Here is a 72,089-nt window from a genome sequence, read left to right on the forward strand (position 1 = left end):
GGCAAATGTTTAAAATTCAAAAATGCCATGGGCTGATTTTTATAAAATACTAAATCACAGGGTTGGATGAAGTGGCAGTGTCAAACTGCTCTAAGAGTTTCTAAGTGTTTATGCTCACTTTCTGTAGTTGTCTTTTATAGGCACTGGTCCAGGGACCCCACTTTGAGTAGCTCTGTGCTAGACAATTATATTCCTCACCTTCCGATTCAGATACTTTTCAAGATAACTCTTTCTCTTCCAATGATTAACATTAGACTTGATTTTACTTTTTAGTTTTTGTACTTCAATTCAAAATCAACTTTAAGAAAATAGAATAGCAAATCAATTAATCATTCCTCTCAAAATATTTGATTACATATTTCTCATTTATTTATCATTACCTTTTTTCAAAGTGTGGCAATCCTTAATTCATATCATAAAATCAATACTGAATGAAAAATATTTTTAAGAAAGAAGAAAAAAATAATTCCATGGAGCTTACACCAGACCCCTGAGTTACAGAATGATCTCTTAGTCACAGTGATGCTAGCAGCTCCACTTCTCAAACTGTCACTAGTCTCTGACAGCCTACCGTTAGGGATAGGCTGAGAGCAAGCAAACACATTCCAATCAAAGGGAAGGTAAAATCACCCAGTGCTAATTCTACCCCACCTGGCAGTCTGCCATCTACTTTTACTCTTTGGATTTAAGACACAGATCATATATTAGAAATAACTGGAGTAGCTATTACATAAGCTGGTTATGGGATGCCATGTGCTTTCAACTAGCATCTTTTATAGTTTGGGTACAAGAAAAATTTTGAGTTTTAGCACTCTTTTCTGGAATAGGCTTCTCTTATTTTTAGTGGGTTTTAATTATGTTGAGAAGAAACTAAATAACAATATATTGACATTTTATTTTTCCAGGGAATTAAAAAAGATAAAGTTAATTGGAAAACATGAAAGGTGAAGGAATATTAAATACAGTAAACTGAACAAATGTACTCCATAAGTTACACATTGAGCTTTTTATGATCTAAACATTTGTTCCAGAAAAAGAAAAATTGAAATTCAAAGACTTATGAGCTTGTTTCAAAAAATAGTAAAAATAAGTTCCAACTGGTGTAAGAACATGAATAAAGTCCCAACTCATGGTCAAAGTACAACATGGTACCAGGGTATATAATAGCACAGGATGAGTGAGGTATTAGCAGAGAAGAAACTTTAAATGTAGAACATTTTATACTACTTTAAAGGATTTTTATACAACTAGGAAAATATATATATACACACACACACACACGTATAAATAGCAGAGAAAGTGTATTAAAACAATATATCAGATGAAGTTTTTCTTTAGACAATTTTCTAAGAGCAAGCACATGGCTAATGTGGATTAATCATTAATGAATTTAATAAAGTGAACAGATTATTAGCTCCTAAAGCTAGTTATTTTGTTTTTTCAAATGTTTCAAATGTGCCAGATGTTTCATAAAAATAGTTTTTATTATTTAAAATGATTTATGAAGCTAGAATGCCCAACTTTTATTTCTGTGTTAAAATATAAGTGTTAAAAACCGTTAACAGACAAACAGAATTTACAGTTCAGTTAGCAGTTACTGAATGTGAAAAGAGTTCTTAAAATGCTCCTCTTCAGAGCCATTCTCGTTCCCATAGAAACCAATGTGAGATCCTGGAAAACAAGGTAAGTTCTAAAATAATCACCATTATAAATACCCATTATATAAATGTAAATACAGGCAATTGAAATGATTTAGATGATTTTGAAATTGCATATCATTTCCCAAACCATAATGATTCCTTCAGAGTGGTTCTTGTCTGTCATATAAATACAGCATTTACAAAATTTTAAAAATTCTTATGATTTACCTGTGAGACCATAATCGCCTTTTCAAACAAGTCTTGGGCATGCAAATACCGACTTTTGAACAGGTAGTTTGGTCCAAGATGGGGTCTTTTTGGGCTAGGCTCTTATGTTGTGGTAGATTAAGTACTTCTCATTATTAGCATTTAGATTTTAAATTACCGTATCTTTATTCATTACTAATTGTCCTACAATGAGATCTAAATATTTTAGAGAGTTATTTTACAATTATAATTTTTCACATTTTCATTTGTCCAAGCATTTTATTATGACAAAAGAGCCAAAAAAGCTCCTTCTGTTTGGGATTATAATTCTTCCGAAAGTCCAGAATCAATCACTGGGTACAGAGTATTGATAATACTAATAAAGATGTGAGTGTGAGTTGTTCCCAGGTATACGTACACCTTCCAAGAAGAGCTAAGCCCCCCCCCGCCGATAAACCAAGCCATTAAACATATCACACACAAAAATCAACTCAAAGTGAATTAAAGGCTTAAATATAAGACCAGACACTGTAAAACTCCTAAAAGAAAACGGGGAAAGCTTCCTGATATTGGTCTAAAAATGATTTTTTGAATATCCCAAAAGCAAAAATAGACAAGCGGGACTACATCAAACTCAAAAGCTTCTGGACAGCCAAGGAAACAGAATGAAAGGCCAACCGATGGAATGGGAAAAATATTTGTGAATTATTTATCTGATAAGCGGTTAATACCAAACACACATAAGGAACTTCTATAACACAACAGCAAACAAAACAAAGCAAAACAAAAACCCAAATATCCCAATTAAATAAGGCAAACGGTTGGAATAAACATTTATCCAAAGAAGACATACAAATGACCAAAAGGTATATGAAAAGATTCTCTACATCACTATTCATCAGGAAAATGTAAATCAAAACAACAATGAGATATTATGTCATACCTGTTAGCATGGCTATTATAAAAAAATAAGGTAAGTGTTGGTGAGGTTGTGGAGAAACTGGAACCCTTGTGTGATGTTGATGGAAGTCTAAAAATGGTGCAGCCTCTATGGAAAACAGTATGGAGCTTCCTTAGAAAATTAAAAACAGAGCAACCATATGATCAAATTATTCCACTTCTGGGTATATATCCAAAGGAATTGAAATCAGGCTCTCAAAGAGATATCTGTACTTCCATGAATATGTAGTATTATTGTAGTATTATTTGCAATAGCCAATATATAGAAACAATCTGAATGCCCATCAACTAATGAATGGATTAAGAAAATGTGGTATATACACAAAATGGAATATTATTCAGCCTCAAAAAAGGAAATCCTGCTATATGCAACAACATGAATGAATCTGGAGGACATTATGCTAAGTGAAATAAGCCAGTCACAGAGAGGCAAATTATGTATGATCTCACTTAAATGCAGGATCCAAAATAGTCCAAGTAATAGAAACAGAGAATGGAATGGTAGTTGCCAGGGACTAGGGGATGGGGAATTGGGGATTTTCTGTTTAATGGTTATAAAGCTACAGTTATACAAAATGAATAAGTTTTGGAGATCTGTTGTACAATACAGTGCCTATAATTAACAATACTGTATTGTGCACTTAAAAATGGAAGAGGGTAGATCTTATGTTAAGTCTTCTTACCAAATGATAATAATAAACCCAGACATATATCACAATGGGGTTTAGAGCTGGCTGCACTTCCGTCTACATTCATGTGTCAGAAAAAAAAATGATTCTGGGGGTTCTGGTGTTAACTGTCTGCCTCTCTGCACATTGGGATGGTTTGTTTTCAATCATTTAAGAAAGTCCTTAGAATATAATAGCTCCATCACTTCTTAGTGCTATGACCTTGGCCACATTATCAACCTCTCTGAGTCTCAGTTCCTCAAGTATAAAGTGGATTTAAATTGCACTCAGTAGGCGTACTAGTCTGTTCTCATGCTGCTAATAAAGACATACCTGACACTGAGTAATTTATAAAGGAAAGAGGTTTAATTGACTCACAGTTCCACCTGGCTGGAGAGGCCTCACAATAATGGCTGAAGGCAAATAAGGAGGAAAGTAACGTCTTAAATGGCAGCAGGCAAGAGAGCAGGTGCAGGGGAACTCCCCTTTATAAAACTATCAGATCTTGTGAGATGTAGTCACTATCACAAGAACAGCACAGGAAAGATCTGCACTCATGATTTAATTACCTCCCACTGGGTCCCTCCTGCAACATGTGGGAATTACGGCAGCTACAATTCAAGATGAGATTTGGGTAGGGACACAGTCAAACCATATCATTCTGCCTCTGGCCATTCCCAAATCTCATGTCCTCCCATTTCAAAACAAATCATGCCTCCCAACAGTCCCCCAAAGTCTTAACTCATTTCAGCATTAACTCAAAAGTCCACAGTCTAAAGTCTTATCTGAGAAAAGGCAAGTCCCTTCTGCCTATGAGCCTGTAAAATCAAAAGCAAGTTAGTTACTTCCTAGCTACAATGGAGGTACAGGCATTGGGTAAATACACTCATTCTAAATGGGAGAAATTGGCCAAAATGAAGCAGCTACAGGCCCCATGCAAGTCCAAAATCCTGCGAGGCAGTCAAATCTTAAAGTTCCAAAATGATCTCCTTTGAGTTTTTGTCTCACATCCAGTTCACGCTGATGCAAGAGGTGAGTTCCAGTGGTCTTGGGCAGCTCTGCCTCTGTAGTTTTGCAGGGTACAGCCTCTCTCATGGCTGCTTTCAAAGGGTGGTGTTGAGTGTCTGTGGCTTTTCCAGGTATATGGTGCAAGCTGTCAGTTGATCTACCATTCTGGGGTCTGGAGGAAGGTGGCTCTCTTCTCACAGCTCCACTAGGCAGTGCCACAGTGGGAACTCTGTGTGGGGGTTCCAACCCCACATTTCCCTTCTTCACCACCCCAGCAGATGTTCTCCATGAGGGCTACACTCCTGTAGCAAACTTCGGCCTAGACATCCAGGCATTTTCATACATGCTCTGAAATCTAGGTGGAGATTCCCAAACCTCAATTCTTGACTTCTGTGCTTCTGCAGGCCCAACACCACGTGGAAGCTGCCAAGGCTCGGGGCTTGTGCCCTCTGAAGCCATGGCCTGAGCTGTACCTTGGTGACGCAGGGCACCAAGTTCTGAGGCTGCATACAGCAGGGGGACCCAGCCCATGAAACCATTTTTCCCTCCTAGGCCTCTGGGTCTGTGATGAGTGTGGCTGCCATGAAGGTCTCTGACATGTCCTGGAGAGATTTGCCCATGTCTTGGTGATTAACATTTTGCTACTTTTTACTTATGCAAATTTCTGCAGCCAGCTTGAATATCTCCCCAGAAAATGTTTTTTTCTTTTCTACTGCATCATCAGGTGGCAAATTTTCCATACTTTTATGCTCTGTCACCTCTTGAATGCTTTGCTTAGAAATTTCTTCTGCCAGATAATCCTAAATCATCTCTCCCAAGTTCAAAGTGCCACAGTTCTCTAAGGCAGGGGCAAAATACGACCAGTCTCTCTGCATAGCAACAGTGACCTTTACTCCAGTTTCCAGCAAGTTCTTCATCTCCATCTGAGACCACCTCCACATGGACTTTATTGTTCATTTCACTATAAGCATTTTGGTCAAAGCCATTCAACAAGTCTCTAGGAAGTTCCGAACTGTCACGTCTTCCTGTCTTCTGAGCCCTCCAAGTCTCTAGGAAGTTCCAAACTTTCCCACATTTTTCTATCTTCTTCTGAGCCCTTCAAACTGTTCCAACCTCTGCCTGTTACCCAGTACCAAAGTCGCTTCCACATTTTCAGGTATCTTTATGGCAGCGCCCTACTACCCTGTACCAACTGACTACATTAGTTTGTTCTCATGCTGCTAATAAAGACATACCTGAGACTGGGTAATTTATAAAGGAAAGAGGTTTAATTGACTCACAGTTCCACATGGCCAGGGAGGCCTCACAATCATGGCTGAAGGTGAATGAGGGGCAAAGTCATGTTGTACATGGTGGCAGACAAGAGAGCTTGTATAGGGAAACTCTCCTTTATAAAACCATCAGATCTTGTGAGACTTACTCACTATCAGGAGAACAGCATGGGAAAGACCGGCCCCCAAGACTCAATTACCTCCCAGTGACTCCCTCCCACAACGTGGGAATTATGGGAGCTACAATTCAAGATGAGATTTGGGTGAGGACAGAGGCAAACCATATCAATAGGGCTGTTATGAGGAGGATTAAATAAGTAAATACATAAAATGGGTTTAGCCCAGTGCCTGATACAAAGTAAACACTAAATATACATTATTAGAGGGACTGACTTCCTCATAAAGTATTAAAAAGATATCAAGGAAACAAAACACACACTTAGAGACTTTTAGGGGTAACAAGGAGAATCTGAGATATTTTAAAATATATCCTTACTTAATAATAGCTAACATGTATTGATCACTTATTATGTGCCAGGCATTGAATTATGCACATTATATACATAATCTCCTTTAATCTTAACTGTAACTGCAAAAAACCAACATGTATTACAGATAAATTAAGTAATTTGTCTAAACTCCCCTTTAGAAGGAATTGAGCCTGGATTTATAATACAAACTGGTCTGCAAATATGTATTGTTAATATCATTTTCTAAAATTATTCCATGTGCCATGACCATTGAAATGCGAAGTTGCTCATTGTGCCATGTGCCATGACATTTAAAATAAGAAGTTAATGTCTATGGCTGTACCACCCTGAACATTCCCCATCTCATCGGAAATAAGAAGTTATTTAAGTTTCAGCATTCTGGATTTCATGAACCAGTACAATGGAAGAACCAGTACAATGGAAGAAAGGGCAGGGGTGGTGGAACTTGAGGTAAGAGAGAAAAAAACAATCTCTCTTTAAATTGAATATAGTTTTAGGGGGAAAAAATCACCATATTGCTGTTGATTTTTTTCTTTTGCTAAGGATTGATACAAACTTCATCATATATCAAATGAACTAAATAACAGGTCTGGGAACTAGAATTTGGGTTTTCTGACTTCTTGGCAAAATCTTTTTTTTTTACTTTCTTTAAAAATTATTTTAATTGACAAATAAAAATTGCATATATTTACGGAGCACATGTTTTAAAATACAAATACATTGTATAATGACTAAATCACACTAATTAAGATATGCATTACCTGACATAATTGTTTTGGTAGTGAGATATCACTATTTTCAGTAATCTATATAAATCAAATAGTATAAGAGATACGTTTAAAAAAAATTACATCTAATTGTAGTTCTCGGCCAAGTTTGTTCTACATTTAATTACTCCATTTTCTGCATTCCCAAACACTCTGTTCATTTCTCACATAATATTAAGATGGAGATTGAAGTGGATTACTGCATTTCATTGTGATTTATCCGTTTACATGTCTCTGAGTAGAATATGAGCTTCTTGAAGAAAGGGACTTTGTCTATACATGTTTGATACACAGCTCCTGGTAAGCGGTATGACCTAACATTGTTAAATAAAGGAATGGGATTTATAGATATAATCTGGAACATGTATCAAAATTTACAATAATACCCAATTTGTGTATTATGTATATTCTATAATATTCATCCATATACATCCATATATTATATATAGAGTTCCATGAAGTTCACTACTGTATTCAGAATGATATTCAAATGCTATTCAAACAATTCTAAATGATATATTTTTAGCACCATAAAATGTTACACAAATCCATATTTAAATAGTATTATTGTATAATAACCTGTAAACTAGAGTTACTACACACACATACACACCACACAAATTCTATTTAAAAAGCTATTTACCACAAAGTAATTCTAAGACTTGATTAACACTGCCTAATGGAAAAGTCTGGAGATTGGAGCCAGGCAAAAAAAAATCTGCATTTTGGTTGTCTAGCACTACCTGAGTAATTTCCGTTGCTTCTTTCTGAACGTGAATTTTCTGTGATGTGGAGACATTTAATACCATCCTTAGTGAACTGGCTTAAGGACTGGAGGTAATAATGTATGTGAAGGGCTGATGAATGCTTGTAGTCAGACTGTAGTCTCTCTAGAGTTCCTTCCTCGGTTGCAAACTAAGTAAAGGCTTTTTTGTTTGTTTTACACATTATGAGTCTTTTATAGTCAGGAAAACTACACGGATCCCAACTTTGGCAATTCAGAGAGTCCGATTTACGTGGTAGAGACAAATATATATATATATATATATTTAATACATATATATATAAAAAACTCGGAAAACTCGCTAAACCCGCAGGGAGCGCTGGGCCGACCTCCAGTATCCCAGCATTCCTCGCGCTGCTCCCGTAGTTCCTTCTCCGAGTCTCTATGGTAGCGTCAGCCTCGGAGGCGGCAGTGACGGTGGCGTTTCCTTGAGGAAGAGTGAGGGTTCCAACTTTACTGCTGATCTGGGAGGTGTTGGGCGCGGAGGGTCGAGATGTCAGAGAAAAAGCAACCCGTAGACTTAGGTCTCTTAGAGGAAGACGACGAGTTTGAAGAGTTCCCGGCCGAAGGTAACCGCTGTGCCCCGGTTTCTGTGCCGCGCGAACGGTGACTCAGGCCTCCGTGTGGAGGTGGTTTGGTCGGTCGGGCCCAGCTGGGGGCACCGGCGGGAAGTTTGGACTCCCAGGGCCGGCACTCGAGGCGCTAACGCTCATCCCTCAGTGGCGCCCCAGCGTCGGGTTTGGGGTGTCGCTCTGGGACTCATTGGCGAGGCCCAATGGCCTCAGCTTCCGTACTGGGAGGAGCCACCGTGAGTCTGGACCCATAGCCCCGCGTCTGGGATGGTTGGTCCCTTTACTGTTCCTCTGGGTTACTCACCACTTAAACTTTAGTTCAAGTCTACATAACTTCCTTTTATTTTTCTTTTCTTTTCGTTTCGTTTCGTTTCGTTTCGTTTTAGCAGTCTTTCTTTGCCTTTAAACCTTTCCAGAATTGAATTGTCTGTAGTTACGCCAATGCTGCTTAACTTTTAGGATGTTACAAATGAAGCCTGATTAAGTAAGACAGAAGGGTAAGATATTGGGTGCTTAATACACATTATTGCCTTACTCCTGTTCCTCACCATTTTTGTCACTTAACTGTGACCTAACTTAATGCTTTATAAGACCCTACAACTTGACGGGTATGGTGGCTCAGGCCTGTAATCCCAGCAGTTTGGGAGGCCGAGGTAGGAGGATCACATGAGGTCAGGAGTTCAAGACCAGCCTGGGCAACATAGTGAGACCCTGTCCCTACAAAAATAAAATATATATTTTTAAAAATATATATATTTTTTCAATTAAAAATACACTTTTTTTTTTTTTTTTTTTTTTTAGTTTCAAAACTAAAGACCTTTAGTTTTTTTGTTGTAGGTAATAGCAAATTGCTAACATTTCTTGAGTGGCTGCTGTTTTCAGGAACTTGTCTAAGTGCTTTACTTGTAATAGCATATTCCACTTTCATAAATTCCACTAGGGCCTACTTCCTGTATGCCCTAGACCATTCTTTAGATAAACTGAAGCTCAGAGTGAAACGTTCCTGATGTCTCATAACTAGTTAGAAACAATAGAAGTGGAATTGGGACACCTGTTCTGATTGACACCAAAGTTCTTAACTTTAGCTGTACTGCTTCTGTTTGTGAGATTGCTGTTACCAGTTAGGTTTTCAAAATAGGCTGCTTTATTGACTAATGGTTGATGAGTAGGACTTGTAAATATTTACCTTATAAGAAAAGGAGATTACTTTCTGAAGGTGGTAGAAAGAGAATTGTGGTTAATGGGGTACACATCCTGTTGCATCAAGCAATTACTACTTCACTAAAATTGTCCCAAGTTGTATACCCTATCATGATCCTATTGTACGTAAAACCACATAGCTGGAACATTTGTTCTATTTATAATGTACTGTTACTTTGTTTAGTGGAAGAGAACATTAGTGTACATGCTACAGAAACTCGTAAACTAACCCAAAGCACATTTCTTTTCAGTTCTGGAATTCATTATGTATTGTAGGCATTCTTAGTTTTTTGTTTTGGTAATGGATTTATCTGTTCAGTCATGTTTTCTTTAGCTCACTTTCAAGTTGCGTCATAATCTGCCAACGTAGAGCTGTGTCATAGAAAGCTGGCCTATTGAAGGTAGGATCTTCTTACTCAAACTTCATACTTCAAATAACATTGTTCATTATCATATACAGGGTGGAATGTTAGGCACTTTATTTACATTATATAATCTAATTATCACTATCACCCTGAGAATATGGAGGCTCAGAGACAAAAAGAAAAACAAATAAACAAAACTTGCCATTATGTCCAAGCCAGAATCTGAAAGGTCTGTCTCTCTGATCCAAACTTTATCCGCAGCATTTAGCAGAGTGCCTAATACATAGTAGGTGGTCAATAAATGCTTGTTGAATGAATGATGAATGAACCCGCATTTAAAATGAGTAGTTAGTTGATAATTGACTGCTTAAAAACGATCTAGAGATAACTATGTACCTGATGGTACACTTGATTTTTTTCAGCAACTTTCATCAGCTTTTGCTAGTGTAGTTTGTGCTTGTTCTAAGTTTATGCTGTGAGCAGCAATTTTTCGAAGTGCCAGCAGTTACATAGTAAAACAAAACAAAAAGGTAAAAGGAAAAGCAAAGAAAATATTCTAAGGACAAAAGACTCACAACAGACTGGTTTATTAACATTAAGTTATTGACCATTTATGGGTCTCCTTACAGAATGTTTGTTGTCTTCAGATATAAATGTGTAGAATTAATTCATTCAGGAAACTTTCCATTTTAGAATGAGAAACATTTTTAATGTCTATTTTGTTCAAGTTTCTCTTCTCTGGTTTATGATTTGGAGAGGTTTTTCTTAAGTTAGTGAGAAAATCAGCCCACAAGGTGAAACCACTCAATATTTACTCATGAAAATTGTTCTGATGAATAACAAAACCTAAAGAAGAACAAACTTGGGAAAATATCACCAAATAATTATTTCTTTTCTGAGAATCTGCATTTCTGACATGTTTTGGTCTAGTCAAGGTTTAGAGTCTGTTGCTATTCAAAATGTGATCCATGAAACAGCAGACTTGGCATTGCCTGGGAGCCTGTTAAAACTGCAGCATCTCATCGTTCCTCAAACCTAGACCTACTTAATAAGTGTGGGCTTTACCAAGATTCCTAAGAGATATGTTTGCACATTAAAGTTTGAAAAGTATTACTTTGAACAGTGACCTATTTTCAATATTTTGGTATTTGAGTTTTCACTTCAATTATTAATGCCCTGATTTACTTTCAAGTTCTTTCTGTACTTTGGAAAATTATTTTTCTTGTAAGTATGCCGTTGACAAATTCACTAACAGATACAAATTAAAATTGCTGTTGTTAAGGCAGCCTGTGAACATCTCTGCAGTGTATATAACAGATCGTACTTTCAAAGGCTTTGTTGAGTATCAGTGCTCCGAGAGGTTGCCACATGAAAGTCATTACTCATGGTTCGACTAATAGATTTTCTTTTGGGAGTGGGTCTTCCTTTTGGAAGTGGTGTTGCTACATCCATCTTGTGTAAGAATTTGTTTGGTGGGATGTCCATTTAATCATTTTAAGGAAAGGGATATTTTATTGTTTCTTCTCTCTCTCTCTCTCTCTTTTTTTTTTTTTGGTTGTTCGAGATGGAGTTTCACTCTCGTTGCCCAGGCTAGAATGCAGTGGTGTGATCTTGGCTCCCTGCAACCTCCCCTCCCCGGTTCAAGTGATTCTCCTGCCTCAGCCTCCCAAGTAGCTGGGATTACAGGCATGTGCCACCACGCCCGGCTAATTTTGTATTTTTAGTAGAGATGGGGTGTCTCCATGTTGGTCAGGCCGGTCTCGAACTCCCGACCTTAGGTGATCTGCCCGCCTCTGCCTCCCAAAGTGCTGGGATTACAGGCATGAGCCACCATGTCCAGCATAGTTTCTTCTCAATAGCCCTTCAGTGTAAAGTGCAACACCTGGAAGGAGTCTCTGAAGGTACAAATGCTGCTTTTATTTTTTTCCCCCATTCTGTAGCCTGTGAATTGGTGCTACATTGGCAGTTCCTCACAATTTTTCTAATTGGTGGGTGTGTAATCTACTGGTAATTAAGCAGGAGCTGTTAAAAAAAATCATGTTTAAGATCTTTGTAATATACAGCCTCCAACTTCTTGACTACTTAAACTGATTTAGAACCGCCTTTATTAGGAAGACATTCAAGGTCCTGGGTGTGATTGATTTTGATATGATTTTGGGAGCTTTGAAATGGTTGGAATTTTAGGACCAGAGGGCGACTTAATTCATTTTTCAAAGCATGTGGTTAGGTTGGTGGTAATAGAGTCAAAAACTGAAGTAGTCTATAATTTATTTAAAACTTTGACTACTTTTTTGTATCAAATTATTGAAAGAATTTTTTAAAATATTTTTATTAGTTTCTCTGACAATTAGATGTGGATTCGAGTAAAAGAGGGAAAAGAACAAGTGCTCCTTTAGATTCTTTTATTCTCTTCCTGTGCCAGAATTGAAAGTGTTTTTTTTTTTTTTTTTTGGAGAGAGAAGCTGTTTTAGAATATTTAGAATGAAATTGAGTTTGCCTGCAGCAGCAATAGCATTTACAAGAGTGAGATTATACTAAGTATTCTGTACTTTTTCTGTATTAGGTGAAATTGCTATATAGTCTGAAGAAATCAGGAGCAGAATACTACCCACCTCTCTGCCCTCTGGCCCCTTGAGAAATTTCTGGATAATACAGTGTTATGATGGGAATCTGTCTGTTGAGGCAGACAACAGACTAGCAATCCCCTAATGCTGCCAGCATTCTGGAAAAAATGAGGCACTATCACCTGTGCCTTAAAAAGTATGACATCTTACAGTGGTTCTTAACCAAGGGAGTGTTTTTGGATGTCACATTGACTTGACAGGTAAGAGTATAGGAAAACTGCCAGCATTTAGTGGGTAGAGGTCAAGGATTTTATTTTCGTGCCTGCATGAGGAAGAACTGCCCTGTGAAAAATGCTATTGAGAAATATTTATGTGAACATCATATACCAACAGGACTAAACATTGAATAGGAGGATTCTGTAGAATCTTAAATGTAGAAGATAGATGTGACCAGTATTGATAGTGTCACACACCATGCTAGTTAATTTACCTAGTGCCAAAAAGGGCTGTTGCTGTTTTTGCATTATTAAATGTAATATAGTAGACATGACCATCAAACATTTAAATTAGTTACATGGTGGTAGCAAGAAATGGAGAACTCATGTTACTAAAAAATTTTTAAGAAAAAATATGTAATCTGTATAATGATTCGCAGAGTACCTGTTGAATGTCCATTTTTGATAATTGTGTGCAAGAAGAAAGTTTTTGAACCCCAGGATAGAATAAGCATGATGAATCTAGGATTAGGCCTAGATTCAAATCTACCTTTCATAAACTTTCAGCTTGTCACCTCATGCTAGTTACTTAACTTCCTCTTTAAAATATTTTTATAGTATATTATATAGGATAATTGTATAAGTAAATGCTTATGGTAAAAATTTAAACTTATGAGTGTATAAATTAAAAAGTAAAAACACAGTTTCCCTCTACCATTCTCCAAAAAAGTTATTTATGCCTCAGTGATAGCCAACGTTAAATGTTCTTTTCTTTAGTATCCTTCCAGAATGTATTTATAAATTGTACTTGTGTATATATATCTTTTAAATACACACACAGAAGACATACTATATATACTATTTCCTCCTACTTTTTATTATTTAATGTATCTCTAGTACATTTTTGCATCAATATAAAAATCTACCTTATGCCCTCATTGTGTGCATCTTAGATAGTCTAGTCCCTTCTTGACAGATATTAGGGGTTTTTTTGGTTCTTTTTAATATATATATATGTGTGTGTGTGTGTGTGTGTGTGTGTGTGTGTGTGTGTGTGTGTGTGTGTGTATGTATTTTTTTTTTTTTTAAAGAGACATGGTCTTGCTCTGGTGCTCTGTCACCCAGGCTGGAGTGCAGTGGTGCTGTCACAGAGTATTGCAGCCTTGAACTCCTGGGATTGAGTGATTCTCTGTCTCAGCCTCCCTAGTAGCTGGGAGTACAGGCATGTGCCACCTCACCTAATTTTTTTTTTTTCAAATTGTTTTTTAGAGATGTGGTCTCACTGTGTGCCCAGGCTGGTACTGAACTCATGACCTCAGCAATCTTCCCACCACAGTCTTCCCAGGTGCTGGGATTACAGGTGAACCACCACACCTGGCCTTTAAAAAAAAAAAGGAATATGCTGCAGTGAATAACCTTACAGCTTTAGGGTTTTTGTTGCTTGGGTGGTGGTTTTTTTTTTCCTGTTACAGATAATGAATACGTTTACATCTTTTTGTGTGTGTGCTAATCTATAAGATAAACTTCTAGAGAGGAAATTGCCAAATTGAATTGGCAGACTCGTTTTTATTTCTTTTTATAATATAATTTTTATTTTGAAATAATCTCAAACTTACAGAATAGTTGAAAGTACAGTACAAACATTTTTCTCTAAACCATTTGAGAATAAGTTGCCAACCTGATGGCCATCACTCCTGAGTATTTTAATGTGTATTTCCTACAAGGACATAGTCACAAGACAACCATCAAAATCAGGAAATTAACACACTGATGCATTACTATAGGTTTGAGCATCCCAAATCTGAAATCCTCCAGAATCTCCTCCAGAATCTCAAACTTTGTGAGTACCAAAATGAAATTTCAGTTTGGGGGATTTGGGATGCCCAGTTGTAAATATATAATGCAAATATTTCAAAATGCAAAAAAATATAAAATTTGAAACACTTGTGGTCTCAAGCATTTTGAATAAGGGATACTCAACCTGTATGATCTGATCCACAGATCCATTTCAGCTTTCTCCCATTGTCTCAATAATGTCTTACTATAGAGTCATGGATTACATTATCTTGTCATGTCTCTTTAGTCTTCCTTAGTCTAAAGCATTTCCTCAGTTTGTCTTTAACTTTCATGATTTTGACACTTTAGAAAACTATTGGCCAGATATTTTGTAGAATGTTCCTTAACTGTGCCTATTTCCTCATGATAGAAGTTCTACATTATAGTCCTGGTGCTCTGTTCTTATGACATCTTTTTAGGTGGAACATTATTCTCGTTTGTTCCATTACTGGGGATGTTCACTTCGATCACTCTATTAAGGTGGTGCTTGTTAGGACTTTCCATTGTTAGGTTACTAATTTTTCCTTCTAATAGGCAGTTTTGGGGGAGGGACTTTGAATGTATGTAATACAGTATTCCAGTGATCATGAAACTTGTAACTTGTTCATTTTAAAAAAAATATATAGCAGTGTGGACTAGTGGATTGTGACTCAGTAGGTTATAATTTGTAACTATTATTTAGATTCTCAGGTTGTCCCATATTTGAACATGCGGAACCCCTTCAGGCTGTCTTCTGTGTCCTTTTGCCATGTCTCCATTATTCTTTGTGCAATTCGTAGCATTCTGGCACAAGGTATATTCCAAACTAATTTTATACCTGAAGTCAGCCATTTCTCCAATGTGATTTCTTTTTAGTGGAGAATGGTATTTAGAAGGCAGGGTCTTCACTCTGCTTGTGTTTATTGCTTTTGGGATATTCCTGCTCCCAGACCCTCTAAGTGGGAGGAGCTAGGGATGTACAGGAGTGTGTGTGTGTGTATGTATAAAACCATGGGTTCACACAGATGTCTCCAGTTGCAGTTCAACACCACTGGATTCATTCTAGTTTTTTCCCTTTCTACATCTGTTATTCCCTTCAATAGTGAGAAACCTGGCTTCCATTATCTTCAATGTATTGTCTATTTGGTCATCTCCCTTCCTAACCAATCTTTGGTGCTCCCAGCAGATGCCCTTCTCGCCCCATTCGGGCTCCACATTTTATGCCCGGCCACCCTCCCCTCCTCTAGTGTGGGTGACTTCTTCGTTCTGGCCAGGCTCTGACACACCAACCACATCATGCTGCCCCTCTCCACAAATTCCCTCCTTGCTCTGCTTGGGCTTAGACACTTCATCTTAGACCTGGCATGTCTTAAATTTTTACAGATACTCTCAAGTCGCCTTTGAGAAGGGTTATGCCAATTTGTTTCCATCTACAGTTCACCTTTTCCCTCATAAGCTTGCTACACTAGATAGTAAACATTTTAGTCATTACTGACCTCATGAATGAAAAGTAAAATTGTATCATTTTGATTTGGATTGATTTTTTTAAGTAAGATTAACCGTTATGTTTTTCTCTGAGCTGTTACCATCTTAATACTCACTTTCATTTTCTGTAATATATGGCTAATAATATTTATTAGAGTCATGAGAGGATTACATTATTGTAATGGTTGGCCTGGGCTGCCATAACAAAATATCATAGACTGGGTGGCTTAAACATCAGAGATTTATTTTCTCACCCATTCTGGAGGCTGTGGAGTCCAAGATTAAAGTGTAGGTCGATACAGTTCTTGGTGAGGCCACTCTTCTTGCCTTGCACAAGGCTGCCTTTGTGCTGTGTTCTCTTGTGGCGGAGTGAAAGAGTGCATGCTCTCTGGTATCTCTTAAGGCATTAATCCCATCATAGGAGCCCCACCCTCAAGACCTCATTCAATCCTGATTACCTCCCAAATACCGTCATATTGAGGATGAGGGCTTCAACATAATAATTTTTTTGGGGGGGATAGAGGGGCAGGGGTACAAAGATTTAGTCCAGAACAATGATGCATATGTAAACAGAGCCTGGCACAAAGTTGGTATTCAGTAAACATTAGTCTCCTGTCTTCTCTCCCCTCTAATGTACTTAGGAGTTTGGATTTTGGATGATGTTTAATATTTATTTAGAATTTGAGCTATGTCTGACATGTATTTAGTAATTTTGAATATATTCAAATTTAAGATTGTTAAATTTGTGAGTTATTTGATAATTGACTTATTTTGCAGTACTAGAAACTTGTAAATTAAAAAAAATTGCCATTAAATGTTTTTCCACAAGTACTTAAACAATAACATAAAATAGTAACATACATTATTTAGGGGTACACACAGATTGGAATGAAAAACCCCCAAATCAAGATGCTGGTGCTTGGGAAGGGATAGTGAGAGGTGTGAAGCAGGACATTAAACACTGAAAAACTCTTTGAAAAACTATTTGGTTAGCTATTTCATTGGTTCTATGGAATGCGCAAGCAGTAAGCAATTGTGGTTTAAGTAGTGTTTAATGTTAGTACTTGGTTGTTAAACATTACTCATTGAAAGATGTGATGAACTGTGAAAACATTGAGAAGAAAATAAAAGTTTCAAAAACTGTGTACAGTTGACCCTTTAACAACATGGTTTGAAGTGTGAGGGTCCATTTATACACATTTTTTTCAACTAAATGGGAAAAGGAAATACGATATTTACGGGAAATGAAACTCACGTGTACAGAGGGCTGACTACCACTTGGCTGACCATGTTACCTGAGTATGCATAGATTTGGGTATACTTGGGCTGTCCTGGAACAAGTACCCCGACTATACCGAGGGACAACTGTACTCTTCTTCGTAAGTATTTAAAATTTACCAAATATCCTTAATCCTTTGTCTGGTTGTGTACTCTGTTGTACATGTAATGTTTGGTAGAAATTGTTTTGTTTATATTCTAGGACATATTTCTCCACTCACCTCCCTCATCCCACAAGTTGCCTTTCTATGATTACCATGTAATAAAGGATTTATTCATTTGACATATATTTGTTGAGTGTTTCCTATAAATCTGGTAGTGAGAAGTACGGAGAGAATGATATTAGCTGCCATTTATCAGTACTGAGTGCTTTACATACACAGTGTCATTGAGTCTTCATAGCTCTTTGAGGTATAAGTTTTATACCTAGGGATCAGCAAAATTTAATTTACCCAAGGTCACAGTTAATTAGAGGCTGTCCTGAGGCAAATTTGACTTCTATAGATATTTGTCTTTGAACTTAGTAAGTAGTAGTTGTCAAGAGAGAGAAGGATCAGTGGTTTTAACACCAAGCTAGAGTGCTATAGTATTTTGGAGGGGCTTATCCTGGGGTGGGACTCCAAGCCCTTTTCTCCCGACCCCCAATTAAACCAGAGCAACATTGCCTTTGTTTCTCTTACCTGTTGGGCTTCTGGGTAAGATGTAATTTGGTTTCCTTCAACTGATAGTAAAGTGCAATAGCAGTTCAAAAGAAACAGATTACTTCCAGTTACGTACAGTGTGAGGTAGCAGCCTTTGAATGGGGCTTTCAAATAGGAAAGGGTTTTGTTTTGTTTTTGTTTTTGTTTTGGGTAGGGGATGGAGATTTACTCTTGTTGCCCAGGGTGGAGTGCAATGGCGCGATCTCAGCTCACCGCATCCTCCGCCTCCCAGGTTCAAGCGATTCTCCTGCCTCAGCCTGAGTAGCTGGGATTACAGGCATGTGTCATCACGCGTGGCTAATTTTGTATTTTTAGTAGAGATGGGTTTCACCGTGTTGCCCAGGCTGATCTTGAACTTTTGACCTCAGGTGATCTGCCTGCCTCGGCCTCCCAAAGTGCTGGGATTACAGGCCTGAGCCACTGCAGCTGACCAGGGGTTTTCAAAAGAAGGGAAAAGGTGTAGGTGCTTTGAAGTAAAAAATAAATGTGTATGTATATTGTATTTGCTTGTGAAATAGTAGTTGCAAATGCAGGTAGTTTGCAACCTAAGCATGGAAAGCTTTAAGCCTCTGACCAGTTTGGACTTAAAATCCTTAAGTAGATGAGAAGTGGTTTTTAAAATGTTTCATTTGTTTGTTTTGCTTATGACAGTGATACGTGTAAGTTTCCTTTAGACAATATGCTGAAACATTAACCCAGCAGAATTAATTTGAAAAGGTAGAAAGACTAGAGTCAGGTTAATTAGCAAATTGTTGAAATAACTCAGGTGAGGACTAAGGGCGAAATAAATTATTCTTAGAAATGAAGTGAAGGGAATGATGCCACAATAGTAAGGGAGGTAGAAGTGATGAAGCATTAGCAACTAGTTTGATACGGGGTGTTGAGAATAAGAAGAAATCTGGGGTTGTGATTTTGCCCATGCATGTCTAAGAATATACATGGTAGAGTTTAGATTGGATACCCTTGACTCAGTAATGTCAAGGGTAGATCAGAATGAGGGTACCGAGATGAGGTGAATCTAGGGCATGAGGGCTTGGAAAAGATGAGAGTAATGGCTTTTGTGAATTTTATGGAATTAAAAATAAAACCACAAATCTACTAGGTTCAAGAAGCCAAAGAAAAATAAATTTTTAAAAATTTATGCTGGAGAGGATGTGGAGAAATAGGAACGCTTTTACTCTTTTGTAAAAAAAAAAAGCTTTTCTAAATTAGTTCAACCATTGTGGAAGACAGTGTGGTGATTCCTTAAGGGTCTAGAACTAGAAATAACCATTTGACCCAGCAATCCAATTACTGGGTTATACCCAAAGGATTATAAATCATTATACTATAAAGACACATACACGTGTGTTTATTGAAGCACTATTCACAATAGCAAAGACTTGGAACCAACCCAAATGGCCATCAATGATAGACTGGTTAAAGAAAATGTTGCATGTATACACTGTGGAATACTATGTAGCCATAAAAAAGGATGAGTTCATGTCCTTTGCAGGGACATGGATGAAGCTGGAAACTGTCATTCTCAGCACACTAACACAGGAACAGAAAACCAAGCACCACATGTTCTCACTCATAAGTGGAAGTTGAACAATGAGAACACATGGACACAGGGAGGGGAACATCACACACTTGGGCCTGTCAGGGGGTGGGGGGCAAGGGGAGGAATGGCATTAGGAGAAGTACCTAATCCATGTGGGACTTAAAACCTAGATGATGGGTTGATGGGTGCAGCAAACCACTGTGGCACATGTATACCTATGTAACAAACCTGCACGTTCTGCACATATATTCCAGAACTTAAAGTATAAAAAAAAATCACAAATCAACAAAGAGAACCAATGAAGTGGAACCATTCTGTCAGACTTACATCTTTTTAAATTCTTGATGAAAATAATTGGGTTTGGATTTCCTTTTTAAAAAATGTAAGAGTAGTTATGAATGATTGTGAAGTTATTTTGATCCTTTGTTTCAGACTCTTTGCCACAAATAACTGAAAGCTCACCAACAGCCTGGTGATAAAAACATTGTTTATGAATTGTTTTTTGTTTGAAGTTCTTCACTAACATTTTTGGTCCTTGTTAGAGAAAATATAGTAGTAAAGTGGTGCAGTGCTAGGTATTGATTTCTCAGTCACTGACTAGACATTAGATCTGCGGGGTATACGCGTGTTTGCATTATGATAACCTACAGAAGTGAAATTTTGAAAAAAAATAATTTGTTTCATACTCCCTCAGCAGGAGCACTTGTAAATTTATCTCAGAATCACTAGATATGGTGTGGCTTCATTATCATACTCATGAGTATAATGATGCTGTTTGTAAGTATTGCTGTTCTTTTACACACACCTATGATGGTGAACATTCAATTGAGTATTTTTCTTTTCATGTAATGTTCTGTATATACTTGCATGTTTTGTATTTGAAGAAACTTGTTTGGAGATTAGGTTGTTTGTATTCAGAATACCTTTATTGTTATGGAATAAGAATTTGATGCTCTTGAAATTGGTGTAGAATAGAACATTTGCAACCCTATTTAGTATGAGTGGAATTTCCTTTTTACTTTTCTCAAAAATGCTGTATTTCATGCCTTTCAGAAATTTTGAAATGTATGTTGCAGAGTAGGGGAAAGTAAGTATTAAAAGAATTTTCTAAGTTGAGAGAAAATTCTTTTTGTACTTAAATGTCAAGGTGATACTTAGGTGAAGTGTGTGTGAGATCTTGGATAGCTCAGATTTTTTAAATTTAAAGCTATCACAAGAACAGAAAACCAAACACCGCATGTTCTCACTCATAGGTGGGAACTGAACAATGAGATCACTCGGACTCAGGAAGGGGAACATCACACACCGGGGCCTATCATGGGGAGGGGGGAGGGGGGAGGGATTGCATTGGGAGTTATACCTGATGTAAATGACAAGTTGATGGGTGCAGCACAGCAACATGGCACAAGTATACATATGTAACAAACCTGCACGTTATGCACATGTACCCTACAACTTAAAGTATAATAATAATAAATAAATTAAAAAAAAAAAAAAAGCTAGTCACAGATGTAATTCTCAACTAGCCAAAGTGAAGAAAGCCCAATTTGGGACAACGTCTAAAATAAGAATTGCTAGAAACTTACATATTAGGCATCTGTTACTGGTTATTTCCAATTCTGACTTTTAAAAATGTAGGTTTTTTTTTTTTTTTAACCAATACACATCTGGAGGCATACACATTGAAGTAAATACAGCTGTGGTTATTTACATAATTAATCACAATTCTGGCAGTGCATTTAGTGTTTAAGGTAAAGTGTATGCTTTATAAGGCCATCCGCATATTGAAGGATGGCATTAGACATGAGGTATCATATCAGGTATCATGGGTATATCATTGTTTGGTTATATTTTGTCCTTTTAAAAATTATTTCTGGAGTTAACCCTTTAAAACTGAGTGATTACAATTGCTTGTCAGTGTAGTGTTAGAGTTGAAAATTAAAGCACAATTCAGAGATCCAAGAAAATGTCAGCTAAACCCAGAGATTACAATAGTTGCAGCTTTTTCATGTTATACATTGAGTAGAGTTTGTATGTATTGTAACTTACATATATTGTAACATGTATGTATAGTATAGAGAATTTGTAAGTGTTGGAAATACTATTTTGGGGCATTATACCTACTATCACATAAGCTTTTTATGTAATATAGTTAAGTACATAATCCAAGTTAATAAACTCTTTAAAATATCTATCTAAAATAGATTATAGATTCTGGTTTGTCAGTGTTAGCCCTGTTTTTCTTAATAGTGCTCGTATTAATTTTAACTGCTTAATAAGTTGTAATAGAAAAGAGGCTATTTCTCAGATTCCTCATCTATGATAATTGGAAGGATGATATGCTATTACATAGACATCAGTGCTTCTTACTGCTTAGGATAACGGTATTAAGGCTACAGAGTTTATCTAGATTTATCAGATAATTAACGAAGAATTTGGCCAGCTCTTTCATCTTTGTTCACTCAGTAGTGTCATAACTATGAAGTACTGTATAGTAATACCAAAGAAATATAGAGCTATTGTTATGAATCTTTTTTATATGTTCTACCTAAAATGTTGCTCACAGTATTCTTTTTCCCCCTCTTCATGAGCCCGTTCCTTTTTCCTGGGACTTTATCTCTACTTTTTCCTTTCCTTTCCCTGCCATTAAAATAGCATGAGATGGTTATTAGAGGAAGGAGAGATGCTTTATCTTTGTTGTAAATGATCATTAGAGTTTAACTTTATAAACTAAAAAAATTGGCCGGGTGCGGTGGCTCACGCCTGTAATCCCAGTACTTTGGGAGGCTGAGGTGGGCAGATCACGAGGTCAGGAGAACGAGACCATCCTGGCTAACATGGTGAAACCCCATCTCTACTAAAAATACAAAAAAGTTAGCCAGTTGTGGTGGCGGACGCCTGTAGTCCCAGCTACTCGGGAGGCTGAGGCAGGAGAATGGCATGAACCCAGGAGGTGGAGCTTGCAGTGAGCCAAGATCGGGTCACTGCACTCCAGCCTGGGCGACAGTGCGAGACTCTGTCTCCAAAAAAAAAAAAAAATTTTACCATTCTTAAATATTTTTTCCCCTCTCTAAGTAGTTAAAAGAAGTAAAGTCAACTTGAAGACATCACTAAATAGCTATTGAAATTAACATTTTGAATCAAATCATAATTAGATGAAAAAATTTGTTTCTTAAAAGATAGTTGCTTTAAAAGATAAGACTCTACAGTATTTTTCAAAGACTTACAAGGTTAGCAGAAAAGTGTCAAATATTATTTTATATTTCTGGCTTGAATCTTTTGACACATGATTATTTCCTTTTTAGGGACCAGTGCAGATGGAAGTGACCTACTTTAAACAGTTTAGCAAACTGGTTAGTTGGAAGTGGTTCAAGCTGAGTAGAAAAATCTGCTTGTTGTCTTAGAACCTTGAAACAGTTCTGTTGTGATTTTGAGTTATGTCACCCCCTTAAGAACGTAGTATCTAGTCTTTATTTAAATTATTTTTTGTAACATAAAACTCCATTAGATATCTTTATAAAGACTCCTTAAAATAACTATAAAATAGATAATTTCTATTTCCCACATAGCATATTTAGAGCTTGAGATTTGAGGTTAGAGAATAGTGGTAATACATATGTACTTTCTCACCATTCTAAACAAAAGCTGAAATCTCAGTCTCAACCTCCCCTCTACCACTACCAAAGAGAGGAAGAAAATCTAGAAAACTAAAAACTACAATATTCTTCTTTATGCATATTTACGTTTTCTTATTAGGCAGATACTAGTGGTGGCTTACAGTTTGGTCTACTTTTAAATATTTGTATATAAGTTATCCTTGTGTTTTGCAGTTTTAAATTTCACACTGGTATCTTCCTGCCACTCAACTTGCTTTAGGGTTGTTTTGTGTTGTGTTTTGAAAGATTGTGAAGTAGACCTTCCAAAAATGAGTACAAAGAAAAATCAGTAAAGTAAATCTCCTCCTGAAATTACAAGTTTTCATGGCAGGTGGGATTTTTTGTATTAACTTCTGTTTCAGATTATCTGCAAACTCAAGAATTGAGAGAACTAGACAGCATAAACTCAGATTTAAGGAAGATACCGTTTTTCATAGATACGGTTTTAGCTGTTTTTGAATTGTGAGTGTTCAGTAGCAAGCTTTTCAAAGTTTTTGTAATTGTGGAAATAATGTATGAGAAATATTTAGACAGCATCTGTTTCTATTTTTAGACTGGGCTGGCTTAGATGAAGATGAAGATGCACATGTCTGGGAGGATAATTGGGATGATGACAATGTAGAGGATGACTTTTCTAATCAGTTACGGTAAGTTTTAAGCCAGATTTTTATTGTAGTTCAGTATTAATTATAAGCATGGAATATGTGATTTACGTAGATAATTAACCTCTTAAAAGCTACTTAATCTTTGAAATAGGTTTTTGAACTGTGTAAAGTAAGACATATTGTCTTCATCTCCTGTGATTCTAAACATGAACACTTTGAGTAATTGCCTACAAATTTTATTCTTTCTGGTCTTTTATAAAGGTAGTAAAATAGAAGCATATTTGCCATTTCTTATCCTTGGGAATTTAATTCTGTCAATGTTAATTTCCTACCAATATCAAATAACTCAGCAGAAATTAGAATCATAAAGTGCTGGGACCTAATAGACTGGTGATTCTCAAACTGGAATGGAGATTGGGGTTGTGAGAATGTACTGTCATATTCATATATAAATCTACCTGACTTCGTTTATTTATTGAGGTAAAATTCATATAACATAAAATTAAGCATTTAAAAGTGTACAGTTCATTGGCTTCTAGTACATCCTCAATATTGTGCAACCAACATCTCTATTTAGTTCCAGTATTTTCAGCATCCCAAAAGGAAACAGTACTTACTAAGCAGTCATTCCACGCTCTTTCTTCCCTTAATCCCTGGCTGCTGCTGATCTGCTTTCTATCTCTAAGGATTGGCCTATTCTGGATGCTTCATATAAATGAAATCATATAATATTGTGACCTTGCGTGGGTATCTTTTTTCACTTAGTGTAATGTTTTCAAGGTTCATTCGCGTTGTACCATGCGTCAGTACTTCATTCCTTTTTATGACTGAATAATATTCCATGTACATGTTCCATATTGTATATTGTATTCCAATTTATAATACTATATGGATTTGCCACGTTTTATACATTCATCAGTTGATGGACATTCAGACTGTTTCCACCTTTTACCTATTGTCAATATGCTGCTATGAACATACATGTACATATATTTGAGTACCTGTTTTCAATTCTTTTGAAAAAAAATTATATATATATAAACAGAAGTGGAATTGTTGGGTCATTTGTTAGTTCTGTATTTAACTTTTTGAGGAACTGTCAAACTGTTTTCTACAGCAGTTGAACAATTTATGTCCTTACTAGCATTCGTACTAGCAGGGTGTGAAGGTTTCAGTCTCTCCACATGCTTGCCAAAACTTATTTTTCTTTTTTTGTTTTAAATTATAGCCATATTTTAATCTATTTTTTCTTTTGTTATTTGTGCTTTTGGTGTCATGTTTAATAATTCATTGGCAAATTCAAGGTAGTGAAGATTTATCTCTGTTTTCTTCTAAGAGTTTTATAGTTTTTGCTCTTATATGTCAGTCTTTGCTTTGGGTTAATTTTTGTATATGTTATGAAATAGGGCTTCAGCTCATTTTTCTGCATATAGATGTCTAGTCCTTCCAGCACCATTTGTTGAAGAGACTTTTTTCCCTCCTAATTTTATTTTGATTCAGCCTGTATTTATCTGTCTTGGCTGCAAGAATAAATAGACTGTCATATACTTTGCTCAAGTAAAGATATAGAAGATGTATGTATTCCAGTCTTCTAATTTACTAGTCTAATAAGCTTGTACAAACAGAAAAGTTTATAATACATTTTTAAACTTTGATTTCTAATAGTGATGCACTAGCACCAGCTCCTACACTGCATTGTTTTTATTGGCTCTATATTTTAAAGACATTAAGAATTTTGCTGGAGACTGATAATAATTTTACCCGTTTACTTTATTCTCCTTTTTAGAAATAGCACAATTTACCTTTCACTGTTATACTGATACTTCTACAATTTTTTATTTCCATTTCTCAAATATTGCTGACTGATTTTTGACATCTTTTGGTTCTTCCAGTACCCTGAGATGTAATTATCCAGAGCCTTGAGATTTTAAACTGCTTTAATGCAGTTATCTTACCCGTCTTAATAAGTTTTCAATTTTGTCTTAATAATGTTGTTTTTCCTTTTATAGTTTTATGGACAAGATAAAATGATAGCCGTTGAACAATAATCCTGCTTTTTTAAAAAAATCTGTTAATGTTACATCATCTGTTCCAAGCATTGGACCTGCTCTTTTTCATTCTTCATGATCAATATATGGCTCTTAAAAGCCCCTTCTCTTCTTTTTACAGATTTCAGTTTATTTCGAGGATCAGATTAATTCTATGTGTACAAGCTCATGCACTTTCTTTTTACATTTGTCTTTGTTTTATTTCCTTCAAAAAATGAGCCATAGCCAGGCGCGGTGGCTCACGCCTGTAATCCAGCACTTTGGGAGGCCGAGGCGGGCGGATCACAAGGTCAGGAGATCGAGACCATCCTGGCTAACACGGTGAAACCCCGTCTCTACTAAAAATACAAAAAACTAGCCGGGCGTGGTGGCAGCGCCTGTAGTCCCAGCTACTCCGGAGGCTGAGGCAGGAGAATGGCGGGAACCGGGAGGCGGAGCTTGCAGTGAGCCGAGATCGCGCCACTGCACTCCAGCCTGGGCGACAGAGCGAGACTCCGTCTCAAAAAACAAAAAACAAACAAAAACAAAAACAAAAACAAAAAATGAGCCATGTTAGAGAACACCCTACTAGCTTTTGAAAAATATGCATTCCCTTTTGTTCCTCCTTAGCATCGTTATGCTATTAGACTATTTTCAGGTCTTCCAAATGCTGTTGATCCCTACTCTGTGTTCTTAATCACATGTCAGAGTTTTTTCCCTGGTATGTTTTTGACATTTTTAAATTGAGGCTAAATAAGTTTTCTTCCTTTGACATTCAAAATAGTCAAATTCCTTTGAACTTTTGTTTCTTTTGTGTCTTTCATTAGTACTTTCCTCTTAAAACTAATTGATACATTATTGAATACTATAATTTTTACCAAGAAACTTTCGGTAGTAAATGTATTGATAATTAGATTTCACATCATTACATGTTGCCTTTTTCTTGGTTTAGAAATAGAACGTTATATTTTTGTGGCTTACTGTTTTTATAATACACCCCCACAGTGCTGTTATGTACTCTGTTGTGTTTCTGCCTTTAGGTTTGTGGATTTCTGTAGGTATATCAATCTATTTTTGTTGTTTTTGGTGGTTGTTTTTTGCCTGAGGTTATAAATCTTGATGCCTCCATTAGTGAATAAGATTTTTCTTTTAATTCCCCCTTTGAGTCATGAGTGTTTTCCTCACTAAGATTGCTGCTACATTGCCAGTGGTGTCAAATAGAACTTACTGTAGTGATGGAAATGTTTGAGAAGCTGCTGTATACAAGCAATCCAGTTACATTTGGCTATTGAGCACATGAAATATGGCTAGTGCAGCTAAGGGACTGAATTTTTTGTTTTATTTAATTAAAATAGCCATGTATGACTACCATATTGAATAACACAGCCTCCGACAATCCTTGCTTTAAAAAACTTATCTTGATTAAAAAACTCACACAAAGTTATTCTTCCTAATCTTTTCTGTAAAGTACATGGAAACCATTAACATAGTATCATAAGCCATGGTAAAGAATGGGGTTTACTGTTTTCTGATGTTATTTCGTCCTAATCCTATTTAACAGTGGAGCGGCATCTCAGACTCGAGTGTGAATCAGACTGCCAGGGTTCCAACCCAAGATCTGCCTCCTCTTTAGCCATATGAACCTTGGGCAAGTCACTTAGCCTTTCTGTGACCTACTTTTCTCACACATAAAATTCAGATGATAATTAGTGCTTTGCTGCTAGGGTTATTATAAGATTTAAGTGATTTAATATGTGTTAAGTGCTTAGACTATGGTGTGTGTTAAATAAAAACTATCCATGTAGCAGGCCACCCACTTTCCGCATTCTGCTTTCTCTTTCCGTGTAATTACCTTTAACAGATAGAAGTAGAAAGAATAAGGCCAGTTTGTACTTCCAGGTAACTTGAAGTCATTCTGTTTTTGCGGCTTCTGATATCGTTTGTTTCTTTATATATTAGGAGAAATAGGTAGTAGTATGATTTTCTCAACCCTATTTCATGTCTTACATAAAAACTCTAAGAAGCCAGTATAGGCCAGGCGTGGTGGCTCACGCCTGTAATCCCAGCACTTTGGGAGGCCAAGGCGGGTGGATCACGAGGTCAGGAGATTGAGACCATCCTGGCCAACAGGGTGAAACCCCATCTCTACTAAAAATACAAAAAAATTAGCTGGGCGTGGTGGCGGGCGCCTGTAGTCCCTCCCAGCTACTCGGGAGGCTGAGGCAGGAGAATGGTGTGAACCCCGGAGGCGGAGCTTGCAGTGAGCCGAGATCACGCCACTGCACTCCAGCCTGGGCGACAGAGCGAGACTCTGTCTCAAAAAAAAAAAAAAAAAAAAAAGCCAGTATAGTTCCTTATTTGCCAAATCTGATATAGCCATTGTCATAAAGCTGAGTAGTTTCTTGGATAGTAAGAGGACTTTTTAAACCTACTAGTGGCCATTAGTCTTTTTTCTTATTTTGTTGCACAAAGACTGCTGCTGTTTTTGTTTCAGATGGTGTATGTTCACTGTGTGTGTTGTATGATATTACAGTTGTGTTGGGGTTTTCTGTTTTTGTCTTTGTTGATTTTTCCATTCAGCAGCCTCATGATTATTAGTGTTTTTGTTTTGTACTTGGTGGCCTCAATTTTTTTCTTTTGGTTTTTTAAATTCTAGCAAAGAATCTTTCATCTTCTCTAAGAATTTAGCTGATAGAGAAGCATTTTATCATCTCGTTTGTGTTCGTAAACAATTTATACAGGCACTTGGTGACCAGCCACCTCCCATTAGGAAGGCCAATAGACACAAACCTGAAGGACAGATTTGGTATACTTGTTACTTAAATTGTAGGTTGAACTTTGGGTTTTTTTTGTTCATTTGTTTGTTTTTCTTGCCTGCTGTTAAAGTGAATATTCTACAGAGTAAAGTGTAAAATTTTAGCATGAGATAAAATTCAAAGACAGTTACCACATTCCCTAAAGATTGGCAACAAGAGTTTTTGTATGAAACATTTGAATTTTCTGTGATCATCAGAAATAGAATCTTTTAGCTTTTCCTTTCAGCCTTGATTCTTATTTTAATGTATACTACATTACATTTGTATAACTTTCTCTCGTTTAGCTCTCAAAACAATGGAGATAAGTTGTTATAAATGAAGGGCAGATACTATAATCTCCAGTTTCCTGAGGGGTGGGGGAAGGGCCCAAAGGAAGCAATTTGTTAGCAAAGGGCGGGCCAGAGTCAGAGACTTGCACTGAGCTCTTGACTCCTAATCCAGTGTGTATACCACCAGCCCATACTGTACCCTAGCAGAAGACAAGGATGATTCATTTGAACAATCTGTGGCCTTGATACTATAATCTCCAGTTTCCTGAGGGGTAGGGGAAGGGCTCAAAGGAAGCAATTTGTTAGCAAAGGAAGGGCCAGAGTCAGAGACTTGCACTGAGCTCTTGACTCTTAATCCAGTGTGTATACCACCAGCCCATACTATACCCTAGCAGAAGACAAGGATGATTCATTTGAACAATCTGTGGCCTTGATATAATTTATGGAAATTAGCTCACTGTTTGTATTCTAAATAACTAAAAATTTTAGGAAAGCAAAAGAGTTTTGAGAAATGAATACTAAATACTATACATTATTTCCGTCATGTGTTTGCATTGGAATAGTGTGGTGATGTCTAAGCCAAATTTACTTGAGAACAAATGTCTGTCTTACTGGATGTAATGATGTAAAGCATATTAATCATACTTTAAATTTACTCAGTGTTTTATCATGGCTTAGCCATCTAATAATTTTGTCATAAACTTTTATCTGAATTGTGGCAAATAAGTTGCGGTGATATTTTGAATGGTAGTTTAAATAGTTTGAAGTTGATGACATAGCTAAACATTTTGTACAAATATTTTATTTAAGGCAGATCAACAATTGCAGATGACATTCTCAATATATGATTTATCTTTAGATTGGACAAATTATTTGAAATTATAAAAAAAGTATCTTTATGTTTGTATATTCATGCTAGTATAAACCTTTGGGATTTTCATTCATACTTAAAATCAGGAAAGTGAAGTCTTGTTTAATATTCCATGACTTATTTTTTGTATTTATTTTACATATATGGTTAATGAAGAAAATTTTCACACACTTTTAAATTTGATTACTAATATATATGTATATATTTTGGTTAGAGCAATAGATATATGTCAATATGGAAAGCAATCTGTTTATTCTTTCTGCATATACAACAGTAATACAATAATACCTGTAATGATCATTATAAAATCTGGTTTGATAGTGATGTGTACTTTGCCTGAGGTTAATGAGTCTCAAAACTTATGTTTAAATATTAGGAACAGAACATTCATATGGCATTTGGAAAGTATTTGAAGGATAGCAGTAACTCCTTCACATTTCTTCTACAAATAGAGTTATAAGACAATTAAGGAAGATAAAATATAAGTTAACTAATGGGAAAAGCAAAATTTTAAGTATTATATTGACTCATATCCAATTTTCTTATGTAGTTTTTTCTTCAGAGACAAAAATAAAACTATTCAGTGATATTGTAAACTGATGTCTCAAGCTCATTTATTTATTTATTTACTGTATTATTTCTGAAAGAATGTTATTAAAGAATGCCTGGTGATGTTCTTTCTGTTTTATCGTAGAGCTGAACTAGAGAAACATGGTTATAAGATGGAGACTTCATAGCATCCAGAAGAAGTGTTGAAGTAGCCTGAACTTGACCTGCTTAATAAATTCTAGGACATAGAAAACCCAGGATGGGACACTAAAAAAAAATGTGTTTATTTCATTATCTGCTTGGATTTATTTGTGTTTTTGTAACACAAAAATAAATGTTTTGATATAATCTTGGTTTGGTTCAGAAGTCTTAATCTTTTGCCTCTAATCAATTTTATTCTCATGATTTTCCAAAACCTTATTATATATAGATGGTAAAATTGCATATTATGAAACTTTTTTTTTTTTTTTTTAATGTTAACTGAGTGAGGCTCAAGTTAAATGATCTGGAGTAGATTTAACCTGATTCCCAATTCAGTACTTTTCTTAAACCACATCAATTAATTGTTACTTCTGTTTTGTAAGGAATTTCTTTTACATCATGTTGAACCTTAATCGCTTTAGTATTTTGATAGCTTAGGCAACATTTGCTGACATTTATAAGGTGACCTTTCAAAACCTGTGTTTTAAAAATATTAATCATTTTAAATTGCTGTAATTTACTTAGTTCCTGAGCCATTAATATTATTATTAATGGTTGTTAGTGTGTTATTGGTACTTAAAGTCCAAAGTAGTTTAATCACAGTTCTAAGAATGGTATCTTCTATTAAAATTGAGGAAGTGGGCTGAAGATACTTTATCAACAAGTGCATATTTTGAGGTACTACATAGCAGGCTTATTTAGTACAACTGAGTTTTCACAGAGTGATAGCTGTTGCCACATCTACTTTTGTGAATGAGAGATTTAATTTGATTTGTAAAGGATTCTTTGTGATGACTTAAATGTACGGGATATTTTTTAGGAATATTTTCAAATGTAAATGTTATTACTAAGAACTACAATCAATCTGTAATGTTGAGTAATTTCAAATGTAAAATGTATGTAACATTGCAGTGCAGACACCAAAATAGGGGTTGGTGGCCTGAAATACAAGTTATACTTCAAAATGATTTTGAACATAAGACAAGCATAAACCTACCTTGCCTGCCTAACAGAACTGCTAGATGATCAAATGGAATAAGGAACACCAAATAACTTTGGAAAGTATAAAAGTTTTGAATGGATGAGTGGTATTTTTATAAATATAATGAAGGACAAGCAGCCATGTTAATGTTGTAACATGCTAAGAAGTATTTTGATGTGCATTTTCTCAGTATTTTGGTCTGTGGTTACAGGATATGGTCACCCTAACATTGTCAGATTACTGACACTACTAACTGATGGCCTGAATGATGTCCACTTGATGTGATGATTTTAAATTGTTGAGGTATAATTTTGAAACCTCAGAGGAGTTGAGCAGAGGCTTTAATGGGTTATTTGTAGTTATCCAGTGTTTTGTCCTTAATTAAATATCAAAATTTGGTAGTTGTTGTTAAGGGTTAGGTACCTGAAAATTGGTATTTGGCATCAGGATGATAAAATACATCCGAAGTAGGAAAGGAGATTAGTCAGGCAGATGAAAAAAATTATTACTTGAAATTTTACGATTTATAGATTTCTCTCATTTGACCTTCACAGTGACCCACCCTGTGAAGCAGGGAGGAGAGGCCTATTTATTGTAAACATTTTGTCAAACAGAAAACAGTCTCACAGTAAGGAAGTAAAAGGGCCCAGGATTGCAATGGCTAATAGGAGGCATATACAGAGCTAGAATCTAGGTTTCTGGACTCTTGGGTTTCTTGCATGATATTTTGGAAAGTGCATGAGTTCTGATGTTACTTTAAGGTTTGACTCATAATTAGACCACTTATTAGTTGTGTGTTAAGTTTCAGAACAGCCTGTTAACGGTTTTCCTGTTCTATAAAGTGGAAAGAATCCCTGCAGGGTTGAGCTGAAGATTAGCATGTGATAATCAAGTAATCAAATTTATTTATTTATTTATTTATTTATTTATTTATTAATTACTGAGCCATGCTACCACTTATATGGAAGTTGCCTTACATCCCCTTAATAACTGATGCTTATATGTACCAGACATTGTTCTCAGCTATTCATATGTGTTAGTCTTCACAACAACCCTGAGATAGGTAACGTTATCATGTACATTTCATATATGAAGAAAAGCACCAAGATTCTGAATAATTTGCCCATAGTCACTTAGGAAGTGGTTCCAAACAAAACAAAACAAAAAAAACATCTTCAATGGAAGGGTCTCTTCTACACAACTTAGCGTTTCTCTTTCAACAGCACTTAATATAGTCTCACATAAATGCTCTTTAAATTTTAGTTGAGTAGATACACAGAACAAATGAAGTTTACTGCAAATTTGCTTCATGGTAGAAGATTTTGTTGATACAGACATAAATGTTTCTGTTAGCGATGACTCCCTTTTCTCCCCTGTAGTTTTTCATAATTATTTTCCAAAATTCAGTTGTGTTTGAAATCAAATTGTAGATGTAATAATGGTCAGTATTTTTCATTAGGAATTGGCATAGAATTGCTGTAGGGGATGCCATGTCCATCCGATTCCCACTAAAAGTTTAATTTAGAGGACTATCATAATGAGCCAACTCCCTTTTGAAAGATTGAATGTTATATTATTAATACTTTCTATACCATGTTGTCGTCTGCACTGTATATTTTTAAACATATCCTTCCTGTTCCACACTTCCCATTTTGAGAGAGGTAACACATCCCACCCACTTGGCAGAGAGCTGACAATTAACACCACCCTCTTTCCACCCATACACATGATGCTGGGGACTGGATTTTCCAACTACCTTAATGGCTCCTATTGCACTCTGCCTTTAAGTCTCCTGAGTTTACTTCTTGTTATATCCATATGTTCTCTTGAGTAATCTCACAAGTGTCAGCTGCTTTTAAACAAATTCCACATGTATGATTTCAAATCTCTTCTGTTTGGCCTGTCCCTGAAACTCTAATCTCATATATTCAGCTAACAACTTGATTACCTCTCCATGTCTGAGTATCTTAAAATTAACTTGTTTGGAAGCCTTCATTATCCTTTTCAAACCTGATCTTTCCTCCAGTCTTCCCCACCTCAGTAAATACACCCACATCCAACCCAATTGTTTAAGCCAAAATACAGAAACTTACTGAATCTTCTGTTCTCCCAATACCCAATCCATTGGTGAGCCCTATTAACTCTACCTCAAATGTATATTTCATGTAGTTAGTACACTGCTTGCCTTTTCCATTCTTCCCTTCCCCTTTCCTGTTGAATACTCATCTCCCCTGCCCCACCAACCCTTAGATATCCGTCCTTTCACATGGGCCATGTGACTCAAGGCAAGCCAAAACCATTCCCAGCTCAGGGTGAGGTCTGCTTCATCTTAAGCCAATCTTAGTAATCCTGTGCCCCGTGCAAGTGATTGGATACAAGGATGGACAGCTTTAAATAAATTTGGGGCAATGAATCAAAAGGAGGGCTAGGAGCATCTGACAAAGAAAAATCCTGCATCATAAAGTAGCACATAAGGCCAGCCTTTCCCTCCAAATATAAATAAGGGAGCAGCTTGTCTCAATTGCTAGTGACAGTCATATAATAGCTATTCCAATTTGAGGGTGAAGATTAGAAAGTCTGGAAGAGGATTCTTTAATGATGTCATTGAGCTTGCTCTAGGACTAGGCTTCCTGTGAATCCAGCCTACACACGTCATTATTATTTTTTTTTAAATTATACTTGAAGTTCTGAGGTACATGTGCAGAATGTGCAGGTTGGTTACATAGGTATACATATGCCATGGTGGTTTGCTGCACCCATCACCCTGTCACTTACATTAGGTATTTCTCCTAATACTATCCCTCCGCTAGTCCCCCACCCCCTGACAGGCTCCAGTGTGTGATTCCCCTCCCTGTGTCCCTGCATTCTCGTTGTTCAGCTCCCACTTATGAGTGAAAACATGCGGTGTTTGCTTTTCTGTTCTTGTGTTAGTTTGCTGAGAATGATGGTTTCAAGCTTCATCCATGTCCCTGCAGAGGACATGAACTGATCTTTTTTATGGCTGCATAATATTCCATGGTGTATATGTGCCACATTTTCTTTATCCGGTCTATTATTGATGGCCATTTGGGTTGGTTCCAAGTCTTTGCTATTGTGAACAGTGCCGCAATAAACATACGTGTGCATGTGTCTTTATAGTAGAATGATTTATAATCCTTTGGGTATATACCCAGTAATGGGATCACTGGTTCAAATGGTATTTCTAGTTCTGTATCCTTGAGGAATCGCCACACTGTCTTCCACAATGGTTGAACTAATTTACACTCCCACCAACAGTGTAAAAGCGTTCCTATTTCTCCACATCCTCTCCAGCATCTGTTGTTTCCTGACTTTTTAATGATTGCCATTGTAACTGGCGTGAGGTGGTATCTCATTGTGGTTTGATTTGCATTTCTCTAATGACCAGTGATGATGAGCACTTTTTCATGTTTGTTGGCCACATAAATGTCTTCTTTTGAGAAGTGTTTGTTCATATCCTTTGTCCACTTTTTGATGGGGCTGTTTTTTTCTTGTAAATTTGTTTAAGTTCTTTGTAGAATCTGGATATTTATCTATCCAAAAGATACAATCTCTCTTTTGTCAAATGGATGGACTGCAAAAATTTTCTCCCATTCTGTAGATTGCCTGTTCATGCTGATGATAGTTTCTTTTGCTGTGCAGAAGCTCTTTAGTTTAATTAGATCCCATTTGTCAATTCTGGCTTTTGTTGCCATTGCTTTGGTGTTTTAGTCATGAAGCCTTTGCTCATGCCTATGTCCTGAATGTTATTGCCTAGGTTTTCTTCTAGGGTTTTTATGGTTTTAGGTCTCAAAATAGTAAGAGCTATTTATGACATACTCACAACCAATATCATACTGAATTGGCAAAAACTGGAAAACCGGTACAAAACAAGGATGTCCTCTGTAACCACTCCTATTCAACATAGTATTGGAAGTTCTGGCCAGAGCAATCAGGCAAGAGAAAGAAATAAAGGGCATTCAAATAGGAAGAGAGGAAGTCAAATTTTCTCTGTTTGCAGATGACATGGTTGTATATTGAGAAAACCCCATCATCTCAATCCAAAATCTCCTTAAGCTAATGAGCAATTTAAGCAAAGTATCAGGATACATAATGTGCAAAAATCACAAGCATTCCTATACACCAAGAACAGACAAAAAGAGAGCCAAATCATGAGTGAACTCCCATTCACAATTGCTACAAAGAGAATAAAATACCTAGGACTGCAATTTACAATACCTAGGGATGTGAAGGACCTCTTCAAGGAGAACTACAAACCACTGCTCAAGGAAATAAGAGAGGACACAAATGGAGAAACATTCCATCCTCATAGATTGGAAGAATCAATATTGTGAAGATGGCCAAACTGCCCGAAGTAATTTGTAGATTCAATGCTGTTTTCATCAAACTACCTTTGACTTTCTTCATAGAATTGGAAAAAACTATTTTAAATTTCATATGGAACCAAAAAAAGAGCCTGCATAGCCAAGACAATCCTAAGCAAACAGAACAAAGCTGGAGGCATCACACTACCTGACTTCAAACTATACTACAAGGCTACAGTAACCAAAACAGCATGGTACTGGTACCAAAACAGATATATAAACCAATGGAACAGAACAGAGGCCTCAGAAATAACACCACATATCTACAACCATTTGATCTTTGACAAGCCTGACAAAAACAAGCAATGGGGAAATGATTCCCTATTTAATAAACAGTGTTGTGAAAACTGGCTAGCCATACACAGAAAGCTGAAACTGGGATCCCTTACACCTTACACAAAAATTAACTCAAGATGGATTAAAGACTTAAACGTAAGACCTAAAACCAAACGTCCTCATTTAAGACATCTTAGGTTGGGTGTTTTGTTACTTGTATCCAGAAATAGCTTAAATTGAGTACTCCCACTACTAGTGTTAGTACTACCACTATTGCTTATTAGGATTTACTGCAATTATTACCTAGCTGGTCTCCCTGCTTCTTCTCTTTCTGCCCTCTAATCTAAAAAAACACCACATTGTTAAAATTTAGATCATGTCACCGTTTTCCTTAAATGCTGTCAGTACTTAAAGCAGCACAAAATCTAAACTACTTGTAAAGCCCAATGTAGGCTGGCTTCTGCCAATCTTATTGACACACACCATTTGATTTTCAGTATTGCCATATTTTGATCACTTCTGAAGAGTAAATCAAATGTAAATCACCCAAGCAGAAAGTGATTAAACTACATGCAGTCACTTGAACATGCAAAGGCCAGGTGCTTTTGCACCAGTAGTTCCCGGGGATGCTTGCCCTCCTCATCCGCTTAAGTCAGGCCTTCCCTGATCATTTAAGCTAAGGTATCTACTTGATTGTTCTACAACACGACCTCCTAAAAATTGCTCTCCAATACTGCCTGATTTTTTTGTTCACTGCTGTTGCATTGCAATGGCCAACTCCTTGTGTGTCAGAAACTAATGACAAACAGTAGCCAGAATATTGATTTCATTTTGCTCTCCACATATTTGCCTAGAGGGTTGATGGGTTGTCAAAAAGGTGGATACAAGGATAAATTCTGTTTTATATTAGCTATAGCTTTAATTCACTGGTCAGGTAGAATTCGTTATAACGTTATTCTGATTCCTCTTTAGCTGTCATGAAATTGAAGAAAACTTATACTCCTACCCTCTTTGTAAGATGACTTACTTAGACTAGGTGACTATTAGAGAAAGTCTTGTCACTTTTCACCGATGAGGATAATATTTAGAATTACAGGAAGAACCATTAGCTAACATTCCAGTGGTGCACAAAACATTTGAAACTCTAGATTATCATCTTCACCTGGGCCAGCATGCCCCTGTTTACAATGTAACATTGTGTATTTCTCCTCTTAGTTACTGTTTTTGTTGTTGGTTGTGTTTATTAATGGTTTTCTGTTATAGACAGTATTCCTTAAAAGTAGAACTCCCATTGTATTCATGTTTATATCCCCTTGTCTTACTGTGGGTTGGTCTCAGAAGCAACTTAGAATAGAAATAAGGATTCAAATGTGAGTATTTTATTACAGAAGTGCTAGGGGAATGGGGAAGTGAGTCAGGAAAGAGAGAGAAGCTAAAAAAGAGTATATATCTAGCAAGTTACACCATAAGCAATTCAACTTCAGTTCCACTTGGGAACTCTAGGAGGCCATATACAACATATCTTAGAGTTATCCTGTCCTAGGGGAGGCAAGCCAGAGTATTTATCAACTCGTCAGTCATTGGTTGAGAGTTACTTGGGAAAATCCCCCAGTATCTTCTGGTATGACCCATGTGTAGGCAGAGTAGGCTCTGGCTACCATAGAAAGTATTCAGACAGAATTACAGTCTCTGGCAGCTGAAAGTGGAGCTCTGATGGTAAATGATGAAGAAATAAGGGCAGGGCACCAATCGCATCTGCTACATCACTTGGTGTGTCTTAAATATTTGCTATAAAGTGAATCTTGAAACCATTGAATCAAGAGATCAGAATGATGATTGGCAGAATCAGCATAGATTAGTAAACAGTAGAGACCTTTTATAACAGTGAGAGATGGGCTTTGCCTTCCTTTTTGATTGTGAGTCACAAATCCATGTAATAAGTCATTTCATATCTAATTGGTTGTGCCTAGACAATTTAAACCTTATATCCTGCCAAAAGAGGTCAATCGAATCACTAACGACTAAGAAATATACTTTTTTTGTTGCTGCCTATGGTGAAATGTCTTTCAGAAAAATCTTCATTGCTTTTTGCTTTGACTAAAAATCATTTATCATTTATACCTTAATCAAAATATGACTAAAAATATGGCATCATTAAAGCTCAATAACTATTCAACAAATCGATCACCAAGATTAATCCCTTATTTAAGGTATAAATGATGTGCTTTTGTCTATGTTAGGGTTCCTAAATAAAGATTTAACAAAGATGTTTTAATTTTTCAAAGCTCGTACTCAAAAACAAAGACTATGGTTGGTATTTTATGTATAGAAATCCATGGTCCAAGTTAATAGGATGTGTCTTAATGATTTCGATGATATTTCAAAGTAGTGGAATGGACGGGACAGTGATTTTATGAGAAGAGCAATTGCTTCTTTTTGCTAAAGCTAAGAAGGCCACTACAATGAGCCACAGAGATGACAATTTGTGTTTATGTCTTTTATATCTTTCAGCAGTTACTTCTTTGGTGATTAAAAAAGGCATGTGCAAAATTATTTTGGTTTCAGAGACATATACTTCATTCCTCTTAAGTAAGACCGCTGAAAAAAATAAAGCTATTGATTTATATATTGAAGAAGTTTCTTCATATTTTATAATTTAACTTGTTAAATAAGTCTTGTTTTGGAAGCTAAGTTTTCACCATTTGATACAAGTCTATATAATGCTAGTTCATAATGTAGGGTCTAGACCAAGACTGTTTTATCAAACAATGCTGCTCGATTTTATTTTGCTTTACAAATTAAAATTTATTGTTGTAGACTAATAAAATTGTCTTTAAGTCAACTGACTCTGAAAGAGAGCATATGTGCTTTTATTTTTCCGTGGAAAGCTTTTTTCTTAATTTTTCTCATCCAAATTAAATTCGATATCTCATTTTAAAACTATTTCAAGGTACAGAAAAATTTAGGGATAGTCAATCAGGAATTAAATAAGTGATGTCAAATGGTGTTCCCAGGAAACTGTGGGAAAGGGTGTGATTATGAGGCTCTAGGCACCCCTCTTTTGTTTCAGTCAGAGTAGTTTGACTTTTATTTGTTTTAGACATTGGAATTCAACATACGATTTCATTTGAAAACTTGATTCTGCTGCCTTTCTTTTAAAGTTTGATAACAGTGATCTAGATGTTCTACAATATTGGCAATTTCTCCTAAATACTACCAAGTAAGTTAGGTTTTACTTTCTGTCCAGATTCAGGGTACAACCACTTCATACTGTGAAAATTATAAATATTTTTCCCAAGTTTTCTGAGTCTCTGTCATCTATATATTTGTGACCATGATGTTAGACTTACAGAATTGGATGGATGCTTAAAAGGCATCTACCTCTACCACTTCATTTTACAGATGAAGAAATAACCTCAAAGCCATTGTGACCCGTCCCCAAGGTCACACTGAGCAGAATCAAGAAATGAATCAAATTGGGTACTCTTCTCACTGCACTGAGCTTTCTCTTTTAGAGGTTCTATTTCACTAATTTTGAATATGGAATATTTGCTAGATATTAGGAAATATAAATGGCATAAAGAAAGTATGAGAACAAATAACATTGCAAAAGAAATTTATTCATTCAACAAGTATTTATTGAGCAGCTACCAAGCATCAGGCGTTGTATTCACTGAAACTAGTCTGTTAGTTCACATATGAAAAACGTACGTGTGCTTTATGTGATGTTTGTTAATGCAAGTTAAGTAGATTGCTCCTGGACTTTAGGGTGAAAACTTCTTTTTTAATACTATAGTGGACATTGGTTTTATCTTGGCTACTGGGAACACATTGTCCTTTATGTTGCTAATAACATCTAGATTTTTTATGGGTAATTAATATCATCACCTCCTTTCCCTACTCCCCTTCCCCACTCTCCTTCATTTTTCTGCTGTCTTGGTGAGGCCAACTGAGGACTTTCTTTCTTAAGCAGAGGTAATAATGATGAGGCAAACTGTCAATTCATTCAGCCCAGACCACTGAATAGTTCCTGCTCTGAGACCTTCTCCCCACCTTTGAGCCTATCTCCAGGCATGGCTCTTCAGTCTCATCATGGATTCTAATACCTCTCTCACTTCCTTTCAATCAATCCCCTTTCTGCTGAAGTTAATCAAAGTTATCTTGTGTTGCTTGCAACCAGTTAACCCTAAATGATATCTATAGCTCTTTGTGAGAGATTCTGTAATTATTTATCAGATGTGACAACACAAACTGCTAGAGAAGAACAAGATCTATGAAATTAAGGCCTTTGTCTCAAAGTCCAAAACCTGAGTCACTGTACCAAGAAAAGATGATGCTAACCACCAACTGAACCTTTTAGCTCTTTGTTACCTTAACAAGCTTCATGTCGGGAGACCTGTTACACAATAAAGATAATTCCCTTCTCTCGATTATCTTCTCTCCATTTAGAGACGACTCCTGAGAAGCTGTCCTGGGCCTCTTACGGCTGTGAAGCACTGTCATCCTTTTCCCAGTCTTCATTTTGATCTGCTAAAGTACCATTGCGCTGGCCCTCTGCTGAGTGCTGTTGACCTTGTTCGCTGATTGCTTTTAGTGATTCCCTTTGGTGATTGATGGAACTGACTGGACAGTAATGAAAACAGGGCTGATTTGCTTTATCTTAGCAGGATTAAAGCCTGAAAACAAATCTAATTTTCTTTTATGGGGAATGGAAGTAGGAACAAAAGATTTTGATCAGTGTCTTAAAGTAACATGAAAGGAAGACTGGAGGATTTAATATGGTAAAAGGAAACTCTGTAAAGGAAAGGAAGCAGAACTGTTAGATTCCTAATGGAAGGAGTGGTGACTCTCTAATTTCCTTCTTAACAATAAATGCTGTTCACATGCTAGGCATGGTATATACTAGCCCATAGATCCTCTGTATAAATTTGTGATGTAACATGACAGAAAAATGTATGGGAAATGTAAAACAATCATGGGAAAATTGAAGAGGTTGGAATAGAGCATTGCACAGCAAAATTTGTCATCTTTACTGTTCCATGATATCTCTCAATAAAATTGTCAGAAATGTAACTTGTAGGTAATTAATGGAAAGTTCTTGAGTCCTTTACTTGTTTTTCTGCCATTGTTAATGAATGTAAAGGGTTAACTATTAAAAACTGTAGCTAGCACTGAGTATCATACACATATTTTACATTTATACATATATTTTACATTTAAATTTCAACTGTTTTAATAATTGTGGGCAAATAATAGGTAGCAGACTGCTCAGCCTTATCATAGGAGGATGAATTGTTGCAGGAACATTCCTTCTTCTTTCACATTTTCCCTGCAGGAATAAAGAGGTTGTTCAATCATTTAGCCTATATATAGGTTGAGAGAAAGGCAGCAGAAGAGCCCAGTGCAATGTTATTGCATTACTATAATCATAAAACTGTCAATGACTTAATCTCTAGGTCTTTATTTCATACCTAGAAAATGGGGATGTATGGGTCAAGGGCAGGGCCACTGTCAGCCTAAACAATGCCTCTATGTAAACTGGAAAATTTCACCCCTTCCTGCAGGAGAATTTAGCCTCCTGAATTTGGCAAATGGAGCTCAGGCTAGATTTCAGCCTCTGGTTTCTTTCGCTGGATTCTCTTGTACAGAGTACAGCCTACATAGCTGTATGTAACAGCCCTGGTGTGAGTTCTTGGTTGCCTGCAACAGAATCCAACCCTAAATACGTTATGCCAAATGAGAATTTACTGGCAGGATATGGGAGTTCACAGATCAAGAGGAACCTGAGAAAGTAACAGAAGCTAGGACATCTCTGGCATCAGGACCTTAAAGTTGATTGAGGCTTTAACTCAGTAGCTGGACCCCAGGTGCTGCTGCAAAGGATTTGGTGTCTGTCCACGTCCTCTTCCATCACTCACTTAGGATTTACAGTCCCAAGAGTGATATTTGACTGCCTGGCCCCCTGGCTATAACAGGGAGCTGGTGGAGGAAGGAGCAGGCTCCCCAGCTTCTGAAGTAGGAAATGACAGTGAGAGCTGGCACTTAGTGTCCTCCCACTAAGACCACACACCATTTGAGTTATCCCCAAGGAGAGAATGGGGTGTTTTTAGGAAGCTATGTATGTGTGGAGAGAATTGGGTGCTGGATAACTATAAAATGGTAAATGTCTGTTATATACTTAGCTGTTAACGTCACCTAAACATATTACCTCGCTGTAGCTGCCATACAAAACTGCTCCAAAGATAGAGACATCAAGTGTTAGAACTAAAGGCATTTAAGTGACCAGTTTCCTGACCCAGTGTTTTAGTGCAGGTCCTTTTCTCTATACATAGAAGTGATGGCAGAAACTGATGGCCTGAAAAGGAAAGAGAGTATCAAGTGACAGTTCATAGTGAAATACTCAAGATGCAATTCTATGAATTCATTATTCCTCTTGATTCTCTGTAGTTTGCCCCATACTGTGTGCAGAAGACAGTTTTCTCCAGAGAAAGGAGAAAAGTCCTCAAATTTTATAATCTTTCCAAGATAGAAATGCACCTATATTTTCCACTTTTTCCTTTTTTGCCTTTTATTTATTTTGCGGGGGTGGAGTGGGGTTCAGGATGATGGCCATGTCCATGAATAACAGAGAAGTGGTCCTCACAATCAACGATGCTGCCTGTGGGGTGGACTGAGGTACTGTGTCCCCAGGCTGCTAAAATATCCAAACCCTTCCATGTCACCCACTCCTGCTCCTTCTTCCTCCATGGAGGACCCTGGTGCTTGTGCACAGCTTTCCAGGATGGAAGAGATCATAACAGGGATTCCATCTGTTGGCTCTTGCTCAAGAGTCTGCTGTTTTTCTCTTAGATGTGATTTTTTAATGCCCATTGAATATCCTCTGTGCACAAAATTTCTGGCCCAGCACAGGGTTCAGTGGAATTTGTCCTTCCCTTGATTCCTCATTCCTATTATGAAACCACACATTTCCTGCCATTGTATGCATTGTGTGTATACTTTTTTTTTTTTAAATTTTGAGACAGGGTCTTGCTCTGTTGCCCAGGCTGGAGTACAGTAGCTCAATCATGGCTCACGGCTGTCTTGACCTCATAAGCCCAAACCATCCTCCCATGGCTGTCTTGACCTCATAAGCCCAAACCATCCTCCCACATCAGTTTCCCAAGTATCTGGGATCACAGGCATGCACCACCACACTCAGTGAATTTTTTTTTCTCTTTTTTTTTTTTTTAAGAAAAAATGTCTCCTTATGTTGCCCAGTCTGGTCTCTAACTCCTAGGCTCAAGTGATCCCCCTCTTGCCTAGGCCTCTTAAAGCACTGGGATAACAGGCGTGAGCCACCACACCCAGCCTGTATACTTCTTTTGATGGACCAATGTTCATTCATTAAAATATAGGTATAAATACTGTCCTATAAGCCCTAGTACTATTCTAAGCCCTGGTTGATTTACCTATTTTCTTGGCAAGTAAAGCCTAGGTGATCATAATTGTAGATCTCTGGTGGATCTTAACAGTCTAGTGGTGGAGACAAGGAAGAGAGAAGTGGACAAATGTGTAAATATGTAATTACAAATTATGAGGAAAATAATTTTAAAGAAAGAACTAGACTCTGTAATAGAGAATAGCAAGAGTGGGACCTACCTAGAAAGAATGACCATTAGGCTTCTCTGAGGAACATATAAGTCATGATCTAAAAATTTGGCTGGCCGGAGTCAGGGAGAGGGGAGATAGAGTGGGGATGGGACTGGGGCATGAGAGGTATACATTTTTCAGGATGGGCCAGGCTTATGCTGTGGTCAAGCAGCCCACAGATCACAGTGGCTTGATACTTAAAAGTTTGTCTCTTGCTTGGATAAAGTCTGTTTTCCAGGGCAACTGTACTCTTGATGATAAAGGTCTATGAAACCCCATATGGCTGCTATATTCTCCATCAAAAGGGAAGGATGTGCAGTGCTTTCCTTTGCTGTTAACAGATCATCAACCTGTATGTGTTCATGAACCCACCTAACTGCAAAGAGCTGGGATGCACAGGAGTGGAGAGCTATTGTTGAGCACTAGTCATGTGGATATGTGCAGGGAGTCAGTGAGGAGGGAATGGGGTGGTGTGACAGCATTTCAGGCAGAGAGAGCAGCCTGGGTGAAGGAGTAGCCTGGGCGAAGGTCCAGCCTAGGTGAGGCAGGATTATGGTTAGCATACTGCAGTATTGTTGGGTAGTAAGAGATTATGACACTTCCTGTAGCTATATAACAGGGGCTTACTTGAAGGGTGACCCTATTTATTGTTTCAGTCACCAGAGTTCAGCGGAAAGTCATGTCTTTCATATAAAAAGAAGGTCAGGCACAGTGGCTCATGCCTGTAATCCCAGCACATTGGGAGGCCAAAGCAGGTGGATTACCTGAGGTCATGAGTTTGAGACCAGCCTGGCCAACATGGTGAAACCCTGTTTCTACTAAAAATATAAAAATTAGCCAGACATGGTGGTGCATGCCTGTAATCCCAGCTACTCGGGAGGCTGAGGCAGGAGAATTGCTTGAACCCGGGAGGCGGAGGTTTCAGTGAGCCGAGATTGTGCCACTGCACCCCAGCCTGGGTGACAGAGCGAGACTCTGTCTCAAAAAACAAAGAATAAAAATAAAAAATAAAAATAAAAATTAGAAGAAATGACTTCCATGTTTTATTAGTTTATTAACTATCTGCCTCCTAAAAGACAGATAGCTATTAATAATAATTTTATATACTATGGGTGATAAATATAACATATGCATTTTTTCACTTAATTCTAAGTAGTATCATTTTCCCCATTTTACAGATGATAAAACAGAGAAAAACAGACTAAGTGATTTACTTAAGGTCACACCTCTGATAAGTGATACCCAGGCAATCTGACTCAGGTGGTTTTTGGCCACTATACTACTCTCATACAGCTGAAAAATGTTTTCTTGGTGTTGGCCACGAAGGACCCTGGTGACCAGGTGCCTGATCCTGTAGAAAAGGAAGTGTTACTGCATCTTGCAGGGGCAGTACAGAGGACAGGGAAAAGGTATGCATATAGTGTGCTAATGAGGTTATATTTCCTTTTAGTGTTAGTGTTTATCCTAATAATCAGATTTGGGATGGTGAGAAGCCACTATTTTGTTAGCTTAACTGGAGAGTGTTCTTCCAGTGGTGTTTTTGTTGTTCTTTCATACTAAGTGTTTCTGGACACTTCAGCCTGTTGCAGTTGGAGAACCAAAGGTACCCCTTCTCCAGTGCCCAAATCATAGAGACGCCATCCAGGAAATGATGGTACTCAAAATCAAAGCATGAAAAACTAGAGTGAGGAAAAATTCAGCAAGTATGAAGCTGGAGGTGTTGGACGACTGCCTTTTCCTACCTACAACGTCTTCCCTCAAGGCTAATACTTAGGTGGGCCTGCATTTATTGTAATAATGGAGGCTATTTCCAAAAAACTTTTGGGTAGCTGCCTGCAACCTTCTACAGTTTGGTGGCCAACAGTGACCTTGGGGCAGAACAGGCACAACTTTTGGTTTCCTGCACGCCACTGTTCTTTCCTTGTAAAAGAAAAGGGATAGAAGTGCAAAGTGCTACACAGAAGTCCTGGGGAAAATCACTGTGCATGCAGGATGTTCAGTAAATAATTTTCAGGGGATTATACCTGAGAGGCCATTGAGCTTCTGTTTGTCTTACTCAGAGTTACCACAGACTTTCACCCAATGAGGGCACTGACCTAAGAGCAGGCATAGGCCATGTCATCAGCCAGGGAGTACTGTAGTTGGTTTTCTAAAATTAAACCTATTTTTATAAGAGGTATTTCTAGAATCAGATTTTCTATCCTGATTGGGCATTATGTAATAGCAACAGGTTTCCCCAGTTACTGTTTACACTGTGAACCTAAAGCCTTTAATAATATTGTCCAGATACCTAGTTTTTCCATGTAGGAACAGCTATGCATTGGAGTTTTCACATTAGTAATTTTGGTCTTCGAGGAGCATCCTCTCCAGGCATGTTCCGCAACGTCTCATACCTCTCAACTTTGCTTATTTAGTTTCTCCAGGGTAGGATGCTTTTTCCTCCCTTCTTCAATTGGTTAAATGTTCATTACCTTTAAGAATTCATTTTTTTGCATTATCCCCTTTTAGAAGCCTTTTTTGAACTCCCAGGTTGAGCTCTGTGCCTCTCTTTCCATTTTCCATCATGCTCAATATCTTTATCTTGTTCTGTAGGCTCATTCAAGTAAAATTATCTACCCTGAAGTTTCTTTTGTGGGTTTTTCCCTCTCATTAGATTCTAAAGTCCTCATGGGTGGGGGTTGTCTTTACTCAGCATTTTCACCTGTAAATCTAGTAAAGTTCTTCATAAATGTCAGTCAAACCAAATTAAATGGGTAAAAGCTGGTTTTCAATAAGATGTAGTGAGAGTTCCATAAATCTGTTGTAGCTTTGGAAGTGAGAATTGTTTCTACTAAACTATCACTGAAACAATGTTACCAAAATTAAACCCCATAATGCAGCTGTCCCAGAAAAGGGATAGACTTGTCTTGTTGCTGATTTCTGATTCTAATTTGTTTTGAAACAGGTTGTTTTTTCAAGGTGTCTTAATTTGTCTAGCTGCAAAATAGCTGTGGACATTGTGTTCATTGAAATCTGTGGGGCTTGCTATTCTCACTGAGTCAGCATATTAGGAATGCAGTTTATTATTCCCAAAATGTAGTGTATGCAGCTTAATCAGTGCAGAAGCAAAGACCAAGAGCCTTGGAGCAGTTGTACTGATTTGACATTTTCCTGGAATCAACAAAGAGGATATATCTCCATGAGGCAAGCTACTGGATTTCCCTCCCTCCCTGTATTTCAAGCTATAAACACAGTTTCCCCATTGACATTTATTAGAAAGTAACACAAAGCAGATTGCTGGGTTTGTACTCTGCAGACATTTTTATATCAGGCACATTGCATGCTCTTTGTAAATCAGGCATGATGGCATCCTTGCAGGTTAAGCTCTCAAACCCTGTTCTACCATTTTAATAATTTCAGTGACTTAACCTTTATATGAATGAAGTATATAATTTCCTCAAACAATACTTTGCTCCTCTGTGTTTGCCAAAAGAATGCTTCAGTTTAGAAATTTGGTCTGTGATCTGTCAGATGAGGATACAAAAAGTTTAACTTAAACACAAACACTAGGTCACACAGGGACAGGATCCAGATGGTTTTGTATTTGATTACACCACCCTCCATCTCCCTGGCATCTATATCCTTTCTTCTATTTTCTGCCATCTGTCAATACACCTGAACGAAGAACGTAATCACATATGCTATCAATAGGTCAGTTTGAATTTTTTTCTACCTTCTCTTTCACTGGGTGGTTAAAAAAGAGTATATTATAAAAGAGTATCTAGTTTTACATCATAATTTATGTTTTTCCCAAAGCTAAGTAAGCCTTAAGATTAAGGCTGGGCCATTTACTCATGTAATTCCAGTATTTGAGATAAAGAAATCAAATGTATTTGATCTAATTTAATGAGTTAGAATGAAGTACGTTTTTCTTCCATTATTTGTTGTTAATATAAATTATAGATTTTGTTATTATTAGTAATAAAATTGTAGATTTTAAAATTGATTCCTTTTTTTTTTTTTTTTGAGAGTCTTGCTGTGTTGCCCAGGCTGGAGTGCAGTGGAGTGATCTCGGCTCACTGCAAGTTTCCCCCTCCCGGGTTCAAGCGATTCTTCCGCCTCAGCCTCCCGAGTAGCTGGGACTATAGGCACATGCCACCACGCCTGGTTAAGTTTTTTGTATTTTTTTAAGTAGAGACCGGGTTTCACCGTGTTAGACAGTATGGTCTCGATCTCCTGACCTCGTGATCTGCCTGCCTCGGCCTTCCAAAGTGCTGGGATGACAGGCGTGTGCCACCGTGCCCAGCCAATTAATTGATTCTTAACATTGGAAATTAGAATCAACCATAACAAGAAATTAACAACAGTATTTAAAGTGGTTTCGATGAAATACCTTGAAGTCAGAATCACCTGATTTACTCCTGGCTCCATTATGTACTAGTCATGTTGCCTCAGGCATGTTACTTACCTCATCTGTAAAGGTGGGAAAGGACTATGTAACTTGCAGGATTATTGTAGCATTAATGAGATAATTGGGTACAGCATTTAGCACAGTGCCAAATGAAACCCTTTGTCAACAAATAGTGATTGTTTTCATTATTATTTGTGCTACTATTAAAATATCTTTGAATACTAAAGAAAAGAGATAAAGTAATAAAATAGAGTTTTGAAAAACTCCTACACTATCATGCATTTTGAAATGTGATTCTCAGGTGGGTTCATTAAAAATATTTTTATTATAGAGAGATATCACTCCATGAATACGATTCTCATTCACAAGTCAGGCCACTTATCTTATGTATCCTAAGTAAAAGAGTGCATATTGCTTTTCTGTCATGGTTTTGACCAAGTGGATCAAATTTATGTTATCAGCCTGGAATAAGGTTCAACAAGTTGCATCTGCAGACAAAATCCAGGCGCACCCCCCCCCCCCGCTAGCCCCGACACCCCCCGCCTGTTTTAGTGTAGCCTAAGAGCTAATAATCACATGTATATTTTTAAGTAGTGGAGAAATTTTTTCGATAGCATTTTCTGATTCAGGAAAATTATATGAAATTCAAATTTCAGTGTCTATAGATAAAGTTAAATGGAACATAACCACACTCATTGATTTACATATTATCTATGGCAACTTTTAATCAGCAGAATTGAGTATTTATGATAGAGACTGCATAACCTGCAAAGCCTATATCTGTTCCTTTACAGGAAAATCTTACAGAAAAAATGACTCCTGACTTAGAAAAATAAAAATATATTTCTGGATGAGGCTTTCAGAGTTCAGCATTCTCAATTTAAAGATCAGCATTTTAGTTTCCTAGGGCTGCCATAACAAAGTACCACAGACTGGGTGACTCAAAGCAACAGAAATTTATTGTTGCACGCTTCTGGAGGCTAGAAGTCTGAAATCCTAGAAGTCTGAAATTAAGGTATCAGCAGGGCCATGCTCCCTCTGAAACCTGTGAGAAAGAATCCTTCCTTGTCTCTTCCTAATTTCTGGTGGTTTGCATGTTCCCTGGTTTGCAGCTGTACAACTTCAGTCTCTGCCTTTGTTGTCCCATGGCATTCTCCCTGTGTGCCTCTGTCTTCAGGGGGCCATCTTCTTATAGGGACACTAGTCTTATTGGATGATGGACCCATCTACTCCAGCAGGACCATCTTATTCATTATATCTGCAAGAACCCCTTTCCAGCTAAGGTCACATTCTGAGGTACTAGGGGTTAAGATTTCAACACGTCTTTCTTTGGTAGAGGGGAAGGGGACACAAATGAACCTGTTACAATCAGGAAACTGGAGCCCTGACCTGTGAAGGAACTTACCCAAAGTCACAAAGAGGGTTAGTGGAAGAACCAAGACACACCTGGGAAGCTGAATCTGTAGCTGATTGATAAATAATCTTTACACTACACTACATGAATCAAAGTGAATTAATCTCTTATATCTAGTATATATGCAATACATAATTTCATTGAGTCCTTTTTAGAACATATCTATTTAAGCATTAATAATGAAGCACACTATTTAAAGTTGAGGACTGTAATTGGCTAAAATCCCCAGTACTGTAATTTTTATTTATTTTATAGCAGAGAAGAATAATTGTGATGAGGTGTATTTGTTCTATTTCAATTGTCAGCTAACCATTCTAAAAAAAAGAAATGAATGTGTTCATAATCTACATTATGTGGCAACAGTAATATTCTACTAAATTGTCAAAATTTACACTCTTATTCAGAAGTGACAGCCATACAAAACAATACTAAAGAGGAAAACCCAGCAATATAAATAGTAATTTAAGCACTTAAAAATAATATGATATACACCTACTATGTATGCACAAAAATTAAAATAAAATGTCTGCTAACTCCACAATTTCATTTCTTTTCTCAATGGCTATCACTTTTATCCACTATAGAAATTCAACTTTCAAGTTGTTTCTTTCTCAAAGTTGCTCTAAAAGTGGTATTCGTGGGTGGGTTTCCACCTCCATAGGTCTGTCACTGGTTGTATACAAGGAACTAATAGAAATTTTCAGTGTTAAAATACGATTGTGAAAAAGGATCCCTTTAAAACTAAAAGTGATAGAGACATGGCAGATAAAGAACGATATTGGTGTTACACAAACAGGAAGAGGAGATGGGAAAATTTAACCAGGCCATATTTACCTGCAATTACCAAACTATATTCTTTACAGTATTTTTCAAGTGGTATTAGGTGTGTATATTATGGGGAAGCTCAGGAAGTTGGGACTAAAGAAAGCCACCACCCATGTGATTTAGCAGTGTGGTTCTCTTCAGCTGAATCCAGGCTTTTTGGTTTAATGTTTTGGAAGATTCTTCTGCTTCCGTCTGCCAGCACTAAGGCAATTGAGTATGTGGCTCAGTAACCCTAGAGAAAAAACACCCCTGAATGAACCTCCAGCTGTGACATTCATATATCCAAAAGCTAAAATAATCCCAAGATTCAAGGATTATGCTTTGAAGGAAAAAGCTGACAATAGCTTTGTTACTGCACAGAAAGTTTCAAGTTTACTGTGGCCAATAGGTAATTAATTGTCATAACCTATGCCTTTGAAGTAAATGGAAGGAAGGAAAAATTACCCCATTTGACTGATAGAAAAACTGAGACAAGGGCAACTAACTTGCTTGTGGTTACCCAGGGAATAGTTGGCTGAGACTCCAGGATTCTTGACTCCAAATTCATTGCCGTAACCACCAGACTGAAACCGGCCGCCAAAGGCTGTAATTTGGTCTTGAGGCTGTGGCTATAGTTTAGAACCACAATAGTGAGGGAAACACACTTTAAGGAGGACCTTGAAAATCTCTCAAGAGAATTATGCCTCTTTATCTATGTTTATGCAACGATTGGAATAAATGAGAGTTCCGTCCCAACCACATTTGTGGCTTTGGGTTAGGCTGGAATCCCTCTGAGGAAACTGGGAAGGTTTGTCTCATCTGTCAGCCCAAACTTTAAAACCAATGGTGTTGAATTTTTGATACATAAATCAATGGGTTAACATCATGCTTTTACTTGGCAGAAGTAATATCATGGATTGCCATGGATATAGCAAGTTGGCCCAAAGAAGAGAGGACTGGAGACTTGGAAGCTAGGGGAGCATATTTTTTGGGGCCACATGGGTGATCTGGAACAGCCCTGAGGTGGGTGCTCTGCAGGGATCCGAACAAACATAGGCCTTGCATCAAGAACATCTTCTGTATCTCTAGGACACAGGCAGGAGGAGCATGGTAAGAGAGAGTGGTAGAAGTAGGGTCTGACTGTGGGTACCAGGTTGAAGTCCTAGAGGGCAAGCCTTAGGTGTCACAGAGATTGAGCTGTACATCTTTATGGTTGAGGCAAAAAAAAAAAAAAAAAAAATAGGGTTCAATGGCAGCATTCAAGCAATTCTTGGAAAGGTAAAGCAACAATCTTACTCCATTGAAAAAGGGTACCAAGTAATAATCATTATATTTATTATAATATCATACTATAGCTACACTTTATTGAGTACCTGCTATGAGCTGAATGTTATACCATCTCTTTATATAGATCTCATTTACTCCTTACTACAATCCAACAATGTAGGTTTTAATGTCCGCATTTTATAGATGTGGAAATTGAGACTCAGAGAGGTTAGCTGACTTACCCAAAGTCACAGTGATGTATCAAATGCAGACAGGATTTGAAACTAGGACTCTAGTTCTGTTGTCCATGCTTTATGCCCATCCTTCCTGGACTAGGGGAGACTGCAGAGCCTCGGTTTATAGGCATAAGACAAGAACCCAGTTTCCAGATCTAGGGTACAAGGATGATACATACACTGGGAAAACTTTTAAGATTTCTTTCAAGACCAAGAGTCCTAGAGATTCAGCCTTGGCTGTGTCTGTAAGTAAGAATGTAATGGCTCTAGAGTGGGAAATTAAAGTTGCTAAGCAGGTCCTTATCCACATTTAATTTTACCCTTCCTCACAATGACAGCTTTTTCTCACTTGCTAGTGGTTAAGTGCATGAACTTTGAAGTCATGTGAACTTGGTTGAAAATGCTGTTTCATACCCTGCCTAGCTGTGTGGTCATAGGTAAGTTACTTAACCTCTCTGAGCCCTAGCTTTCTCATCTGCAGGGCTGATGTCTCACAGGATTGTTGTGAAGAGTCAGTGAGGACCTGTGTTGACATGTTTATCCTAGGGACAGGTGGTCAGCTCAACCTTAGTTGTACATTGGAATCACTTGGAGACTTTAAAAACCCTTGCTGCCAGGCACATTCCAGGTCAATTTATTCAGAATTCCTAGGCATGGGACCCAGACCTCAGTATTTGTTTATTTTTATTTATTTTATTTATTTATTTATTTATTTTTTTGAGACGGAGTCTTGCTCTGTAGCCCGGGCTGGAGTGCAGTGGCCGGATCTCAGCTCACTGCAAGCTCCGCCTCCCGGGTTTGCGCCATTCTCCTGCCTCAGCCTCCGGAGTAGCTGGGACTACAGGCGTCCGCCACCTCGCCCGGCTAGTTTTTTGTATTTTTAGTAGAGACGGGGTTTCACCGTGTTAGCCAGGATGGTCTCGATCTCCTGACCTCGTGATCCGCCCGTCTCGGCCTCCCAAAGTGCTGGGATTACAGGCTTGAGCCACCGCGCCCGGCCTAGTATTTGTTTAAAGCTCCCTTTGTCATTTAATGTACAGTCAAGACTGGAGACCAACACATAAGTGCTGAATAGTATTTTTCTCTTGTTTAGGTGGAAGGTAATTTTCTTCCTCAGTTCAGCAAAGAATTGGTGAAATTCCTGAGTAAAAATAACTGTCGCCAAGTCTTAACCATAAAAAGAGTATTTTTCTATTTATAAATAGAGAACTAACTTTTCATATTTACTCTCTCAGAAGTTTAGAGTTGCTACATTTCCTTTGTTTTTTAAGTTGTCAAGTTAGCTGTTGATTTCAACAGTGAACAAGAATGAGAAACCAAGGCCATATTTTTAGGCGGGGAATATACCTTCAAAATAGATCATCTTCTATCTCTTCCCTCCCCTGAAATCCCACCGACATGTAGGCATTTTCCCCCTTGGTGAAGTCCTGTGTTGCAGAGGGGTCTGTGACTGAGTGGTGTCTGATACTACCTCTGGGATTTGGCAAGTCAGAGGGATGTCCAACCAGAGAGCTGGGTCAGGGGCTGGCTGGGAGTGAGAGGCTAGGATAGAGCTGCCTTTCTGGGGTAGAGGATTGTGGGGAAAGTCAGTGTGAAGATGAGAAGCCAGTGCCTATGGTAGCCCTGAGAATTCAGAACTGAGATCCCAGATGCCAGTGCTGAGCCCACTGAACGTGTGTGGGATTGTGAATCTGGAAGAACTAAAGGGGAAGTGGGTTGAATCCGGAGCAGCTTGGAAACAAGTAGAGGATGCAGAATGATTGCTTCAGAGACTGCTGTGTGTCCACCACTTAACTTTGTGGGTGTCAGCATTTTATTTTTTTGTATCTGTGGTTTATTCATTAATTCACTGTTGTATGGTTTTTCACTTTGTAAACATACCAGAATTTATTCAACCATCCTAGCATTAATGAACACTTGGTTTGTTTCCAGTTTCTATTGTCTATGCACTATGTGGCTATGAACATTCCAAACCATGTGTCCTGGTGTGTGTGTAAGTGTCTTTACAATGATGTGGTAGGCCAAATAATATCCTGCTAAAGACATTCAAGTCCTAACCCTCTGAGTCTGTGAACATATTGTTTCACATGGCCAAAAATGAATGTGCAGATGTGATTAAAGTTAAGGACCTTAAGAAAAGAAGGTTATCCTGGATTACCCAGGTGGGCCCAAACTAATCACCCAAGTACTTAAAAGCAGAAGATGGAGGCAAAAAAATTGGTCAGAGAGATGCAACTCAAGAACTTCTCAACCTGTCCTTGCTGTCTATGAAGATGGAGGAGGGGAGCCAAAAGCAGAAGAACCTGGAGGCCTCTGAAATCAAGAACAGCCCTCGTGTTACAGTGAACAAACAGGGAACTCAGTCCTACAACGTCAAAGAACGGAATTGTGCCAACAATGCGAAAGAACAGGGAACAGATTCTCTCCTAGAGCCTCCAGGAAGGAATGCAGTCTGCTAACACCTTCCTGTTGTTCCAAGGAGACCCATACAGACCTCTGGCCTACAGAATTGTAAGATAATAAATATGTGTTGTTTCAAGCCACCAGGTTTGTGGTAATTTGTTATGGCAGCAACAGAAAGCAAACAGATATATAACTAAGAGTGGAATTACTGGGTTGTGAATTCTTGTTTTCAGCTTTATGAGCTAATGACACACTGATTTCCAAAGGCAATTAGTGCTCCCACAAGCATTCAATGGAGTGTTTCTTTTATTCCATAACTTCACAAACACTTGGTATGTTTAACTCTAAGGTTTTTGCCAATCTTGTGGGTATGAACTGGTTTTAATTTTTATCTTCCTTGTTACTGATGAGACTTTTTATATACTTTTGGACTATATATTTTATTTTCTGTGAAATGCCTGCTTTGTCTTTTGCCTGTTTTTAATTCTATATTTGTTTGACTTTTATATTTTTTTCTTAAAATTCTTTATAGTGTTTATAGTGTTCAAGTCTTCTGTGTTACTTCTTGAAGTCTGTGGTTGTCTTTTCACTTCCTTTCTGGTGTGTGTGGTAACCATGGGAGTGCACCGTTCAGAGGGAACCTACTGTAAGGAAAGTAATTAGTTGACATCTTTCATTAGCCACACCTTTGGGTCACATACTACTGGTCAAACCTGAGCATGGTGGAGGTACTGAAGCCTGCCCAGGGCTTTCTCAGTGTGGCACTGCAGGCTGAGGCTCTTCCTTTTTTTTTTTTTTTTTTTTGTTTTTCTTCAAGACGGAATCTCGCTGTGTTGCCAGGCTGGAGTGCAATGGCACGATCTTGGCTCACTGCAACCTCCGCGTCCCGGGTTCAAGAGATTCTCCTGCTTCAGCCTCCCGAGTAGCTGGGATTACAGGCACGTGCCACCACACCCAGCTAATTTTTGTATTTTTAGTAGAGACAGCATTTTGCCATGTTGGCCAGGCTGGTCTCGAACTCTTGACCTCGTGATCCGCCTGCCTCAGCCTCCCAAAGTGCTGGGATTACAGGTGTGAGCCACCGCGCCTGGCCAGCTCTTCCTATCCAATTCTTCTTCTCGCCCCTCTCTTTTCCTAGGTGTCAGGCCTGCATCATAGTCTCAGACTCTCCCGGACACTGCTGCTCCTTCTTGCCTTTATTCTTCACATGTGCTTTCCCCAGCAAATCTCTTGCACTTCTAATTCCATTTTGGCATCTGCCTCCTGGGGAACCCAGACTAGCACAGTGTTTTTTGATAAATGTAATTCTGCTCTTCCTCCTCTCTTACCTCCTCTTTCTCTCTTTATTCTTCTTATGGAAATTTAAAAACATATACAAAAGTAAAGAGAGTTGTAAAATAACTTCCACATACTCATTGCCCAGTTTCAATAGTTATCAACATGTTTTCCAATCTCATGTCATGTATTTCCCTCCACTTTTTTTTTGTTTTTTCTGCTGGAATATCTTAAAGCAAGTTCTGCATCATATTATTGCACTAGGACATACTTCACTATGTATCTCTAATAGAGTCTTTCTTAAAAACAAAACAAAATCACACAATACCATTATTTTATCTAATAAATTTAATGATTCCTTAATGTCATCTAATACTCAATATGTGTTCAAATTTTTGTGGTCGAACAGAAATGTTTTATTTTAATGTAGCTGGAAAATCAGCTTTTTCTTTTATGGTTTAGACTTTCTACATCTTATTCAGGAACATGTGTTCAACAAAATATTCTCCTATATTGCCTTCTAATTTTTTTAGTCTTTTGCTTTTGCACAGTTAAGCCTTGAATCATATTGTGTTAGTTTTTGTGTATGATATGAAGTAGGGTTCAGTCTTTGTCCATATGCCCAATTTCACCAGTTGTCCAAACACCATTTATTGAATAGTCAGTTTTTTTAAAAAATTATTTTTATTTTACTTTAAGTTCTGCGATACATGATGTGCAGAACGTGCAGATTTGTTACATAGGTATACATGTGCCACGGTGGTTTGCTGCACCCATCAACCCGTCATCTAGGTTTTAAGCCCTGCATGCATTAGGTATTTCTCCTAATGTTCTGCCTCCCCTTGCCTTCCACCCCCTGACGGGCCTCAGTGTGTGATGTTCCCCTCCCTGGGTCCATGTGTTCTCATTTTTCAGCTCCCACTTATAAGTGAGAGCATGCGGTGTTTGGTTTTCTGTTCCTGTGTTAGTTTGCTAATAATGATGGCTTCCAGCTTCATCCATGTCCCTACAAAGGACATGAACTCATTTTTCATGGCTACATAGTATTCCGTGGTGTATATGTGCCACATTTACTTTATCTAGTCTGTCACTGATGGTCATTTGGGTTGGTTCCAAGTCTTTGCTATTGCACATTGTGCTGCAATGAACATGTGTATGTATGTGTGTTTATAGTAAAATGATTTATAATCCTTTGGGTATATACCCAGTAATGGGATTGCTGGGTCAAATGGCATTTCTGATTCTAGATCCTTGAGGAATTGCCACAGTGTCTTCCACAATGGTTGAACTAATTTACGCTCCCAGCAACAGTGTAAAAGCGTTCCTATTTCTCCACATCCTCTCCAGCATCTGTTGTTTGCTTTTTTTTTTTTTTTTTTGAGACGGAGTTTTGCTCTTATTGCCTAGGCTAGAGTTCAATGGCATGATCTTGGCTCACCGTGACCTCCGCCTCCTGGGTTCAAGCCATTCTCCTGCCTCAGCCTCCCAAGTAGCTGGGATTACAGGCATGCCCCACCATGCCCAGCTAATTTTTGTATTTTTAGTAGAGATGGGGTTTCTCCATGTTGGTCAGGGTAGTCTTGAACTCCCAACCTCAGGTGATCCACCTGCCTTGGCCTCCCAAAGTGCTGGGATTACAGGCATGCTGCACTGCGCCCAGCCCCCGACTTTTTGGTAATCACCATTGAATAGTCAGTTCTATTCCCAAGATATACAATGCCACTTTTGCCATATATAAGTCAATTATATGCTTGACTTTCTCTCTTCTCTATTTTATTCCTTTCATCTAATTTATTTCTGGTCAGTACCGCACTACCCAAGTCAATACAGTGTACAACAAGTCCTTACATCTGGTAGGGCAAGTCTTACCTTACTCTTTCTCTCAAGTATTATCTTATTTTTATTGAATATTTGTTGTCTTATATACAATTTAAATTTGTTGAATTCCTGGGAGCAATTTGTTAATATTTTGATTGAAGTTGCACTGAATTTATTTTGATTGAAATTGCACTGAATTTAAGAACAACTTGGGAAAACATTGATATCTGAATGATTTGGAATCTTTCCAATCCTAAATATGATATAGCCATCTATTAGGTGCAAATGTCTTTTAATAAACCTTTATGGATTTCCCGGAGATCTTGCATGTCTTTTGAGAAGTAGCAGAGAATAGTGATGAGGAGTACAGAATCTGGCAGCAGACTACCTAGGTGTGAATCCTGCTATTTACTGGATGTGTAAACTTATGTAACCTCTCTGTGCCTCAATTTCTTCATCTTTAAAATGGAGATAAATATACTCACTTTAAAGGGCTATTGTCAATAGTAAATAGTAAATTAATACATATGAAATATTTTGAAAGAGGTCTGAGAAATAGTTAAGAACCATGTAAATTTTTATGGCTAGTGTTATTTTTTCCTAGCTTCCTTTGACTTGTTCTATTTCAAATAAGATTTTTTTGTAATTACATTTTTCTATTTCTGATACATACATTAACTAATATTTATATATTGGTTTTAAACTTAATTCTGTTGTGGTCAGATTCCATTTGTTCGAAATTTCTTGAGAATTGCTCCGTTTGGTCAGTTTTCATAAATATTCCATGAATTCTATTAAATAATGTGTATTCTTCAGGTATTGAGTGTAGATTTTCTTAGATGTTCATTAAATTGAGCTTGTGAATTTTGTTGTTCAGGTCTTCTGTGGCACTGTATTTAAAGTGTGTGGGTTTCACTAGATCATTGGATGAAACTGAGATAGTAATATAGAAATCTCTAGACAATTTTAAAATTTCTAAATGCACATTGGAAATTATATATACAATAACAATGTGTTTTCTCAGTTTAAATAAGGCATAAGGGGTTTTTGCTTTTTACTGGGATTGGATTAAGTTATTATGTTCAGAGTGGTACTTATATACATTTTTATTTTTAAAATGAAATTATTAGACAATAAAATGCTACTATTTTGTACTAATTTTTAAAAAGTCTCTTTGTCCTATCAAGAATTGAGAGAAATGTGTTGAAATCTCTCACTATGAGAAAAGATTTGTCCATTTATCTCTGTAGTTCTATCAACTTTTGATTTATATCATTTGAAGCTATTTTATTAGTTATATGCAATTTTAGAATTGTTGGATCTTCCTGGGGAGTTGAAATCTTTGTCATTATGTTGGGACACACTCGAGCCACAAGAATGGATTTTGTCTCAAAGTCTATCTCATCTGCTGTTATTATAGCCATCTCAGCTCTATTTTTATTAGTATTTGCATGGTTAGTTTTTTTCTGTCCTTTTATTCTCAACTATCTCATGTCCTTAGATGTGTTTTAGGGGAACTGCTTATAATCAACAGTAGGTTTTACTTTTCATCCAGTCTGAAACTCTTATTTTTTAACTGGCAAGTTTAATATAATCCCACTTACTATGATTACCGACATATTTGGGCTTTTTTTTCTCCCCATCTTTCTTTTTTTATTTGATTCACATTTTCTCTGATTCTTCTATGTATCGTCTTGCCTTTTGGGGGACTTGATGGGATATTTTGTTTATTTGTTTATTCTATTTTTCCCTCTATTAGTTTGTAAGTTATTCATTTTATTTCTGTTTTAGTGATCACCCTTGAAATTTTACAAGTAGGCTTAACAAAATTAGTAAGCAATACCAATAGCTGTGAAAATACACAGACCCTTAACATGCTTTAATTCTAATCACTCTTTCTTCCATCTTGAGTATTTTGTCTTTTTCTAAGACATCAGGTTTGAGACTATCACTATTTTATACAAATAATGTTGTTTAGATTTACCCCCAGTTTAAACATTTATTTGTTCACTTTTCTTCTTGTGTCTCTCAGATTGTCCTTCTGAAATAAGTTTCTCCATTTCCTCTGGAAGTGCATTTAGTAAAGATCTTCTGGTTGTGATCTCAACTTTTGTTTGCCAAAAATGTCTTTATATTGCCTTTGTTCTTGAAAGACAGTTGTGCTGAGAGTATAAGTTGGCAGTGATTTTCTGTCAGCAGTTTGACAATATTATTTCACTGTTTTCTAGCTTTCCTTATTGCCATAAAGGGTCTACCTGTGATTTGTGGATCATTTTCTTTCCTGTTGCTTTTAAAATTTTCCCTTTGTCTTTGGTGTTCTACAGTTTCACTAAAACCTATCCAGGTGTGGATTTCTTTTCTGTTTTGCTTTTTATTTTAATGGGCTTCTTGTGTTTGTGAGTTCATGTTTTCTCAATTCTGGAAAATTCTGAACCTTGATTTTGCATGCTGACTTTCCCATACTTCTGAGGTTTGCTACAGTACACTTCTGCAGGTATAGACATCTGCCAAGTTTTCTGAGACATCCACAATAATGCAACTAACCACAACTGCAGGGCCTCTGCTAGATCATATAGTACCTTTGTGCGTTAGCAAAAAGGTACCCCCTTCAGGGATGGGAACATGTGGTTCAGTGGGCAGAAAGCATGGCTTAGGGAGCAGGGATCAGTGTTGGGTTTTATTTTCCTGTTGCACCACTAACTGGATTCCTTTTTGGTGGGCACAGTTGCACAGCAATTTGCACCACCTCTGAAATGATAAAACCCGTGGTGGCTGTGGGACACTCAGTGCTGTGTTAAGATCAGAGGCATAGGGAGGTAGCCCCAAAGATTGCAGAAGTCTTCACATTGTGCATTAGGGAAAGACCTCTTGATTACAGGCTGGTCTCTTCAACAATAGTTGTGCACAGACACTCTACCCATTATAGGGGCACCTTCTGACACTGAGACAGGTTATGGATACTGTCTTCTAGGAATTACATGGCTCCTATGCACGAATTTAACATTTGTTCCCTTCTACTTGCACTCTTACTCAGAGAAGCTTATAGAAAAACAAATTAATAGGTCATTTTTAATATTGAAAAACACCCGTATGACTTCAAAAATTCAGATCAGTAAAGAAATTAAATGACCATATACCAGAGAAGTTCAGCCTTTTTTCATGATATAAAATGCATTTTCCAAGCATTTCTGATCTTCCAAGTGAGTGCATAGATCAAACCCAGAAAAAAAAGAGGCATTGAGATTTAGTTTTCACTGAGCACTCACACTGTGCTCAGGACTGGGCTGGCACTAAGCACTACACTTCAAAGGTACAAGAGGAATATTAGCAAAACACTACCCTGGCAGCCTCTGGGCCCTGCAGCCGGGAGAGTTGCAGGCCACTGAATCATGCATCCCATCCTCTAATTTCGCTTGGGATTCATCGGCCTAAATAACCTAATTGAGTGTCATAATTGATTTGGGAGACTCATTTCCTTCCCTGGAAATCATTAAAGGTGGCCGCGGCATGCTTAAAACAGCACTTTCTCTAATGGAATCCCCCGGACTTATTCATGAGGAAGAAAGGCCCTGTCAGCAGGTGGCTTCTCAGTCCTGCTGGTTCCTGGCCTGCCCAGACCTGCCCTCTGCACAAAGGTTGCCAGTGGCTCCTGGGGCCTCCCCACCAGGCGCCTTTCAGAGTACACAAAAAGGGCATATGGGCATTCCTAATGGAGGCAGCCACCCTGGGCAAAGGGCTGGCCACTGGCGTTGTCGTGGTCATCACCCCAATTAGCAAGACACACTCCGTGCCACTAAAGAATTTGTAGCAGGAAATTCTTTTGTGAGTGACTCAACTTCCCTGCATGAAATACCTAGATATTGTGACTTCTTTTTCGAAGCCAATGTTAAATTCCTAATTAAACTCTTACCTTTGAGGTTTTCCAACTGAGAAAACCCACTAGAGGTGGCCCTAAGGAATTTGCAATTCCTTCTGTTGGCTTTCACCGGTGAGAGGTGAAACTGGCCACTCTGCTGAGAACACCTTTGGAGTCAGAGGAGGTGGTTCTCTTTTCCCTTGATTTTAATCCCTCTTTTACTTATGATGGAAATGGCCTGAACCCAAATCTGAAAGAGAGATATCAAGACTGGATAAAGATGCTGAAGTTTAGGGTCACAAATGGAAAGCTGTCTGAGGTTTAATTTTGTGAAGTTCATTGATCCTGAAAGCACTTTATCCTTAAACATGCATCTGTGTCTACAACAGAAGCTGCCACTTGAAATACACCTCCTACAAGTGTAAGCCACCCTTAATTTAGAATCATCTCTATAATCCTGAGTTAGTCTCAAGTCTACAGATAACATCTCAAAAATCGTCTAACAAAAAACTGTCATTGATGAGGTAGGAGATTCCTTTGCCTATTCCTTGGCTTCTTTGTTCTCACTGTTTCAAAGTGTCTAACTTAAATTTCCTTACTGCCATTTAAATTGTTTCGTCTCTGTGGAAATGAATAATAGATGCTGCATATTTTAAAGGGCTTAAGACAATATTTCTTAGGATACATAATCCCAATTTTATACTATAGATTGCATATTTTAACAGTCACAGCCACAGATAGATGTATAAATTGACCCAACTTATAAGTAAGCCCAACTTATTTTATATACATTGTGTGTGTGTGTGTGTGTGTGTGTGTGTGTGTGTGTGTGTGTGTGTGTATTTAACATTATGTTTTTTAACATGCACTCTTCAACTGGGCTATATCAGCCCCAATAGTTGGAGAGTGTATATGCTAAAACTGCTAGCCTGTAGCATTCTTCATTCTCATATGCAGACATTTTGGGATTCAGAGATTATTTTTATCACTTCATCTTTTATCACTAAATAAATAAATATAGATAATTTTGCTGTACCAAGACAGTTTTCCAAACACTGATTTTGAATTTAGATGGAAGAAGCCTGATATATATATTTTTTACTAGGTCCTAAACTGACTCTGGGGACTAAAGAAAAAAAGTATAACTTACCATGGAAGTTGCTTAAGTGCAAAATTAATTAGATCAGGGGAGGACTGGATATAAGGATTAAATTGTCATGCTTGGATCTCGACCGTCAGTGACAAACCAGGTGGGCTGCCAAGGAGGCTGGGATGGGGTAGGAGTTAATTTCTTCTAAATATCAGAGGCTGCAAGAGGAAAGCCAGCTGAGGCAGTGATGTTTAGGCAAGGAAGTAAGCTCAAGGAGAAAACTAAGCAGTGAGGAGAGAATGCTCAGGCAGTAGGCATGAGGACTCCAACTAAGAATTTGGAGACTTGTGGGTTTGGCCAACCAAAAGCCAGAAACGGACACCAGAGAGATCAGGCAACATCTTGTGTGTGCAGCAGATGCTGTCACCAACAGGAAAAAAAATGGAATTTAATTCTGAGCTCAGAATTTGGTTAGAGGGAGTCTTTACATTCCTCCTGCCCAGGTCAAGAGCCTGTTTCTGAGGTGAGACTGGAATGAGCCTATGGATGCGTGGAGGCTCGAGATGGGAGCAAAAAGACATGCTTCCCATTCCTTACTGCATGATTCTATTAGATGCTGTGAAGAATCTTGTGGGAATCTGACCCAAAGTTTCTGTCATCAAGATTAATGGCTTCTTCCTACATAGCCAGTACCGTTTTCACTTTTCACTATTATTATAAAAGTTGTATCTCTAGTCCTTTATTTTACAATCACTAATTATCAAAATATTCTAGTTTATAAGTTAGCTTTATATTCATTATGGAAATGACAAAATGGAAAAGAAGTAACTTGTTCAAAGCCACAGGCAACTAGTCATAAAACAAACAGGGTGGGAAAAATCAAATCAGGACCCTCAACACCTGCTGTAATGAAAGGGACATGGGGACACTTTTGGGAGCGATGGGTTTGTTCATTACTATGACAGTGGTGTTAGTTCACAGGTGTAGATAGATGTTTAAACTTTTTAGACTGTACAATTTAAGTATTTGCAACTAACGCAGGGTGCAGTGGCTCACGCCTGTAATGCCAGCACTTTGGGAGGCTGAGGCAGGCAGATCACAAGGTTAAGAGATCGAGACCTGGCCAACATGGTGAATATCTGTCTACTAAAAATACAAAAAAAAAAAAAAAAGAAAAGAAAAGAAAAGTATTTGCAATTGATTTTATGTCAAACATAACTTAGCAGAGCTGTTCAAAAAAATGAAATAACTGATAGTTCCAACAGCTGATTAATGTAAGTGGAAATAAGCTGCAAAGTTTGCACAACCACACAACAATGGCAATGGAAGTCTATGGTACTTGATGCCTTTCTATTTTCTCTGTCAAGACTCCTCTAACTTCTGCTTCCTTCACTACCTGGCCCAGACGCTGAGATGAAACGTTTTAAACATTTTAGTCGCTGGTACCCTTAATCTCTGGTACTTCTGCTCTCACTGAGGCAGAAACTTCATTAAGAGGTAAGGGTTAACTTGTACAAAACTAACCCCCTGCTGGCTGCCCTCCCTGAAAAGAAGTTGGCTTCCTGCAAATCTTCATAGAAACAGACTAGGCTCTAAGTGTTTAAAGCAATCAATCATTTCTGGTCAACTACTGGCCTGGAGCCTGGCCTCTCCCTATCCTGCCAGGGGAGGGGACGGTGCTTCACAGTCATGAACACTACTGTGGTGAATACTGCAGAGAGCTTGCAACATCATATACCTGTAACTGCGAATTGTGGACCTCAAATCCAGATCACACCAGGGAAGAAGTTGCTGACTCCCAGTCAAGAGCCTTGAGTTGGCGGGAAAGCTTTGCATCGAGGTTCCATCACACTACAGATCTCATTTACAATTGACTTATGTCCCTACAAATATATAATAAGCTGAAAATACCTAAAATAAAAAATGCATTTAATATACCTTACCTACCGAACACCAAAGCTTAGCCTACCCTATCTTAAATGTGCACAGAACAGTTACGTTAGCCTACAGATGGACAAAAATTATCTGGCAACTCACCGGTAGAGTAGCATTTGCTCACCCTCATGATGGCATGGCTGATGGGCGCTGTGGCTCACTGCTGCTGCCCAGCATTGTAAGAGAGTACTTGCTAGCTCTAGAAAATACCAAAATTCAAAATTCAAAGTATGGTTTCTATGAATGCATACAGCTTTCACACCATCATAAAGCTGGAAAACCCTAAGCTGAACCATCGTAAGTTGGAGACCATCTGTATATGACGTTTATATCCTGGTCCTTGATTATACTAGCAGAGGGACAACACTTTCTATTGGAGTAGCTTCACAACTCCACAGCCAAAAGTTCAGCTCTTTCTACTTGAATCTGAAACCTGGCCTGGACAGGTCTCTTATGCTGTAGAATTAAGTGAAAGGTGGAGACCTATGTCTTCTGTCTCCATGAATGTTCCCTAGTGAACTCTAGTATGAGTACTTCTTGCCCAAATGTCATTGTTTGCACAACATTGAATAACTGTGAATGTGGGCTCCATTACAAATATAGGGCTTCCTTGCTTAACTGTGCTCTCATCATTGCTCTGCAAACCATTTAACTATACTCTTCTCTGGTCAGCTCCTAGCTGGATGTGAATGTTTACAACTCTCTGTAAGTTTCCCCCTCAATCATATTCCCTCATTTGGGGCAGATATCCTAGCTTCCAATTGCATAAAGAAATAGACACTCTTAAGTATAATTCCCTGGCCCCCAACAGACAAACATTTCTCTGCTGTTTCCCACACTTTCATTTTATCCTCATTCAGAAGAAAAAGAGGGGACTGTGTTGTTTAATGGTTAGGTGGAGGATGGCCTGCATTCCTGCCTTGTTCCAATGCTTGCTAGCAAGCTGACTTCGGGAAGATAAGGTAACTCATCTCAGTTTCCTCATCTGTAATGCAAAGGTAATAATGATGTAAATTTCACAAGTTATTGGGAGGAATAAATGAGAAAATGAATGCTTAGCATAGTACGTGGGATTATTGGACTTAATGGACTTAATCTGTACAGGTTGCTATCAACTATCATGACTCTTCTCTAAAATAAGTCCATTTGCCCTCCTGATGCCATTGCCATTCCCATTGCTGGGTCTTGGCTACAACAATTACTTCTGTCCCACCTCTCTTACCACCCTTAGCTGAAATCACCTTAATTGACTTCTGCCTGGAAAAATAAATAATGTTTATTTGTTTATGTGTCTGTTTCCCTGTTAGAGTCTGAACTCAAGAGCTAGGCAATTATCTCTGTAGATCCCAGTAAGTAGGTGAGCAATTTGTTAAATGAGTCAGATCTAGAAAAGAGTCAGATTTCCTCCATTTTTTTCTATTAGGAATCTACCTCCATTTTTTAAAAAGCTGAATCTCATATCTGCCTTTGTTTGTTTTGTTCTGTGTTTTGACAGGCAGTGTACCACAGTTGTCTGCACATGGCTCCTGGAGCCAGTGAGGCCTGGGTGGGAATCATGGCTTTACCATTTACTATTGTGTGACTTTGGTCAAATGACTATTTAAATCTCTGGTGCCTACATTTTGCACATATGTAAAATGGAGATCATAGTACCTGCCAGCATAGAACTGTTGCATTAGGTCATGCATAAAAAGCATGTAGCTTAGTGCTTGGCGCATTAACCATGTCCATCATTATTGTTATCAGAATTGAGAAATCTCCAAAACCATGGTGCTGTAGCTACTAGAAAATCCAACAGATTGTGCTAGTGTATCAACATTAATGGTTCTGTCAAAACTATGAAGAGTGGAAACAGAAAGAAAAGGGGGATCGTTTTTATTCTGTTCACAGACTCTTCAATGCATGCTTGAGTGATTATCTGTATGAGTGTGTGTTTTAAGTTTAATTCACACAATTAGCTTTTCACTTCACATTCAAATAATTTGAGTACAAATTGGGAAAAACTGTATTTCATTCTTTGGGAAACATAACTGAAGATGAAAAGGAAAGGTTTTCTAAGGTAGCGTAGATTTCTTTGGTGTTTTAAATAGTATTATACATAAAATCTATTATGCCTTCACAGTTTAAAAAATTAGTATTTGGTGACCATAAAATTAAAATAATCCAAATAATGGATTGGATCATTTATGTAGCATATATCTTGATACTAGATAAATAAATTTTCTGTATTCTTTTTGTGTTGGTGATTATTTTTCTATGATTTCCCTCAATTTTTTAGAAAGAAGAGAAGATACTTTGTCATATCCTAAATATGTCCAAACTAGTTTACCAAAATAAATACAATATATATAGAATTCAAATAATTTACATCTTTAATGTAGAATTAGCTAATAAAAATAAATGGGAAAAACACATTCTCATTTGACAAATGGGCAACAGACAGGAACAGGCAATATACAACAGAAGAAATACAAATGGCCAGTAAACACAAATAAGGCAATAAAATAAAGCAATAAATATTATATCAATATAAAAAGTTCACTTGACTTGAGTGTGCATTAATTTTATTAAATTCTTCATGATTATGCAAATAAAAATCACAACGAGATACCATCTCACACCAGTTAGAATGGCAATCATTAAAAAGTCAGGAAACAACAGGTGCTGGAGAGGATGTGGAGAAATAGGAACACTTTTACACTGTTGGTGGGATTGTAAACTGGTTCAAACATTGTGGAAAACAGTATGGCGATTCCTCAAGGATCTAGAAGTAGAAATACCATATGACCCAGCCATCCCATTACTGGGTATATACCCAAAGGATTATAAATCATGCTGCTATAAAGACACATGCACACATATGTTTATTGCGGCACTATTCACAATAGCAAAGACTTGGAATCAACCCAAATGTCCATCAGTGACAGACTGGATTAAGAAAATGTGGCACATTTACACCATGGAATACTATGCAGCCATAAAAAAGGATGAGTTTGTGTCCTTTGTAGGGACATGGATGCAGCTGGAAACCATCATTCTTAGCAAACTATCACAAGAACAGAAAACCAAACACCACATGTTCTCACTCACAGGTGGGAATTGAACATTGAGATCACTTGGACTCTGGAAGGGGAACATCACACACCGGGGCCTATTATGGGGAGTGGGGAAGGGGGAGGGATGGCCTTGGGAGTTATACATGATGTAAATGACGAGTTGATGGGTGCTGACGAGTTGATGGGTGCAGCACACTAACATGGCACAAGTATACATATGTAACAAACCTGCACGTTGTGCACATGTACCCTAGAACTTAAAGTATAATTAAAAAAAAAAAGAAAAGAAAAATTCTTCATGATTCAATTGCATTTAAATGAATCCTGCAGACGAAGAGACATTTTTATCTTTTCAGACAACATTATTACCTCAATTTTACATGCTATCCAAAGCAATGGAAAATAAAAGTTCGAAGAGATGGGAAGAGGTATGAATTAAAATGACAGGTGGCAACATGTTAAATATTCAAACTGAGGGTCATCTGCTCTTCTCTAAAGTCTCTGAATAAAGTAATTTCCAGACTTGAGGCTAGTGTAATTTTTGACCCATGTTTTTGCATCTTAAAACCCTTTTGGAGCCAGGCGTGGTGGCTCATGCCTGTAATCCCAGCACTTTGGGAGGCCAAGGTGGGAGGATCACTTGAGGTCAGGAGTTCAAGACCAGCCTGGCCAACATGGTGAATCTCCGTCTCTACGAAAAAATATAAAAATTAGCTGGGCATGGTGATGCACACCTGTAATCCCAGCTACATGGGAGGTGGAGGCAGGAGAATTGCTTGAACCCAGGAGGCGGAAGTTGCAGTAAGCTGAGATCACGCCACTGCACTCCAGCCTGGGCGACAGAGCAAGACTGTCTCAAAACAAACAAACAAACTGTTTTGCCATCTTGCTCTTTATCAGCCCTGTGGGTTGAAGCTTCTCCTTTAGTCCTGATGATCACACATACCATTTACCCATGAATAGAGATGCTGCCTTTGACTCTGACCTGGTTCTTGACTCTGCCTTTGGATTTTTTTTTTTTCTCAAGTCTACCTAACGTGAATTGCATTTGATAGTGTGGATATTCCAGAAAAACTTCCTCACATATTGTCTCCAATTTATTTTAAGTGTTAATAGTTTATCTTTGAAAAATATCTTCTATAATTTTAATAAGATAAGGAAAATCATGTTTAAAAAGAGTGTTTTTAATTGGAATCTTGAAGGAAGAGCCTAACACCTTTTCCAGCATGGAATTTTAAGCTCTCTTGAACCCTAATTTATTACCATTGGCCACAAGAGGTGACACTTCCTACAAGGTTTAGGGAATTTATGGCAATACTAATAAGAACCAATCCTTGACTTGCCACCCACCTGCAGTTCAAAGCTGTTCTTCTAGAGAACATGGAGTCTGTGGTGTCTTAGACTACTGACTTTGCTGTTATTCATCCTACCCACCCTTCATTTTTCTCCATGAGTAACTGCTTTCCTCTTAGTCCTAGTAACCCAGAGGCACAGATGTCCAAAGACAACAGTCAGATGGAAATGTAAATCACAGATCTCCACACCTGAAAACACCATTGACAAACTGGCTCTAGGAAGCAATTGCTATCAAATTGCACAGATGAAATTAACCTGATACACATGAAAAGGTCACTGTTAAAGATATAAAAAAAGAAGGAAATTTATATATTTTATAAAGGATTGTTGCTATCGGCCACTTTTACATGGGGAGAGTTTTGGAGCTCTGAGTGTGTGTGTGCATGTGTGTGTGTGCGTGTGTGTGTGTGCGTGTGTGTGTTTGTGTGTGTGTGTGTTTAAATCTGGAACTTGGAGGTTTTCATTTAAATTCTAAGTAATGCCTTTTAGGGACCTACAGTGATGTTAGTGTTATTTACAAATCTGTGTTTCTTCAGAATTTTTTATCTTTCTCTCCTTTCATGCTAAAGCTGTGAGAAAAAGCCCTGAGCTGTCTCCCTAAATGGCTGTGTCTCCTGCAGTGGCTTGGTACCGTCAAGTCAGATGAAGGACCCATTGGGTGAGGTGCCTATCTACTGCCTAGAGAACATGCCCAGGAGGCTGGAACCTGTTCCCTTTCAGAGATGAAATCCTGTCTTCTCATCAACTCGCAAGACAAAGAGGACTTTTCTGACGTTTAGCTGAAGGAGGAGGATTGTTTCAAGTCTTGTGCCGCAGAATTTCCCATAGTTTGTTCTGTTGATCCTTAGTTTTTCAAGATGCCCATAGGAAAAAAATATTTTTGTGGTCAAGTCAGTTATGGAAACCTCTGCCTTTGAGCTATTTATAGGTTCTTAAGGCATATTAGCATGAACATGTTCTGAGACTTCCTGTGTTTAAAAGAAACTCTGTTTAACTTTGTTTAGCTTAGTGATTTCCAAATTTGTTTGACCACAGAACCCTTTTTTGGGAAACATTACTAATATTTCATGGAACTAGTGGGCTACATAAAACACATGGGATATATGGATGGATGGTGTTAAGATGATGGATCAGATGGAGAGTGGGAAGAATAATGGATTTAAAGTCACAGACCTATGTTCAAGTCTAATTGGCTGTTAACCAAAAATGCAACATTTTTGTTATGGAGATCTCTAAACCTCTCTCACTCTTGGTTTCCTCATCTAAAAATGGGAAATAATAATATTTATTACACAGGGTGTTTGTGGGAATGAAAGGACACAATGTGGAAGAACATGGGACCAGGGCTTGGTTCAACTTCGGTTAAATCAGACTCTTCTTGACAAATAAACACTGGGACCAGATGACAATGGGATACTGGCACAAAAGTGATCTGCAGAAGTCTTGTTACTTTCTACATGCACATATGTGCTCCATCACCTTATACATTGTTGAAAATAGCAGCTTATTGATGGCTTTGGCTGTAGTTGAAAAGGATACGGGCCCTTCTATACCACCAAGTTGGCTGTCTTCAGTGTTGGTCAAGATTGGCTGTCTTAAAGTTCAAAGGATGGGCCCGGCTAGATATTTTGTTGTACCTCAGAAAAATTATCTTAATTTGCTAGATATTTTGTTGTACCTCAGAAAAAGTACCTTAATTTTCTACCCTCCCCAAATTTTTTGACCACAGAATCTTTTTTTGGAGAAAAATTATCAATATTTTATGGAACTAGTGGGCTATAGAAAACACACAGGATATACTGATAAAACACAGTAGTAAAACACATTGGTTTATGAATGATCTCTGTTTTAAACCATCTGTACACATTGGTTTAATAAAAGTTCATTGCTAGATCTATCTGCTGAATTTCCATTCACCTTCATTAATGGATGCTTTAATTTGCAGTTCTCGAAAAGCTTTACAAATGAATTAGGGTAGACACAAAACTGTGCCACCCAGAGCATCTTCAGTGATGTGCTGGACCCAATAGCGAGGGGGACCTTCAACAGAGTCCCCAGTCTTCAGCTCCGGGAGGCTCCACCTCTGTTGCAGAAAGCCACCTTATTGGAGATCACACCTTCTCAGAGTGGTTCACATCCAATGACTGATCCAGGCAGGGGAAAAAAGACTCAGCCGTTTTGGCCCGATGTGAGAAAGCTCAGACAGCCCATATATGCTTCAGCACCGCACCCCCCACAACCCCTAGGTGAGTGGCCGAGGCTTTGTCAGGCCTGCACTACAGTTCGACATGCAATGGTCTGCAAAAAAAACTGACTTGCAAAAAATTACAGTTTGGCTTCTGCTTAGCCCTTCTTCTTTCACTTATTTTCACAAGTATCCATACAAAATTCCTTCTGTAGAAGCCAACTTATACCCAGAGGTTGGTGCTTCGGCTCTATAACTCCTAAATATCTATTCGGTGTCTCTTGACTACAGTATTCTCTCTCTAACTTGACTGCAAGTTCCTTGTGGGCAAAAAACATATAGCAATTTCTATATGCCACAGTTTCTATGGCTGTGCCACAGGTATAGAAGATAGCTGTTAAATACATTTTGAATGAAAGGATATTCCTTTTATAAGACGGATACTTTCATTTCTGTACACGGCAAGTGGTCAAAAATTAAAAGAGCCATGTTAGAACTCTGGAAATTCTGTCAGTTTTTTCAGGTTTCTTTCGTGGCTCTCTCTGTGTCCACTTACACTGTGGAAATTTCTGGTATGTATTATATTTCTCACTCCCTTCTTTTCCTCCTTTTCTTTCTATGTCCAGAACTAACATTGATGTCCAAAATTTCTCCACCTATATCCTGCTACTCCTCCTATGACAGTTGAAATGATATTTTTCTTTATGAATTGTTATTCACAGCAACCTTCTTGAGTAATGTATTCAAAAATTGTGAATGCCATTTTCCCCTTAAATAGGCCCCTTTAGACAAATAACTGCTAAGCATTTTTCCCTGTGAATATGTAAATAGGTTAAAAACGAAGATGCAGCCAGTGTTGTGTGAATATTATTCCAACATTACACTTAAGATCCTTTCAGCACCATTTGCTAACATTTTGTACTCCTAGCCAAAGTGCCAAAAATTGCTCTCTCCTCATGCAATTTTCAAAAATTTCACTGGCACAAAATGAAGTAAAATCTCTATCTGCAGGAGAGAGCAAACTTCATTTAGCGTGTTTTACAAAGTGCTAAATAGGTTTTCTATTTTGGGAGTGGAGTAGCAGAACGTGTGCTTCCTGCTCTCCTGATCAAACATTTGCAATTCTGTTTCTGCACAGATTGCACATTTCAGGTTGTCTTTGGCTATATTAACATAAGACTTGTTGTTTTATGCAAAAGAAAAGAAAT

At 37.7% G+C, this 72,089-nt stretch overlaps 1 protein-coding gene across 1 annotated transcript; it reads left to right on the top strand.

Annotated features, from left to right (window-relative positions):
- The first annotated feature begins 8,157 nt into the window (after nt 1–8,157).
- On the top strand, nt 8,158–30,630 carry SEM1 (SEM1 26S proteasome subunit). The gene is made up of 3 exons (NM_001266805.1): nt 8,158–8,365; nt 23,744–23,837; nt 30,473–30,630. Exons 1-3 carry the CDS (start codon nt 8,290–8,292, stop codon nt 30,513–30,515), a joined length of 213 nt encoding a protein of 70 aa, NP_001253734.1. The 5' UTR covers nt 8,158–8,289; the 3' UTR covers nt 30,516–30,630.
- Nucleotides 30,631–72,089: the final 41,459 nt, after the last annotated feature.

The sequence above is a fragment of the Macaca mulatta genome, chromosome 3, assembly GCF_049350105.2.
Source record: "Macaca mulatta isolate MMU2019108-1 chromosome 3, T2T-MMU8v2.0, whole genome shotgun sequence".
NCBI classification, from domain to species: domain Eukaryota; kingdom Metazoa; phylum Chordata; class Mammalia; order Primates; family Cercopithecidae; genus Macaca; species Macaca mulatta.

Excerpts from the sequence above, each read along its gene's own strand:
- SEM1 (NM_001266805.1), top strand. The coding sequence starts at position 8,290 with ATGTCAGAGAAAAAGCAACCCGTAGACTTAGGTCTCTTAGAGGAAGAC. Across the intron at positions 8,366-23,743 it reads TGAAGAGTTCCCGGCCGAAG|ACTGGGCTGGCTTAGATGAA; the intron begins GTAACCGCTGTG and ends TTCTATTTTTAG. Across the intron at positions 23,838-30,472 it reads GACTTTTCTAATCAGTTACG|AGCTGAACTAGAGAAACATG; the intron begins GTAAGTTTTAAG and ends GTTTTATCGTAG.